This window comes from Neomonachus schauinslandi, chromosome 4, assembly GCF_002201575.2.
Source record: "Neomonachus schauinslandi chromosome 4, ASM220157v2, whole genome shotgun sequence".
NCBI classification, from domain to species: domain Eukaryota; kingdom Metazoa; phylum Chordata; class Mammalia; order Carnivora; family Phocidae; genus Neomonachus; species Neomonachus schauinslandi.
In genome coordinates, this window is record NC_058406.1 from 154,276,642 (window position 1) to 154,348,730 (window position 72,089).

At 39.4% G+C, this 72,089-nt stretch overlaps 3 protein-coding genes across 3 annotated transcripts in view; 2 read left to right on the forward strand and 1 right to left on the reverse strand.

The window, feature by feature from the left end:
* CTHRC1 (collagen triple helix repeat containing 1) overlaps positions 1-6,439 on the forward strand; it is a 10,921-nt gene extending 4,482 nt beyond the window's left edge. The window contains exons 2-4 of the mRNA XM_021688457.1: positions 345-566; positions 2,565-2,781; positions 5,907-6,439. Coding sequence (XP_021544132.1) covers positions 345-566; positions 2,565-2,781; positions 5,907-6,049 — 582 coding nt within the window. The 3' untranslated portion in view covers positions 6,050-6,439. The remainder of the gene's footprint in view (positions 1-344; positions 567-2,564; positions 2,782-5,906) is intronic.
* A 10,348-nt stretch (positions 6,440-16,787) lies between these two features.
* On the reverse strand, positions 16,788-29,503 carry SLC25A32 (solute carrier family 25 member 32). The gene is made up of 7 exons (XM_021688293.1): positions 29,159-29,503; positions 23,426-23,576; positions 21,337-21,422; positions 20,051-20,211; positions 19,568-19,681; positions 19,105-19,250; positions 16,788-17,950 (listed from the first exon to the last, which is right to left on the reverse strand). Exons 1-7 carry the CDS (start codon positions 29,310-29,312, stop codon positions 17,809-17,811), a joined length of 954 nt encoding a protein of 317 aa, XP_021543968.1. The 5' UTR covers positions 29,313-29,503; the 3' UTR covers positions 16,788-17,808.
* A 207-nt stretch (positions 29,504-29,710) lies between these two features.
* On the forward strand, positions 29,711-55,547 carry DCAF13 (DDB1 and CUL4 associated factor 13). The gene is made up of 11 exons (XM_021688294.1): positions 29,711-29,908; positions 32,975-33,174; positions 33,749-33,856; positions 36,250-36,339; positions 38,169-38,324; positions 43,167-43,244; positions 45,118-45,200; positions 49,130-49,294; positions 52,455-52,590; positions 53,814-53,977; positions 54,855-55,547. The coding sequence occupies exons 1-11, from the start codon at positions 29,839-29,841 to the stop codon at positions 54,940-54,942; spliced, it is 1,338 nt and encodes a 445-aa protein (XP_021543969.1). The 5' UTR covers positions 29,711-29,838; the 3' UTR covers positions 54,943-55,547.
* Positions 55,548-72,089: the final 16,542 nt, after the last annotated feature.

Consider the following 72,089-nt stretch of genomic DNA (forward strand, 5'->3'; position numbering starts at 1 on the left):
TCAAAATAAGTGCAATTCTAGGGGCCCCTGGGTGGCTCACTTGGTTAAGCGACCAACTCTTGGTTTCAGTTCATGTCATGATCTCAGGGTCCTGGGATCAAGCCCCCCTCATTGAACCCCCAGCTGAGCCCCCAGTTGAGCCCCATTGAGCCCCAAGCGAAGCCCCATGTTGGGCTCCATGGTCAGCGGGTTGTCTTCTTGTCTCCCTCTCTCTCTGCCCCTTCTCCTGCTCTCTCTCCCTCTCTAAAATAAATAAAATAAATCTTTTAAGAATGCAACTAATCAGAAAGAGCTTTGAATCTTGAATGATGAGGGTTTGTCCCCTTTTCCTTTTTCTGCTCTAGTATAATGGAATGTGCTTACAAGGACCTGCAGGGATGCCTGGGCGAGATGGAAGCCCTGGGGCCAATGGCATTCCCGGTACCCCTGGGATCCCAGGTCGGGATGGATTCAAAGGAGAAAAGGGGGAATGCTTGAGGGAAAGCTTTGAGGAGTCCTGGACACCTAACTACAAGCAGTGTTCATGGAGTTCACTCAATTATGGCATAGATCTTGGAAAAATTGCGGTAAGTGAAGTCTGAATTATTTTAAAGTTGAAGCAAAACTTAAGAGTGTTCATAGTTGAGTGTGAATTTAAGATTTTATTTTTGCTAAAAGACTTTTACAAAATTAAGGAGTAGGGGCCCTGTGGCTAAGTTAGAATTAATGAATAAAAAAGATAACATTTCAGAGTTAATTTTATAAAGGTATTTCTAAGACAAATAAATCACCATGTTATTTTAAACCTAATAATATCTAAAATAACACTCCTTTTTTAAAAACGCAAACAAAAAGAGAGAGCATAAGTATCTGTGCTGGACAGTAAGCAATTTTCCAACCTTGTTTGAAAGTGAACTTAACTTTAAATTAGTATAAGAAAGGGGCTCCTGGGTGGCTCAGTCATTAAGCGTCTGCCTTCAGCTCAGGTCATGATCCCAGGGTCCTGGGATGGAGCCACGCATCCCATCGGGCTCCCTGCCCAGTGGGAAGCCTGCTTCTCCCTCTCCCAGTCCCCCTGCTTGTGTTCCCTCTCTCGCTGTGTCTCTCTCTGTCAAATAAATAAAATCTTTAAAATAAATAAATAAATGAGTATAAGAAATTCTGCTGTGGCTCCAGACACCATAAGGGTGGGAAGAAATTTCCAAGAAACTAACCATGTGATAGGAATGATCTCCCAAGTGGGAAGTCCATTGGTATTTGTCCTTATTCTGGGTAGCAGATGTGGCTTAAAATTACTAAGCTTAAGAGAAGTGGAACGGACCAGAGATGTACAACAGTAAGCATTTAAAATTTTTCTGCAACATTTAGGGGGGAAAAGTACTCAAAAGAGCCTGTCTAGCAACGCATTTTGGTTAATGATTCAGTCACTTTAATTAGTGTTTGCTTTAAAGGTAACTGGCTAGGCGACTGGGATGGCACAGAATTGAAGAAACTGGTACTATTCCCAAGGCTCTTTCTTTTGTTGACCAACTCTGTACATGGTTCCGTGTGTATATTATTATTATTCAACAATACGTTATTCCTTGATATCAACCACTCCTACCACCAGGCAAATGCAAGTAGAAGAGATCTTACTTTCACAGAACTCTGAGATGCTCCTCATCTCAGCTCTTTACTGTCTGTTCCATTATCTATAAAAATGTTTGAGGCGGTCTTGATTTGATTTTTTGTACTAGAATTTCCATAGAGCCTCCAGAGTTTTGGTGACTGTGACCATTTTTATTTTCCTGTTACTTCTTAGAAAGCATTGTGTTTAAATGTGTTAAAATGTTGCCTGCTTCTTTAAACTCCTGACATTGATAGACTGGTTACTTATTTATAGTTCATCAAAAGTTGCTGAGTTCTCTCTGAAACTATCCCTGTGCACTCTGAATTATTATTATGTTTTTAAGTTTCTTTTAGGAGCGGTCAGAATGAGTTTGGGAGCTTTCTGAAAGTAAAGGATAGTAGACCATGAGCCAGTAGAGAGACAAATTTTGCAAAGAGTAATTAGAGAAAAAACCCGGGGCCTTCTCATTGTGTCATTATATAAGCCTAAAACCTCCACCTCTGCTTTACCCCTGATACTGTTTGCTGTTGCTCAAAAAGAAACTGGTCAAGAATAAATATATAGTCTAGAATATAAGTTCCATGAGAGCAGAGATTCTGTTTCATTTACTGTCGTTAACTGTAGCATCCAGCACGTAGGGCTCAGGAAATATTTTTGGAATGAAAAAAGAAAAGTAAATACATAGACTGGTTTGGCTTAAAATACTGAAGACCAGCTGTTTTGAGTAAGACTAAAAGATACCTTCCGTGGTGTGAAGAATTCTAAGAATGCCATAATTTGATTTTCTTAGAGTATCTAATATCAATATGAGTCTCTTCTCTGCCTTGCAGAGAATCTCTCTCCTGTAAAAGTTAAGCTTTTTAAAATGTAGTTTGAGGAAAAGGAAAATTGAATAACATTCACACTACAACTTGAAAGCATCTTTTGAATGAAGATTGAAAATGCTAATTGAACCCTATTTCTGTGTTTGTGATAGGAGTGTACATTTACGAAGATGCGCTCAAACAGCGCTCTGAGAGTTTTGTTCAGTGGCTCCCTTCGGTTAAAATGCAGGAATGCATGCTGTCAGCGTTGGTATTTCACGTTCAATGGAGCTGAATGTTCAGGACCTCTTCCCATTGAAGCCATCATTTATTTGGACCAAGGAAGCCCTGAACTCAATTCAACAATTAATATTCATCGCACTTCTTCTGGTACGTGGAATAGTGACTGCAGGATGTGCCTGATGGCTTTGGACACCAAAGATTGGTCTTGAAGCCACTATCATGTTGGTTCACCAGCCTGTGATAAAGAGACCTATAGCAAGTTTGCAGTACCTAACTACTCATTCTGGTTGCATTCAGAATTCCCTGAAATGGATCTTTAAAAAAATGCGCAGATAACTGGGCTCTGTCTCTGACGGACTGAATCAGAATCTCTGGGGATAATACCGTATTTTTTTTTTAAAGATCCCCAAGGTTGAAAATCACTGAATTAGATGAAATGGCAAAACAGCCCATAATGCCACAGAGCAGTGGTTTTCCACCCTGGCTACACATTAGGCTCAACTAGGGAACTTTAAAAAATCCCCGTATCTGGGTACCACCCTTCCAGGGAGTCTGACTTAATGGGTCTAGATGCAGCCAAGGCCCTGGGATTTCAGAATCGTTTCCAGGTAGTCTAATGCTCAGCCAAGGTTGAGATCCACTTGATAAGGAGATTATTTCTCCACCTTGTCCTTTAAAAGGATAGATATTGTCTGCTGAATTTGTAAAAGAGGACATTTCTATAGTGCATTCTTTGTTTCTGCCTAGTATAAGAGAAAAGACATTCATTTAAACCAGTGGTCACTTAAGGTGTAAGAAAAAAAAATTATTGGTTTGTTTTATTCTATTTTAAGGTTCATTAAAGAAAGCTTGGAAGATACCAAAGAAATAGAAGGGGTCGGGGTGTCTATTAATGTCATCACCCAGACACACCTCTATCGATATTTGGCTGCTGGCCATTTTGGTTTCTTGAGTTGCAGTGGGATTGTACATCATGACAGTCCCTGCTGGGAGAATCACAGGATGTATGTATCACTAGCTTCATTCCCCTGTTGTCTTGCAGGGATTTCTCACTAACCTTGTACTTAAAAAATGGCAGAGGGAAGAGAAGAGATCCCTCCACTGTTAATAGAGGAAATTCTATTTCAGCATGCTTTGGGGATCCAAGTCAGATACTGAACCCAAAAATTAACAGAGCACGTTTATTCCTGAGAAATCAAGGGCATCCCTTCTGCATTATTCCTCAAATCCCCACACTCTCCTTGAGATATAAATAAGATATTTGAACCCCCTCTCTTGGCCTATAGAGAAGGTCCAGGGAAATAAAGTGTGTTATGCAGGACAGTAGAATCAGTGTTCAAGAGAGCAGAAACCAGCTCCTTGCCTGCCGTCTTGTCTCCCCAGCCCTCTCTTTGATCAGGTTAAAAAGCTTCATCACTAAGTCCTTAGATACTTGTGCTGGAAAGGATGATGTGTTTTCCATCTGAGAAGCAGTCTCTACAATAAGAAAAATCTAGATATAACATCAAAATTCAATTAGGAAGTGATATATGTTTAGTATATATGTTATTAAATTATATATATAAGTATATATATTAAACATTATATACTATATAGTATGTATGTGATATAAATAGTTGGTATAAGCAACTTACTTTCTACTGTATTACCTTTAAGGTGTTTGTGCTAATATCTTGCTGTAATATAAGCCCTCAGGCCCAGGAACTGTGCCCTATACATGCATATGCTTTATAACTTATTTAACATAGCAGTTCCCGACCATGGTGTAGAAATTTATTTGGTGTGATCACTTGGGTGGAATGTCAGAAGTAATTTGTTATTTATAACAGTTTTTGTATTAAGATGATAGAAGGTTACCTCTGTAATAAAATCACTTTCCCTCATACACTGAAACTCTTTCTTGAGAGAAAGGAGACACACTTAGCACATTGAGGATGACTTAGAGCCTTGGATATGCCCGTGGGGAGTTTGAAAAACATTTGAATGTCACCTTGTTACCTAGGGCCAAGAGGAAAACAGGTCTAGAACCCCCTAATCCAACATATTTTAGGTGCTTAATAAGTAGCAATATTACCTTATCATAGCAAAAATGCTCATTCATTCAAAAAATATTACTTCACAGGTTAAAGACCATGAAGTGACCATTTGATTCTCCTCATGTGAGACTGATGCTAGACCCAAATTTGTCTTACGGCCTGTAGCGTGAGGTGAACAAGTTTCTAGGCCATGGACGTGCAGATCTTGGGAGAACATGAGTATTTCTGGGCATTCTCACTCGGTGTGGTGCTAGATTAAATGGGATTGTGGCCACACTGCTTCGTTCTCCCAGCTTTGAAAGGGGTCTGAACCAGTCAAGTCTGGATTCTGAGGGACTTACCTTAGATTCATTGATGTGTCAGCTCAAGGAAGAAGATTGCTCCAGGACTACATCCCTGAGGCTCAGTTGGAATGTACTAACCTACCAGATGGGAAACCTGACCAGTCACATGATGGCAATCCCTACACTACTTGTATGTCAGGACTCATTTTCTGAAAGAATCTGGCAACCTCTGGTTCCTTTCCCCCCTTACACAGACACATACCTTTTTGTCTGTTAAAATGACCATTGGGGGATTTTTTTTTTTTTTTTAATATAGAAGGATCTTGGTAAGATGGACTGCAAGTTGTATATTAGTATGTGAAAGTCCAGAGACCCTGAGAAAAGTTGTATATTTATAAAGCATAAGAACATAGAGGAAAAGCAAGATTGTTTGTTTGTTCACGGTGAGGAAAGTCCATGTACAATGGGATTCCCAGATCGAAGGACTGGTATAATGATTATGCTAGAATTTCTTTTAATGTTACAAAAGTCCTTTCTTCTATGCAGCAAGTGTATAGGTAAGTGTTAGAAAAGGCTTTCTTTAAAAAAGACCTGCAAAGCAAATAAAAGTCTTGGCTTCCTTTGTTTAGTCAAATAAATTGCTTTTTTGTTTTCAGTCACCTAAACGGTAACTTTCAGTAACTAAACAGATTCTGGTTTTATGGCTGAAACCTGCAAGAAAACTGCCTGTTCAGCTTATATCATCAGATGGGTAGGTATAGGTTTTTAAAAAATATTTATGTGGTAAGAAAAAGAGACCTTATCTTTATGAAGTCCTTATTGAGCATTAGAATTTTTAATTCACTGTGCATTCAATAGATTTGTCACCTACTTTGCTAAAGTAATAACATTTAGGTGAAGATTTTTGCTTTTTGTTCTAAAGAAAGCTCTAACTTTCATCTCTGTTCTGCAGTGGAAGGGCTTTGTGAAGGAATTGGAGCTGGATTAGTGGATGTTGCCATCTGGGTTGGGACTTGTTCGGATTACCCAAAAGGAGACGCCTCTACTGGATGGAATTCAGTATCTCGCATCATTATTGAAGAACTGCCAAAATAAATCCTTTAATTTTCATTCCCTACCTCTTTTTAATTAAGCCTTTGAAGGGTTCATTTTAGTGGCATTTTAATATAATTTTTATGTATACATCTGAATAAAAAGCAAAGCGAAACGTGTTTCAGACCAAAGTGTGATTTCACACTGTTTGAAAATCCAGTATTATTCATTTTCCTTCCATCAAAAATGGTTTCAGGATTTTGTAGTTGATTAGAATACTTTCTTCATATTCCCCATTCCCTGTACCTATAATTTGGAATGTCATTGTGGTCTTGAACTTCTCCTATTCTCTTAGGATAGCACTTTTTAAAACAGAAAGGCTAACATACCAGTGCTTTGTACAAGTTGTAAATGTTCAGAACTGTTTTATATCTGTGAAATAAAAGTTATTTCAAACAACTTCAGTATGTTAACCTAATTGCCAGTAAAATTAGAGTTCCATATTTTGAAGAATATAAAGAAAAAAAGGATATTTACCTGTCAGGAAATACATTAGCATTTTTGGAATTTTATCTTTAAGAAAGAATAAAAAGGTCGTTATTTTTTTTTTTTAAGATTTTATTTATTTATTTGACAGAGAGAGATGCACAGAGAGAGGGAACACAAGCAGGGGGAGTGGGAGAGGAAGAAGCAGGCTTCCCGCGGAGCAGGGAGTCCGATGCGGGGCTCTTTCCCAGGACCCTGGGATCATGACCTGAGCTGAAGGCAGACGCTTAATGACTGAGCCACCCAGGCGCCCAAAAAGATCATTATTTTTAACAAAGAATAAAAAGAGGAATTCTGTCCTCAAACTGCTTGCCACTTGGTAGGGAAGATAAGATATATACAAAAATAACAATAAATCAAAGATCAATATGTTGATTGATTGACATAAAAGTTGATTGAGGGGTGGTACAATTCAAAGGATGTTCTATTACCTCTGGCTGAGGTGATCAGAAAGAATTGATGATGAAGGAAGTACAGATGTCAGACTGATAAAGTTAGGTGAATCCTGGCCTTGAATTGGAAGTATCAGTATGAACTCCTGAAGTACTTTATCTTAAAGAAGCCTATAAAACAATAAAATAAAGCCTCCTAGTTTTTGGCCTGCAAACAATGACCTAGAAAAGGCTTAGAAATGATGACCAGTCGGGTAACACCCCGACTGAGATCTCCACATTCCATTTCCTACTAAAAGGAACTAAGCCTCCTTGAAGAAATGGGTGATTTCAGCTCTGGGGCAGGAAATGTACAGTGTGAGTCTGGAACATCGTGGCATACTGGAAAACAAGGCAGCTCTGAAAGACAACTGAAAAGGAGCCAAGATCCAGCTTGAATTGGTTCCCACTGGCAACGATGGTACAATGTAAGTGTCAATAAAGATAATAACTGCAATGGTTTGCAACACATCAAATATGTTTTAATGCAGGAGTTCATAATGATATTAACAAATTTCATTGGTCAACTTGGAGGATGCCAGCAAACCAACTTGTTACTTTGAAAATTGGTAAATAGAAAAAACCAAGCATTTATTCTACTTTCTCAATATGAACCACATTTCTGGGCGACCAAATTGTTGATGAAGGGAAATTTGTCCTTATAGAAGTGTGTATTTTGTAGTGTGTATTGGTATAGATAACAAATGAAGAATGATGGAATTAGAATATCAAATTTGCAGGGGCGCCTGGGTGGCTCAGTTGGTTAAGCAACTGCCTTCGGCTCAGGTCATGATCCTGGAGTCCCGGGATCGAGTCCCACATCAGGCTCCCTGCTCAGCGGGGTGTCTGCCTCTCCCTCTGATTCTCCCCCTCTCATGCTCTCTGTCTCCCATTCTGTCTCTCAGATAAATAAATAAAATCTTTAAAAAAAAAAAAAAAGAATATCAAATTTGCAACCCCTCACAAATTAAGGGATGTAGCAATGACCATCAGTGACTGATAACATTCCAAAAAGGGAGGGACCAGACTATGTACCTCTTAATGAAAGTATGTAACAGCACCCAAGAAGTAGTTTTGCCAAGAAACAATCAAACTTGGATTTGATATAGCTTCCAGATATAACCCTTAAATTTTAGGAATATTTTTAAGGGATAGAAGAACATGTTAATTGACATAACAATCATAATCAGCAAATCTAGACTGTGGGAAACTTGAAAGACAACTTGGTTTCTTCAACAAAAAATAAATTGCAAAACAAGAGAAAGAAAAAACATGGATTAAAAGATTTACTATCATATCAATCCATCTCAATGTTTGAACTTTAATTGGATGCTTGAGATAGTTGAGGACATTTGAACATTAACTGGATATTTGATATCAAATAATTACTTATTTTTTAGGTATGATAATGGTATTGTTATTTTTTTGAACTTTTTTTTTTTTTTTTAAGATTTTATTTTTAAGGGGCACCTGGATGGCTCAGTTGGTTAAGCATCTGCCTTCGGCTCAGGCCATGATCCTGGGGTTCTAGGATCAAGCCCTGCATAGGGCTTCCTGCTCAGTGGGGAGCCTGCTTTGCCCTTTCCCTCTGCCCCCCTCTCCCAGTCATGCTCTCTCTCTCTCTCATTTGCTATCTCAAATAAATAAAATATTTAAAAAAAAGGATTTTATTTTTAAGTAATCTCTACACCCAACATGGGGCTCAGATTCACAAACCCGAGATCAAGAGTCATATGCTCCACTGACTGAGCCAGCCAGGCGCCCCAGATTGTGGTTATTTTTGAATAATGTTTATCTTTTAGAGGTCCTGCGATATTTAAGGTAAAGTGATATGATGTCTGGAATTTGCTTCAGAATATCTGGAAAGGAAAAGTGGGTGAAAAGGAGTCTAGATGAAATAATGTTGAAAAGAGAAGTTAACCAAGATGGGTAAAAATTTTGAGAAATGGGACTGGGATTAAGGACATTTTGGGTGGGGACAAGTTCATTCAGACCTCTTTAAATTGGCACAGACTGTGAAGATACTTGGGTTCCATGTGAATGTCTACCAAAGAACATCCATTGCAGAGGAGGCTCTTAATAATGAGATAGACAAAATAACACACTATTGATGTCAGCTCCTTTCCCCAGCCACGCCAGTGCTAGTTCAATGGACCCATGAACAAAGGGGCCATGGTGGCAAGGATGGAGGCTATTCAACAGCATGGAATTTCCCTTAAAAGGTTGGCCTGGCTAGTGTTACTACTTAGAGACCAGCATTGAGTATGTAACATTGGCACCATTCGCTGAGAGGACAAGCCAGACACCTAGTGGACCTCTTCTACCATGGAGGGGCAGAGATTCTTTCTCATGCAAATAGACATATATTCTGGATATAGATTTGCCCTCCATGCCCATAATACTTCCGCCAGCACTACTATGCATGGACCTACAGAATGCCTTAACCACTGTCATGGCATTCTACTCCGCACTGCTCCAGATCCAGAAACCTCATTTTACAACAGAGAAGTGCAGCAATGGGGCTCACCCCATGGAATCAACTGGTCTTACTACATACCCCATCACCTGGGAGTGCCTAGTCTAAAGGAAAGGTGAAATGGCTTATTGAGGACTCATTATGGTACCAGTCAGTAGACAGCATCCTAGAAGAATGGGGTTTTGTCTTACAAGACACACTATGTGCCTGGATCAGAAATCATTATATGCTGTTATCTCTCCTGTAGCCAGAATACAAGCAGTGGAAGTGAGAGTGTGTTCTCTCACTATTATACCTAATAACTCATTTGTAGACTTTTTGCTTCCTGTCCTGGCAACCTTGAATGGCTGGTTTGGAGATCTTGGTATCCAAGAGGGGACTGCTTCCACTAGGGGACACAAAAGTAGTTCCGCTGAATTGGAAGATGGGGCTGTGCTAGTTTTCTATTGACTGCATAACTAATTTAGTAGACTAAGACAACACATTTATTTATCTCATGGTTTCTGTGGGCCAAGGGTCTAGGTACAGGTTAGTTGAGTCTTCTGCTCATGGTGTCACTAGGCTGAAATCAAAATATTGGCTCAGTTGTTTCATCTGACACTCAGGATTCTCTTGTCAGCTCATGTGATTGTTAGCAGCATCCAATTCCTTGCAGCTGTGTTGAATAGCTTGTTTTCTTGATGTGAGCTGAGGCCTGGTTTTACCTCTTGGAGGTCGCTCCCAGGTGCTTGCTATGTGGCCCCTCTTCTTACAACATGGCTGTTTTTCTTCCAGACCAGCAAGAGAAATTGTCTGCTTTTAAGGCTTGCCTGATTAGGTAGGTTGGACCCACCCAGGATAATCTCCTTTTGGATTATAGCCAACTGATTAGGGACCCTAATTACCCTTGCAGAATTCCTTCTGCCATATAACATAATCACGGACTTGATAACCAACTATGCTCAAGTAGAAATAGGTTGTTTACATCAGGGGGCAGGGATCATAATATGTGTTAGAAGCCCACCTACCGCAGACTGCCACCTGGCCATTTTGCACTCTTTATACCACTGAACCAACAGGTGAAAAACAGGAGGTTTATCTATCGGCTTTGCTGATGGATCCCAATTACCAAGGGAAATTGGATGCTACTATGGTGGAAGTGTTTGGAACCCAGAATATTTTCTGAGGTTCTAAAAAGTACTTCCTTGTCAAAGATTAATGGAGAACTGCAGGAACCAGAAAAGACAGAGTGACTGGGGATCCAGACCTTTCAGAAAGGAGGATTTGGATCGACTTCACCAGGTAAAGGGCCCAGAGCTGTGGGTTGTGGCTGTGGGCAAGGAAGATGTGGAATGGGTAGTTAAAGGTGGAAGCTATAGATACCAACTACGACCTTGTGAACAAGGACAGAAACCAGGACTGTGGTAATTTTGGATATTTTCTCTTTGTTATATGCCTGTTTATACATGCTAACCCCTTTTCTTCCTTTCTCTCCTTCCCATCTTTATTTTGTATAAAAGTTGGTGTAGGTCACCTTTACAATGTAGTCTTTAGTTAACAAAATATTCATTGGGGCCATGACTGAATTTGAGGAGTATTTAATATAGCCAGCAATGGATTCCATGACTGTTGGGCTTTGTTTTCTCATATGGGGGAAGGGCAGGCACTTCACTTATCGGGATGGCTGTCTCATGCTAAGGTTAAAATACAGTTAGTTGCTTCGTCCTTGTGCAGGAATTGGAATGTGTGTAGAAGGTTGCAAATGAAGCTAAGTACTCCAAAGGGTCAATTAAACTACTCATCAATTTATTGCTTCTGAGCTCTAAATTCTATCTTCAGTACCTACAGCTGCGATAATGAACTGGCCTCTAAGTATTTCTCCTTTAGAAGGAGCCTGCTAAGAGAATACTGGAGGGACATTGCAGAAGAAAGAAGCTTGTCTTCCTGGTTTCAGTGTGCTGCAACGTGCTTTTTCTTGCTCCTATCAGTGGTGTGTGTGTCTATCTCGTGGTACTTTGCTCCAGTTGCACACCCAGAATGCACAGTCCTTTAGGACTTGCAGCCCCAGCCCCGGTGGTCTGATTATCTTGCTGCACTTGAGAGGGACGCCACATACTCCTGGCCTCCGCTGCAGCAGTGCCCGTCATTCCCCAGCATGCTCATCCACAAGTCTCGGCTTGCCTGTCCCAGAGTTGTTCCTGAAGCCTTTCCAACGTGGACAAAGTCTGCCCTGGTTTTGCACCTGCAAAAATGTCCCAACTCCCTTGGCCACTTGCTCAACTAGCCTTGGCTTTGTGTCTTAAGGGATCTTTTCCTGCCTCCTATTATGTAATTCTAAAACAGCTCTGACCCAGTAAACCCAGCAGACTTTCTCATCATCCAGTGGTCTGCAACAGCACTTTCTTTTTTTTTTTTTTTTTTTTTTAAAGATTTTTTTTATTTATTTGAGAGAGAGAGAATGAGAGACAGAGAGCATGAGAGGCAGGAGGGTCAGAGGGAGAAGCAGACTCCCTGCCGAGCAGGGAGCCCGATGCGGGACTCGATCCCCGGACTCCAGGATCATGACCTGAGCCGAAGGCAGTTGTTTAACCAACTGAGCCACCCAGGCGCCCCTTGCAACAGCACTTTCTTCAAGAGGTCTGAATTTCAAAGGGGGACCCTCTTCCAAGCTTGTCCTTCCGTGGCTACTTTCTCAGCTTTAGGGTACTGTTTAGAGTTCCTGTAATATATTTATCATAGCTTAGCAATTCCTTAATCTTCTCCTGGTTAAATCTGTCTCCCGCTTGGACTTAGATTGGTAAGAGTGTGATCAGTTAAGAGTTGGGGACAAGGAAGTGAGCACAAGTGGTGCTTTCTCTCTCTCCTCTTTGGGAACAAGCTGCTCACAGCATGAGTTCAGCCCTGTATCTCCTTGCTGGTTTTTTTTTTTTAAGATTTTATTTGAGTGAGAGTGGGAGAGAAGGAGCTGGGGGCAGAGGCAGAGTGAGAGGGAGAAGCAAACTCCCCACTGAGCAGGGGGCCCGCCATGGGGCTCGGTTCTGGGACTCTGGGAGCATGACCTGAGCCAAAGCAGATACCCAACCGAATGAGCCACCCAGGCACTCCCTCCTTACTATTTTACAAGGACAGACTGTAAGAGTGTTGGTCCAGTGCTCTCTGTGGCTGGATGGGTAGGTCTGTATGACTCAGGCTTAGTATAAGGAAGCCCTCTTTTACACAGTTATAAGCCTCATTCTCTAATTTCAGCCTTACTACTACTAAGGATAATATTTCATGCTTCACTTACCTTATCAATTTATGAATTAGTTTTTTTTTTAAAAAAGGATTTATTTATTTGAGAGAGAGCGAGCTCGCAAGCAGGGGAGGGGCAGAGGGAGACAAGTAGACTCCCTGCTGAGCCGGGACCCTGATGCTGGCTCTATCCCAGGACCCTGAGATCATGACCTGAGCTGAAATCAAGAGTCAGATGCTCAACCAACTGAGCCACCTGAGTGCCCCCTAGTTATGAAATCTTTTAAAGCCTGGATGAGAAAGAGGTTAATGTGAATCACTTAACAAAAGCATCTTGTTGCTTTTTGACATGTTGAGTATGAACTGGTTTTATCACTTTCTAGCCTTGCCTGGCATCACAATTAATATATACTGAAATTTAATATAAACACAATTTTGTAATATTTGATGTCAGAAAATACACTGGGGACAACTTTCAAATCATCCAACACTTGTACAGGTGGACCTTCTCCAATAGCAGATTTTAGTTATTTTTCTAAGGCTATTGATCCGTCTTCCTCTTTCATGCGTCTCATGGTGAGGTGAATAACCCCTTTAATTCTTTATAAATATTAAATAACAGATGTTTTTCAGTTAAGGTAAAAACATGTTCAAAAACCTATACAACCTATGGAAGGGTCGGTCACAAAGTGCTCCTTTTTCCTAAAGGTAACATCAATTTCCACAGAAACGAGAGTTCAACATCATGACAGTTGATGGGAAAATGACACACAGACTTAAGGGTCTGTATCACAGATTCTGGGTCATCTGGGAAGCTTCCAGTCACAGCGAGGAATAGAAAGATCCAACTGAGAGTGGCTTAAAAAATAAAGTTATTGGTTCACTCAAATGAAAACTATAGAGGTACATGTAGCTGGGGGTCAGAATTGATCCAGAATCTCATATGACATGATTTAGGTCCTAGTTTCTTTCAATTTTTATTGTCATTTCCCTGGTTTTTATTTCATTTTGACTCCAAACTCCCACTTCCCAATTCATAATCTGAATTGGCTTTGAGGAGCTTTGTGAATCAGGACACAAATCCTAACTGATGAAACAAAGAGAGAACTTATGTCAGGACACACAGAAAAAAAATGTCTTTTTCAGAGTCATCCGACTGGGCCAGCTTAGGCAACTGTGTCAATTCCAAACATTCATTATGAACAGAGATGGCACATGTAGATTGGCTCTGCTAATGAGGGCCCCCTCTGGGGCACGTGAGGCCAATTCCATCTAAACCACAAAGGTGAGAATGGAGGGAGGAGAGGTTCTGAAAAGAAATTCCAGCTACTAGTCTCAGAAGGGAAATAGATGCCAAGCAGCCGGTAACAAGGTATTCACTATAGATACTTCCAGAGTCTATTTCTTATTCACTCACTCCGAAAGAAATTTAAGACCTCACCCAAAGTAACCCAAAACTTCACATACTTTCTGCATGTTAACTAACACATTTTTAGAAAAGAAACAGTTAAATCATTTCCTGGTATTTTATTTCTGTAATTCTACAGTCACTAAAGAGGCCTTGCTAGTAAAGTAGTAACACTCTGTCTGGAGGATTTTATGTTCAGTAATGTGTCCACATTCAAAAGACAGACCTTGCTCTGATGACTCCTGAACTCAAACGTGTTTTTTAGTTTGATATCCCTTCTCCAGTACAGCTTTAAACAACACGACCTTCTAAAATTGCCACACTACAAAAGCACATACTGACAACATAATAACCTTCTTTTCACAAGGCATGGCACCCAACATTGTCTTGGTTCACATTCTACCATATGTTCATTCTCTGATGCTGAACTCCCAAGTTTTGTTTTGGCCTAGATCTTAACCTTCGAGCATTTTTACGATCGTGTTCTGGTTTTCCCTTGGCCAACCTCCCCGCTTGCACCTTTTCCTAGACTCCCTGTACCTACCTTTTTCAAGCTAAAGTTCTCTCTCTACCTTTCCTTTATCTGCTGAAATCCAAGAAAGAAGAGCCTAGAGTGAAATGAATACTTGCTCTTTGCCCCACCTGCTTAGCTGCTTGCAATCTGTCTTCAGCCTCTATAATTGGAATCTGCTTAAAGTTATCAGTGACATTCATCTTCATCTTACTGAAATATTTACATGGTTGATAACCCCTTCCCTTTGAGTTTGCTCCTCTTATCTGATTGGTTGTCTTCTGTCACCCTTAAGACGTAACCATGTCTCTCATTTCTCTTTTACTCATCAAATAAAACCCAAACACATTTAGTAAGACTCAAGAGTTTCACATTCTGGTCCTGGTCTTTCAGCTTTCTCTTCTTCCTTTTATTACCACATTGACGACACACTGCTCAAGACATGTCACCTGTGTTTTCCATGGTTCCCTTTGAAATCTCTACCATCAAGGCCAAGCTTCAAGTTTTCCCTTCCATGAACCCTGCTCTAGTTCCCCCCCAAGCTATAAACTATCTCCATCAACCAGGTCCATGCTATCACCAGCTCTTCACTAGGTATCTGTGAAAGCTTCCTAACTAGTAACCCTGTTTCTTGTCTCCTAATTGTTTCCTCATACAATCACTAGAATGATCTCTCCCACAGTCTAAACCTCTGACCATGGCCTGTAAGATCTGGCCCATGCTAATGTTTGTAAAATGCTAAGCACTTTACACAGACTGATCCATTTAGTCCGATCAATGATCCTATGAGCTACCTACTTTTTAATATCCTCATTGGCAGACGCTGTTGATGACCCACCAAATCCCTTTTTTCTTACAGGGCTGCTAAGAGCTGTCACCTCCACCTTATTTGGAGGATTGCTCTTGACTGAGAGGGACCTAGCCTCCCCTCCTCCCATGACAGGTAGTCAATGACTGCCTGATGTGAGAACACAATAGCCCAGCCTCTCACCTCAGGGCAGGACAATCTCTGTGGTCTAATTCATACTGCAGAGTGTCCTGTAGGGTCAGGCTGAAACTTCTTCTGTTTTCTTCACTCCATTACAGATTCTCATAAGAGCACTCCCTCAATAATCACTTGCCCAGGCATCCTCATATCCTCCTCATTCACAAGGGAACAAATCTAAGACACATTTTACATATGAGAAAACTTGATTGGCCTGAGGCCAAATAGCAAATGGGAAAACTGAAATTTAAAGACAATCCTGTACTCTTTCCTACCATACTATAAGGGTCATTTCTCCAACTTCCTCCTCCCTGGCCACCCTCTCCTCACTCATCCCCTCCAGCTAAATTAATTCCTGCCTCAGGGCCTTTGTACTTCCTAAGTTCTCTGCCTAGAATGTGTTTCCTTATCTCATTGTGGCTTGCTTCCTCCTTTCTTTCAAAATGTTTCAAATACTACCTCTTCCAAGAGGTCTTTCCTTACCCTAACCATCCTAAGATAGCAGCACTATTTCCAACTCTGTTTTAGTTCTACTTACAGCATTTAATATCTGAGATTGTATTATGCATAATTTATGTTTTTTGTCGCTGGCACTAAAATGAAAACCCCCTGAGGGCAGGAAGGGTTGTCCGGCCTGTTTCCTGCTTATCTCCAGGGCTGGCACGGTGCCGAGCAAGAGCTCGGTAACAATTTGTTGTTGCATGAGTGCAATGAGTTCTCTTTTCTCAGAACTCTGACAGGGCTTTGTAGAAATCTTCTTGCCTGTTAGTTTAGAACTATCAGTTACTTAATGCTTATTTATTTTTTCTGCAAGCTTGAATGCTCTTAGAAGACAGGAATTATGTTTTAGTAATTTGGGAGTACACAGGAGGCATTCAAACAATGGCACTACCTCTAAAACTCCAAGCAGTAATTTCATATTAATTATAGTAAATCCAGAAGTATGAAAAAATACATCTCATTTAATTTATAAAGTATTCCTGTGCATGTTACAAGAGATTAAATACAATTAGATACTTACTGTTTCATATTTTTAAAACAATGCCATTTTCAAAATATAAAAAATAGACCTATTTTCAAAGAACCATTAAAATATGGCTTTGAAAACCACAATGTTTTATTTACAACAAATAGATGGAAGTGCAACAGCATTCATAAAGGTTTATGATAAATAAAAATATTATTCTGGCATCCTTTTGGGGGCAAGCTTTTATAGATATTTACAATGGCTTAAAGAAGTAAAATCAATAATGGCTGTCAATGTAATTTGTATTTAAACCTGAATATGAACAACCAATGGAGATTAATCATTTATTTGGGATCTGAACCCATATATCCGATAGCTGAAGTAGGAAGTTAGTTTCTTATTTTCACACACTTTCTCAACAAACACATTCCAATCCTTCCAGTATCTGTATGAGGTGATCTACTAGTGATCTACAGCCAATTAGTGATTTATAGCCAAATATGCTAAGTAAGGGCTGACAAAGCTGGATCCTAATTCAGATTTTCTAAGTTTAAGAGAAACTAAGTACCTATGTCAAAAAATATAATAACTGGATCCACAATTACATTTTAAATTATGGAAGAGCCCCTGGAGAAAAAAATTAATGACAGAATGACAACAAATACCAGATATTTCTCAAATTAAGAGAAGTATATAACTTCTCAAATTTCCCTAGTTAGCACATTCCAATTGAATTAAAACTAAAGCACACTGACAGCGTTTTTTTTTTTTTTTCTTACCAAAATTTCCCAATTCAAAAATGGTCTGGATTTAAGCAGTACTTTTCCCAGCAAATCCTTAAAGTTTAATTTACCCTTGAAACAGCAATGATAATTCTTTTCAGAAGCCATTTTCTTTCTATTGCACAGAGACTGATTTTAAAGCCAATCCAGGCAAATGAGTTCAGAAAAAGAAGCACATTTATCTAATCCATTTAAGCAAATACTGTAATCAGCTTCTACGTGAACGGTGAAATACAGAAATCTGTGAAACTCTCCGCTTGATGTCAGTTTTACTACTGTGTTGATGGGAGCCATTTCTGGCAGAGGTAGCCAAGTCCCATACGTACGGGGAAGGCAAAAAGCAGAAAAACATTGCAAAGTCTTAGCAGTTCTCTGACTTCTAATGATTACAGACCAATTTCCATTGTGAACCACGTTGCTGTGCAGTCTTCTTCCGAGGTTTACATCTCAAACACAAAGAAAGGAACAGTTGCTCCCTTAAGCAGATGTACTGGAATTATCTTCTTCTAGCTTACTTTTTTTTTTTCTCTAAGGTCAAGTAGAAAATGTGAGACATTCTCATATACCACAAAAGTGATACAGCAGGCTGGAGTCACTCTAATCAAATTGGGGGCAATTCCTTTGTAAAATCCACCGATGCCTTCTTTCCTTTAGAGGGAAAAATAGATATATGCTTAATTTCCTACATAGCTAACCTGACGATACAGAAGCTTAATTGGCATAGGGCATGAAATCAGCATTCAAGCCTCCCTGTGCTTTAAGTCCATGTTTTCGACATGCTAAAGTAATGTAGTTTACGAGCTATTTGTAGGGGCTTCCATTCCTTCTGTGACTGACTCAGGAAGAGAGGGCAGAGGCACTCCAAAACTGAAAAGTGCTATGATGACTACCATCTTTCAAATGTCTCTAAACGTACAAGCATACAGGAGCATTAACTGATTAACTGATGTACGCATTAAAAACCTTATAGCATATATAAATGCGAGGGCGACACTAAATCTAGCACATACAAAAACAAAACTTTATTTCCTTAATACCTAGAATGGAAATATGGCCTTTGAACTTATCACTTGGGTTCTCAATAAATATTTACTGAACTGAACTCAATGTAAACATCCTAAATATTCTGCTCTGGCCTTTCAGAATTACAGAAAAATATGGGGATGTCTACCTATAACAGTTTCTCCACAGGCTAAAGAGCGAGCATCTCTTCCCTATATGGAGACAACTGTTTGCAAGTTATTGTGCAAGTAGCAGTTTAATTGTATTAAACTAGGGTTTTTATGACTTCCTATATTCAATGCCATTCAACTATCTTTTGACACCTAAATTTTGGTATATTAATTTGCTGAAGCACAGTTTTTTTTTTGAAAGAGAGTGTGAGCAGGTGGGGGTGGGTGGGGTGGGGAGGAGAGAGAGGGAGAGAGAGAACTGTAAGCAGGCTCCACGCCCAGTGCAGTGCCTGACACAGGGCTCGATCTCACAACCCTGAGATCATCACCTGAGCCAAAATCAAGAGTTGGATGCTTAACCGACCGAGCCACCCAGGAGCCCTAATCTCACTTGATTTTTTTAACAACCTTGTCAGCCTAGATTTTCTGATTTTACAAATGAAGGAATCAAGCCTCAGAGATTAAGTCTGTGGTTCTATAGGTAGTCAATGGGAAACAGAAAAGCAGGGGCCACCAGCCATGTTATCCCCACAGCACAGTGGCCTTTGCTACCCAACTAATAGCAACTGGATACTTTAAGGCATGCAGGGCAGCTCCTGAGAGCCGTTTTGAGACACCGCATGCTCTCACCTCCACGTCTTTGTGATCACGTCCAGCACGCCCTTGTAAAACATGTGCTGATCCTGAAGACGGGCTCTCACGACCTGATACGGGTACGTGGCTGCCACAGCAAATATTTTGGAGAGTGCTGCAACAGATATATATTCTATTGTGCTCTAAAATGACAAAACAAAACATTTATTTTTCTTTAGACGGGATTCCTCTACAAATATAAAAGTAAACATTATATAGGAAAGCGTTTAAATGGATCTGAGAGTGAAAAATATGGTTTCCCCATTTAATACAAGCTCTAGCAAATAAGGGGTTCTATTTTTAACACGTGTCATTTGCCTATAAAATATTTAACTGTAAATTAAATTAGTGGCAGTTGTCATCATAGCAATATTACCAAAGTAAACATAACAAAATTTCCATCTATTAAATGCTCATAAACGTAAATGATATCCTTTTTTTTTATAAAGAGCCATCTTACCAACTGGGCTTCTGGTAATCTGTTGATATGCTGGTTGTATTTCAACTTCAACAATTCATATGCCATAAATTGAAGGGCACCATGTGATGTTCCAAACAGCCCAGGAATAAATCCCTAAAAGGGAACAATTAAAAAAACAAAAAACAAAAACTAAGCCAGTTCCCAAAGGACCACAGTTTCCAGGGACAGGAGTAAGGAATGGGTGGCCTCGATGTGTGACTTAGACAAATGGTTACTGTACAAAATTTTAGACAGGCCTTCTCACACCCACCAGTGTCACGATGATGTACCTTATGGTAATTAGGATAAACAGATTAAAGCACAATTTCTGTTTATAAACTAGAACTTCGGTTTTCATTAAATTGTTTCTTGCCTGAGTCTGGCTTCTTTTGAGGACCGACTAGAGGTCATTCAGAACTCAGACAACAGAGTCAAGGGAAGTTACAATGGTCAGTTATTCAAGAAATATTGATAATTCATTACCTTATACAATCCACGCACACCTTCATACTTATATATTTTCAGAAGTGTATCAAACATTCCTTTATATTGTCGTTGTGAGGAGTTAACAACACCATTGTACTGTAACATAAGGCGAGTTTTGGTTACCCATAATGGGTTTGTAATGCAGAGGGTCATGGCTCCTAAAATCAAATTTAAATAAGATTACTCAGCATACAGGTACTTTGTCACTTATGACAATCCAGATTAAGAACAGTCCTTTAATATAAACAATGGGTTGCCCAGGGGTTGTACCTGAAACAGTAAGATATAATCTCTGAGGAAGTCTGAGAGTTAAAGGGTAGCCATAGTTTTTGGTGGTCATAAAAAGTTCCTCACTCAGTTAGTGGGAGGTAAATTAAAAGGGAAATGGAAATGTGAAACACTTTCCCTTTGAGGTGTGAAGACAGCAAAGATGTCCTGGCTCCTAAACAGTATGGTTTGGTGTAGAGAACAGATGGGAGTCCTAGGAAGCGGACTCTGATAAGATATAAATATTTAGGAGTAGGACAAAGTATAACCCAGAGGGGTTGGATATGAGGGGAAAAGGATCAGGAATCCAACACCTCAATAATTTCTACATGTGCCTATATATGTATCCACCCCAACTTTACCACAATCCTCCTCAAATCCATTCAAAGTAGCTAACACATCTTAAAGAACTACGATAAATAATATTTTACATTCTTTACAGAAAGTGACAATTTTGTATATGAAGAATTTCACCTGGTTAAGTTTCTCATTTGCTGAGTTTCCTAAGTAGTCTTTTATTCAACAAACATTTACTAAGTCCCATTGTGATTCAGGTCTGTGCTAGCAGCTAGGTATTCAAAAATGAGTAGGTTTTTTAAGACAAGAACTATCAGTAAACAAAGTGTCAAAGTATGAGTTATAAAGATTTATGGGTCCTGTTCTGCTTTTCTCTTCAGAATATTATACATACATGAGACAATTAAACAAGGCTACTAAACTGTCTAATTTGAAAACTGAAATTATACTTTAATTGAAGAAAACACCATACCAAATCATCTTAAACTATCAAGAATTCATAACGTTTTTAAATTTTACTTTCTTTGTGATAACTAGAATTCTTGAAATCTGTCCAGAGTAACCAGTAAGAATAGTTGCTTTCTAAGAAATTCCATGTGATAACTGGTTACATAAGCATACTTAAACTCTATTGTTCAATGGGGGGAAAAAAGCAAACAAAATACAAAAGTGAAAATCAAGTTGGTAGTTGCTGTTTTAGATTTCACACACTGCCTTACCAGCTTCGGCAGCGGAGACGAGGTACTCTGTTGCCTCTAAACGTTCTGCTCTTCCTTCTGTCTTATATGATTTGATGGCATTGTAACTAAGAGAATTAAACATAAGCAGTTTGATAAATATTTGAATAGGTGTCATAGAGCAGTAAAGTCTGTTTTAAAATGTGTGTAACTTAACAGCAGTACCCCAGAAGTAAAAGTCAATGCATAAGGCAACCAAGAATGGATTTGCTGGAAATGGTTTACTCTAAGAGTTTACCCATCCCGCCCCCGAAATGTATACGGCTACCACTACATATGCAAAATATTTTAATCACATACTTAACCAATTAACAGCGACAACAGGAAAACTAGGAGGGGGAGGGCTGTAGCAGTGGTGCCGCAATGGGGCAGACAAGGCAGAAGGACAAAAGGGGGCCCCTAACAAAGAAGTGCTGAGCACCATGTTCAGGTACTGTGGTTGGCAATTCTGCTAGATAAAACACTCAGTGGGTCCTTCTTAGTGGATTAACAAGGACCAGAGGCAGCACACAAGTAATCATAACAAAGACAACAGAGATGGTGTCATAAGAGCTAGAGAAACTATGGCTGAGCTCACAGAAGGCTTGTGTAGGAGGCGGCACTGGTGGGGCGTGGAGACAGGTACAGTTTCAATGGGGAAACAGGTGAGCATGAGCCAAGGTTATAATAAGGGCGGCAGGGGAAGACAGAGAAAACCGAGACACACTTGAGTGGCAGACTGACACGTGGGCTTTATCTGGCAGAAAACTGAGAGCCACTCAATGTTTCTCAGCGGAGGAGTCAGATCAGCCTATTCTCTCTAACTCCAATTTCCATTTTCCTCTTGGAAGAAGAGTTCAGCTACATAAATCCTTCCAAACTTTACCAATACTATTCTAACATGAGACAAGTACACTTTTTAAAGAAATTCTCATCACATAAACCTTACATTCATAGACCATGTCCTTAGAAACTCTCTTTAGAGAACCTACACAACTTAAAATTCATAATAGAATCAATTTTATACCTATAGTTTCACCCATCCAAGTGTGTTTCAGAACCAAAAAGAAGAAAAATACATTTTTAAACAATTTTGAGGTTGAATCTGTTTTGCATTCACTTAAAAAATATTTTAAGATTGTGGTTTGCCGGGCCCTGGGTGGCTCAGTCGGTTAAGCTTCCAACTCTTGACTTTGGCTCAGGTCATGATCTCAGCGTTGTGAGATCGAACCACACACCAGGCTCTGCGCTGGGTGGGGAACCTGCTTAAGATTCTCTCTCTCCCTCTGCTCCTCCCCACTGCCAAGAAGACTGTGGTTTGGATACCGCCATAGAATTATGGCAGATAAAGTAAAATATACAACACAATAGACCAGGTCCTGATGTTCTCCTAAAAATGCCATCTATTAAAACAAAGACAAGCTTCCCCAATCCTGGATTCAGGTTCAAATATCAGAGGCAGCAAGCGCTCCTGCAATGCAGTGCTCTGTTCCCACGCTCTTGCACAGTCAGTAAGCTGAGTGCGCCTGTCACAGGCACTTTCTACGGCTTCTTCACTGCTCACAGAATCACAGCTATTTCACACGGTGACCATACCTGACAGGGGAAGGAGGAAGGAAATGAACGAGCTAGGAAGACGATGGAGCAGGTCAAATAGGAGGCAAGAAGGGATGTGCCTCAAGCTCTTAGCCGCGCACTGGCTTTTACTTTCTGTTCCCAAGAGGGGGCTCCCATTGTATGTGTTCTTATGAGGACCCCAAGACATGTCCTCTTCGGCTTTCCAACTTCCTTACGAATCAGGAGTACTTTGATAAGGCATCTTCCCGAATTCACCTCACAGAGGTGGCTTCTGTAAGAGTGTTTCTCCAACTCATCCTTCACCTTCTTCCTATTTAGAACTTTCTTGCAGACCAAATGCCTCTGATAATAGCTGAGAGAGAAGGAAAGTAATAAGCCTTTTGCTCTTTCTGACCCTTCCTATTCAGAGAAACTGATGAAATGACTCATCCTGCTTCATCAACTAAAATGTACAGATCACTGAAAACAAAAACTCCTTTTATTTAATACTGTAAAATCTCCCAGATCTACTCACAAGAAAAAGTAGAGTCCCCAGGATAAACCTGCACCCCACACATTTGGGGTTACTCCTTGGTAAAGTCCCCGTAGTCCATCAAGTTTCCAAATGGTAGTCAAGCAATGCACAATTCCTTTATATTTTGGTCTCAGTTCCAATCCATCACTCACTGCAGTAAAGGCACAAAATTAGGTGAGAGGAAAGTTCTAGCTCTGAATCACATATAAACACAGACATCACATAGTCCTAGTACGGAGATAAATTCAGAAGAAAACCCTTTTTAGATAGAGAAAAATATTTCTCTTTATTTTTTGGAATTATTTACTCTTTATTAATTTCTCTTTAAAATATCTGATGCATATTGCTAGAATCTTCAACAGCTTTCAGTTCTTACAGTCTCTGAACCTTAAAGCTTTTACACAGGCTATTCTGTCTGCCATGAACACTCTTGTCTTCTCAGTCACCTAACTCCTTTACACAGCTAACTTTGATTCCTCTTTCAGGTCTGTTTAATAATTTCCCTTGGTGATCCTTTTCCTATCCCCTAGATGAGCTCAAGTTTCTTTGCACCCATGGCATACCATACTTTCCCTACCATAATAAAAACACTCTTCATTGCAATCATTATTGTTCAATTATTCTGGCTGCCCAGTAGGAAGATGCTCTGTGAGGGCAGACTACTACTTCTTCGATGCAATATTTCTACTCCTACCTTAGTGCTTTGTACACTGTAGGTGCTCAATATATATTTGCTCAATTATTATATCCTGAATATTGTTTCTTTTCCAGATCCATTGTCCATCCCTCTCTACCACGTTCTGCCTAGCAGCCTGACCTTGTCTTCTAGTTTCTAGTTGAGTTGGGCTAGTGGGGAGGCCTGACAAGAGATCAGAGGGATGGAAGAGAGTGGATGCAGGTATTTACTCTTTTACCTCCCTTCCTATGGGGTTGCCTTAGGTGGGCTGCACTTTTCTACTGCCAGTCGCAGCTCCTCTCAAGGTGGCCCTCTCTCAGTGACCTTCTCCCCCTTGACATTTGGCCCTTCAGGTGGCAACAGCCCAAACGGTTTCTAGCTCCAGAATACTGCAGTATTCCTTTTTATACTTTTATACTAGTTTTGCTATAATCTCGTATCTTTGTAAACAGTCCTGTTAAGCAACCTCCCCCCCCGCCACGCCCTTAATTATCTTATTTTGAATGTGCCTTCTGTTTCCTATGGGGAAATGGAATGAAATAATGTCAAATTTATAATCTAGATTTTTAAAAATTGGAATTTTACTACATATAGTTTTGTATACTGCTTTTTTCTTCACTCAAGAGTATATTGTGAGAATTCCTGTTATTATAAACTTGTTATTTGTAATTAAATAGACTATCAAAAGATTTTTAAAAATGGTATGATGGTTTTCCCTCTCATAGATATCCCATCATTTGTACAATCATTCCCCTACTTGACAGGGCAGTGGACAGTTCATACTATCACACCATTGTCCTACTTTCTAGCCTAATTTCCTACCATCCCTTCCCTCCATCAACTGTACACTTTTCACCAAAGCCCTAATGTTCTCCCAGACGGTGCCAGGCACTGGGATGCTTGCAGGTTATCTACACCAGCTATTGCACTTGTCTAGAGACAAACCTTTCTCTCCTTTGAGTTGTTCTCATTTTTTTTTTTGCTATTATTAAAAGGTTTCTAGAGAATATTCTGTACAACATTCAAATTCCTATATCCTTAGAATTAACTACTAGAATGGGAATTAATATGGGTCAAAGGTTGTAAGTACATACTGAAACTGCCCTCTAGTTTATGCAAATTACAGTCCTCTGGCCATATAAAAGCATGCCCAGTTCATTGTCCCCTTTGTCACTACTCCACCACAAAACGCAGCCTGGCAAAGAATCACTGTTTGCCATTGCCAGGGAAAGGGAGAAAAGTCAATTTCTTTCATCATTAACCTAACAATGTTACACCATGAAATGAGATTAAAGTACATGAGGTTTTGTCAGAAGACCTGGGTTTGATATCTAATTTCCCTAATTAGCTACATGATCTTAATCTTTCTGAGCTTTAGCATCCTCATTTATAAAATGGGGATAAATATGACTTACCTCACAGGTTGCTGTCAAGTTTATACAAGATACCAAGTTTAAAAGCAAGTAATAGAGGGACTGGCTCCCAAGAAATATTTTGCTGTGTTTATTTCATAATCTTTCTGATAAACATCAGAATTTGAATTTCACATCTCTTATTCTCCTCATAAATTTCTTCTAAGTACCTTTCCATTTTCCTTTCAATAATAAGCTCACAACACAATTTCTCTCTTGAGGTAAAAAACAAAACCACAGAAACACCATCTTTGCTTTTCATGGGTATGAATCAATGATTTCTTTATTGTTTTGACAGGTCACTTAATTATAAAAGTAGAGTATTAAGTATCTCAGTAACAGGCAACAACATTCTATACCCTATACTTCCCTGATACTATAATCTTGTCTCCACTATATAGTTAGGATCAAATCTTTAAATCTGAAAAATATTCATTTGTACACCTATCAATTTATTAAAAAATTGAAAAACTATTGATGCCTTATTATTGCCAGGCAAAGGGGGAATCTAAACATAAGCAGGACACAAACCCTGACCCTGAGGAAGACATAATCTTCAAGGCCAAACAGGAACAATCACGTTGCAAAGTTACAAGCACTATGGTGAATGAAGTGCTATAGGATTACAGAAGAAACACAAAAAAATGTTCTGTATAGAAGGAACTGGGGAGATGCAGTAGAGTGACAGGGAACATGAGAGAAATGCTTGGGTAGAGCCCTGAAGATTGATTAGAAACTTGTCTTTGGGGAAAGGAGAGAAAGGTTTGTCTCTAGACAAGTGCAATAGTTGGTGTAGATAACCTGCAAGCATCCCAGTGCCTGGCACCGTCTGGGAGAACATTAGGGCTTTGGTGAAAAGTGTACAGTTGATGGAGGGAAGGGATGGTAGGAAATTAGGCTAGAAAGTAGGACAATGGTGTGATAGTATGAACTGTCCACTGCCCTGTGATTTGGGCCTCCACCCATTACTGCAAGTGCTCCAAAGCCCCTAAAGTGAACTTTGGGAATCCTCTTTCTCACCAACCATTCAGCAGCACCTAAGACTGTCTACCTCCTAAACACTCTTCTTTGGGCTATTTTTACACCACACTCTCCTGATTTTCCTCTTTCTTCGCTGGCCACTAAATTTCCTTTGCAGCGCCCTCCACTCCAACACTTAATGTGTGACCCTGCATCATTACCTGATTACTCTGTGGTTATCTCATCCACAGAATGGGAAAGATAATAGAACCTAACTATAAAAATTACAAAGGGCTAAATGAATTAATACATATACAGCCCTTAAAATCATGTATGGCACACAGCAAGCATTAAGTATTAGTTTCTTTAAGCTACAGGGTCGTGCAATATTACCCTATATATACAAAACTGGACTATATGATATTCTTGTTACTTGATTTTACATTTTGGTTCCTCGATTAACTTATGGATTATTAGGCTTTCAGGTTATTTTAGAAACTTACTGTTTTTATACCTCATTCTTCATTGGGGCATGCATTCTCTCTCTCATCAGTCTTTTTTTAAGTTTTATTTAAATAATCTCTACATCCCACATGGGGCTTGAACTTATGACCCCAAGATCGAGTCGCACCCTCCTCCAGCTGAGCCCGCCAGGCACCCCTCTCTCTCATCATTCTTGGATGATTTAAAATTGTATCTTAAAGTTAGAAGGGTCCTCAAGACCTTTCCACTCAACCAAGAGTATCTTCTATCTACTGTATTCTAGCCCTGAACCACTTCCAGATATCACCAGTTTCATTTCTGAGCACCCCCACTTGGGGCAGGCCACAATCTGCTTGCCTGTCATTTCCACTCAACCTCTACCTGGTCTTTAGATGAACTCATAATAAGATAAATCCCTTTCACACATGGCAGCTCTTCAAATACCTGTCCCTGCCCTCCACCCACCTGCAGCCAAACTAGTTCTTCAGTCATTTCTCACAAGTGATTTCTAATCTTTCTACCACTCTGGACACTTCTGAGTTCCAATTTGCACCTGAACTCATCGAAATATTCCAGGTTTGGTTTAATGGGACATTCAAGACTAATACCCCTGTCACTAGGTAATTAAAATTTCATTACAAGGGCGTAAGTTTTATGAAGCATAAAAACTACAGCATTAATGCTGATGGCCAATCAACTATTTTGATTTCAGTTATTCATCTTCCTACATTTTCCTCTTTTCTATCACGATTTCACAGCCACACTTTATCATTACAAAGTCCTACTTTGATTCCTAGATCTTTAATTTTGTCCTCCCATCCAGTCTCAATCATCTTACCTACTACCCTGGCCACACTGGTTTCCTAAGACTCTTCCCCATTTCATCAAGATGACCAATCTTCTCAGGTACCAAGAATTTCCTTTCTTCAGGCATAATCTGCTTCATAGCACAGTCTTAAACTCACCAAGCCAACACTATTCCTCAGTGATCATCCCAACTGTCACCTTTTCTCCTAGACAAAACATTGGAAATTATATGCCTTTCTGGGTTTTCTTCTAGGAAGTATACTCCATAATTTTCACTGATTTTCCTCTGTAGAATAGCTTCTTGACTCCTTTCCAGCTGTCAAAATATCAGTCCTTCTGTGGGAAACCTCAAGATCTAATGGAATCTTACAGATACAGATACATATGGCTGTCAGCAATCTATAATTCTCCTGATAGTCTGTCTCTACTCATATTTTGATATTTGGATTTTGCCCTCGATTTTATGTTGTCTTAGAATTATTTTTTATGTGACTAACACTCAAGCCTACAATTAGACTGTAAGTCCCTTGAGGATAAGAACTTTGTTTAGGTACCTCTGTATCCTATACAGCAGTCTACAAATATTAAGAGAACAATATATTTTAGGCGGATAGAATCATTCTGACTCTTGAAGATGAACCACTTCTGCACATCTAATTCTCAAGGCAGAACTTGTAGTAAGAAAACCAAATGCCAGAAAATAGTTTCCCAGTAAAGTTATCAAGACCTTCTTCGAAACTATCTTTTCCGGAATTTACTGTTGAGTTTAACTTCTAAGGTGCTTTGTAAATTTCACTTAACTCCCTGCACTTAATTCAATAAACGTAAATTTAAAAAAAATAGCATTTGGATTCTAGCTATCTATTCCTTCATAGGACTTTGTACCACACTATAAACACCAAAAAACAAGACTTCAAGAGAATCCTAACCCAAACCTATTCCCAGCCACCCGCTGAGGATTACGCCGTAGCCCAAGCACTTTTTCTCAGCTCAGCTGCCAAACACGTGGCTACCGTAAGATTTCAAAGTACCTCCAACGGTTGGTGAATGATTAGCACATGCGAGGGCTAAACCCTAAAATGTGCCAATCCCTTTCTCACTTTACAAATACGGCGTTGAGTCCCCCATCCTACGCCAATTTGAACTTTTCTCAGACTTTTCTATCCCTGTTCTCCATCCCTTAGACTTGGGGAACTGGGACGAGGCCGGCCGGATCCCTTTCCCAGGCTCCCCTTCCTCAAATCTAGTTCCAGGTGAGGCCGGATAAGCAGCATTTGCTTCAACGCTCGCCTCGCAGTATGCAAGGGGCAGGGGAAAGCAAGGCCTCCTTTTGCTTATCACCCAGTTCGGGGTACCAGCAAGGAGAAGGAGCCCAGGGTCCGAGTGGTCTCTTACCCGCGAAGCGGATCTTCACGAGGTCCAGCGGGTGCAGCGCGAGGTTGGACAGGACCCCGCCGCTCACGCCCGCCACCAGGTTCTCGTACCGGACGTGGCGGAATATCGTGCTCCACGCCGACGACCCTGACGCCGACTGGCCCTGGCCCGTCATAGTCCCAGGGCCCGCTGATACCACGCCCAGGGCCGCGGAGGTGGTAGGAGATGCAGTGGCCGCCACCGTGGCGACCGTCGCCGCGCAGGAGCAGAAACCGCGGGGGGGCGAGCCCACTTCCGGGACCAGCGCTAGGACGCGGTAACTAAGCGGAGAGACCCCAGCGCAGAGCCGGCGTGAGAGGGGCGAGGTAGCACGTCACGCCAGCGGAGAGGGCGAAGGAGGCGGGGCGCCGGCCTCCGCCAAGTCCCCGCCCCTCTCTCCCCGCCCCGCTCCGCCCCCAGCTGCGGCCGTTTCGGGCCGAGGGAAGCGGACCCGAGAGCACTGCTAAGAACCACCTCGGGCCAACCTCGGTCGGCAGAACTACGGAGCGCCGCAGGGTCCTGCTGAGGCGGCTGGCTTCCACACCGTGGAAGTCACATGACAGGAAGTAGTATTGAAGCGGAAGTAGCATGTGCCTGAGGAGGCGGGGGTAACCCGAATTCGGAGGAAAGGCTTGGGTGGTCTGGGATAACTAGCCGCCAAAATGAAGGTGAAGATGCTGAGCCGGAACCCGGACAACTATGTCCGCGAAACCAAGCTGGACTTACAAAGAGGTGAGACAAGTTATTAGGGAGTCTGCCCGCCTTGAGTGTGGCCTCAGCGTCCCCGGAGCAAAGCTGGGGGCACACTGGCGCTCCAGTCTGGTTCTTTCCCTGTTCCCTTTTGCCGAGGCTGACTTTGTACAGATAAGGACGTTGCGGGACTGGGTAGCAGGTAACTTCTCTTCAAGGCCGTTTTTGAAGAACTTTTTCTAGTGGTAAGGGGGAAGGTTGGTCATACCTGGAATGCTTCCGCCTTCCCCTTTCCAGCTGCTGCTCTCTGATTTTTCTCAGATTCCAGTTGTTGAGAAGTGGAACGTGAAAGCCAAACTCGTGAATTCAAGGATTTAACAGGCTTCTTTAAACCTCTCGAACTTTTGGCCACTTTACTTCTTTAAGTTACGTCCTTCTAAATGTGGCAAGAGAAAAGGTGAAACGGTAAAGCCATCGATTTTCTAAACTCTTGTGCAGAAGTCTGATTGGGAAAATGGCTACAATGAAATTAATAAGTCTTATTTATTGGTCTTATTTATTATTCTTATTTACTGGTCTGTTCCCCCATTAGCATCCTGACTGCTTATCATTTATAGATCATAATATCTAAATGACGAGGGACTACCCATGTCTGAAAAGAGAATAACAAAGGCCTTAAGGCAGGAATAAAGATAAAGCATAAGAGAAGGGCCATGTCTTCGGAGTTTGAGTAAGGGGGATAAGCCATAGAAGATGAGGCTCGGATATTTCAGTATTTTGATTGAGTAGTAGAGATTATCCACATATATATGAGTAATGCTGAGAGGTAAATATGTGGCCTCTGTTCACAAGATGTTTACAGGTTAGGTAACAAGATAGTAATATTTCTAAAATGCAAATTAGGTTATGCCGTTTGGACCTGACATCATCCCTGCTTCTTGAACCTCTGGTCCCATCTTCCTCTCTAATTTCCCTAGTTACTACTTTCTTTGCAAGTAACTTACATTTACCCTTAGAGATCTGAGTGCATTTCAGACATTTCTCTTTCAGATGTCCTGTGGCACACACCCTTACTCAATTTAGCTCCTTCCTCTGAACAATTATCTTTGCATATTTATTCCCTGTAGTTGCCCCCCCCCAGCCATTTAAAGCACCCTTCTTCTGTGCTTTGATCACATTTTTGTACTAACGTCAGAGTGTGTATCGCATTGTCTCATGATTATTTTGGTTATTAGTCCTTTCCATCAGACTGAGCTTGTGTAGAAGGGAAGAATTTGTTTCTATATCCACTGTGTCTAGACAACACCTGGCACATAGTGGTTGCTTTATAAATGTCTGAAGGAAGGAATGAGTGAGTGGCTGGTCGTAGACTCTCCATGTTAGGAGATTATTCGTCATCTGATGTTATTGAGTGTCTTATTTTCTATATCTTCCTATTTCTTTATAGTTTCTGATGGAAGTGGGGTTTTTTTTTAAATTTTATTTATTTATTTATTTGAGAGAAAGCAAGCATGAGCAGGGGGAGGGACAGAGGGAGAAGGAGAAGCAGACTCCCCGCTGAGCAGGGAGCCTGTCCCAGGGCTCATTCCCAGGACTCTGAGATCATGACCTGAGCTGAAGGCAGACGTTTAGCTGACTGAGCCACCCAGCACCTTTGATGGAAGTTTTAATAGCAAAATGGAAAAATAGAAGTTTAGGAGCTCTGTAAAACATAAATCAAGGAAGACATTTGTTACCCCCCCCCCTTTTTAAAGATATTTATTTATTTATTTATTTGAGAGAGAGAAAGAATCTCAAGCCAACTCCCCTCTGAGTGCAGAGCCCAACGCGCGCCTCAATCCCAGGACCCCAAGATTATGACCTGAGCCGAAATCAGTAGTCAGCTGCTTAACCAAATAAGCCACCCAGGCGCTCCATTTGTTACCTGTTTTTATTCTTTCATTCTTGTTTAGGTGTTTAGGTGTTATTTCCTTGTAAATTTTTTTTTTAAAGATTTATTTATTTATTTATTTGAGAGAGAGAGAGAATGAGAGAGAGAGCACATGAGAGGGGAGAGGGTCAGAGGGAGAAGCAGACTCCCTGCCGAGCAGGGAGCCCGATGCGGGACTCGATCCAGGGACTCCAGGATCATGACCTGAGCCGAAGGCAGTCGTTTAACCAACTGAGCCACCCAGGCACCCCCTTGTAAATTTTGATTGAATGTTGGATATAGTACCATTAATAGGGAGTTAGAGGATTAAAAGACAGCAAGGTGAAGATGTCGGGTAAGAAAATGCATTTACTTTTTAAACATTAAGGGTTTTTTAGACATGTGTGCTTAGAAATATTTCCTGAGCACAACTGTTAACTGAGACAACATGTTTGGCAGCATAGCATAATAGTTAATAGAACATGGATTCTGAAGCCAGACTGCTTTGGTTTTGAATCCTGGCTTTATCACTTCATAGGCAAGTTACCTCTCCGTGCCTCAATTTCCCAGCTATAAAATGGGAAATAGTAATAGAACTTACCCCATAGGGTGCTGTGGAGATTAAGTGATTAATACACAGTATTTGGAACAGTGCCTGGGACATGGTAAACTTTTTTAAATAAGTAAACAAATGTGTGAAATGCTCAATAAAAAGTAACTATAATCATAGTCACAACAGTGTATGCCTATCAGTATAGTGACTAGCACTGGAGATTAAGTGTTCCCTGCCTCAAAAGGAGCTTAGAGTTCGGTTGAGTAAATATTTGTCATATATTTGTTTTGTACCAAGCACTGTGCTAGGCATAAGTAGTAAAGTGAAGAATGTGGTGAAAGCCCTGCCCATGAAGGCTTTACAATCCAGTTAAAGAATAGTCAGACATGTAAAAGGAAAAGCTGAGGTTATATGTAGGGTCTAATTATTTTGCAAGATGTATGCATTCCATGATTTTCCGGTAGTTTTGGAAAGGTTTCTGAGTAAAACGTCATCTGCTTTTGTATTTTTCACAGTGTAGGCATAGAACAGTGTTCCTAACAAAGGCTTATTGGGTAACAAATTGAATAATTAGCTGAGGAAGACCACAGGAAATATTAAAATCTAATTATTTTATTTTATTAAGAGGAGAACATTTTTATTTCAGTTCCAAGAAATTATGATCCTACCTTACATCCTTTTGAGGTCCCACGAGAATACGTAAGAGCTTTAAATGCTACCAAACTGGAACGGGTATTTGCAAAACCATTCCTTGCTTCTCTGGATGGTCACCGAGATGGAGTCAATTGCTTGGCAAAGCATCCAAAGAGCCTGGCTACTGTCCTGTCTGGGGCATGTGATGGAGAGGCAAGTGTCATTCTAAACATTGCTATTTTAAACTAAAAATAGTTGTGTTGCAAATGTTCTTTAGTTTTGCGTTACTGTGGATTTTAATTGATTTGATTTCATTTTTCTATGTCCTGTTTTCTATTAATTCTCAAGAATGAATTCTGTTTGAATTACAAACTACAGTAGTTTCTCATCTAAGCCTCAGAAATTAGAAACATAGCAGCTGAAGGCTTAATTGAGCTGAAGGCTCAAGCATGTTTACAGTAGTAAAGGTATTGGTGAGGTTTTTTTTTTTTCCCCACAGAGGATGTTATTAATGATTCAACACTTATTTCCACTCTGGCAAGAAAAAGCTTTGAAACACTTTAAACTAGTATCAACAGAGTACTTAACAGATTGAATTTTTTGCTTGTTGATACACTATCCATATGCAGCGCAGTATTTTAAACTAGAGGATTTTGTTTTTAGCAATCTGGTAGAGTGAGTCATAGCCCTTTCAGTGTGAATTTATTTTTCTTGGAACGTAGTACTCCTGCGCCTGAACATTTTATGTTTATAGTTCACTAAAATTTCCTGGTATGCTTTACCATAGGTTAGAATTTGGAACTTGACTAAACGAAAATGTAACCGTACAATACAAGCACATGAAGGTTTTGTACGAGGAATATGTACTCGCTTTTGTGGGACTTCTTTTTTTACTGTAAGTATAATGCAATTAAGTCATTAACTCTTTTCAACATGTGTAAGACTGAGCTAATGTTTTCTGAATTCATTTATTTGTTCCAAGTTTTGGAGTTTCACAACCCAAAATCACTTCTTAAAGCCTTGAAAAGTCCTGGTTTTCTTTATATACTCCAGCCTTCTTCATACTTCTTGATTTTTTTAAATAAATACTTAACATGTTATCGAATTAATATTCTGTAGAACACTGAGAAGTGGGATTAATGCAAGGCAAGGCTAGAAAGGTTGTTTACTCTGGAAGATTTTCAGTGTTGGAGATGAGTAATTTGTACTTTGTCAGATAGTAGTAAATTTTTGAAGTATTTGTGTGTGTAGTAATGTATACAGAATGTACAGTTTACCATTTTAATAATTTTTAAGTGTACATTTCAGTGGCATTAAGCACATTCACATTATTGTGTGACTGTCACCACTTTTTCATCTTCCCAAACTGAAACTCATGTCCATTAAACAGTAACTCCTTATTCCCATCTGCCCCCAACCCTTTGTAACCACTGTTTCACTTTCTTTTTCTGTGCATCTGCCATGTTGTAGCAGCTGTCAGAATTTCTTTCTTTTTATGGTTGAATAATACTCTAATTGTACATACATATGTTTTGTTTATCCATTCATCCGTCAGTGGACATTTGTCTCCACCTTTCTGCTTTTATGAATAATGCTGCTATAAACATTGGTGTGCAAATACCTGCTCAAGTTCATTGAAAGTTTTGTAACAGGAATGAAAGAATCTAAGCTGTGCTTTGGGGTAATTAATTTGACAGCAGTAAGTGATCAGTTTGGAGGCTGTTTTAGTAATTTGGGTAAGCAATAATGAATCTGTGCTAGGGAGGGAAAACCGTGGAAAGTAGTTGTTAGGTTTAGAAACATTTTGGAGGTGTGACAGGCGTGGCAACTGAGGGGTATATAGGAAGATTCCTTTTCCTTCCAGAAATGGGGAAGTCAAGAGCGTCAGAAACTTTAGAGGAGAGAGGGAATGGGAAGGATATGGTATGATGAACTGGACTACAGTGGGCTATCTGAGTGAAGAGGTCTATCAGACCCTTACAGATGTAGGTCTGGAGTTGAGGAAGTCAGAACTAAACTTGGTATCATCAGTACAGGAATAATGATTGAAGCCATGGTATGGCATCATTGGGGGAAAGTGACAGGGAAAATGTAAAAATCCAGAAATGTCAAAGAAATAGCCTTGGGGAATACCTGCTCCTAGGAAGTAGGAAAACTCTGGGAGTAGCCAGAGCTAGAAGACCCTGTAAACGAGCTTTATGTCCCAGGAGGAAAGGATCATTGGTTGTGTGAACTTCTAGAAAGGATGATGAGGATGAAGACTGAAAGAAATATTTTAGGAATATAGACCTGTAAAAAATAGAAAGTTAAAGGTCCTGTGATTCTCATCTTTCAGTTTACCACTGTTGGCAGTTTGGTGTCTATCCTTTCATATGTTTTGATCTATATTTCTACTTTCAGTTAAAACTAGTGGTTTGGTGTATATATACAATTGTTCGTACCCTGTATATGATTATTTTATGTTTTTAACCCTAAACTAAGTTATATTGTGCATTCTGTTTTGCAGCTTATTTCACCTAATATCTTGAATGTATCTGCCACATGCCCAAGTCTAAACTACCATTGTTTGTTACCTTGCCTTGATTTGGGCTCAGGTGCCAACAGTCCTACCCACCATGGCTTTTTTACCATCTGCTGCAACTGTCAGTTCAGTGAAAAGGCAAATGATGTCTTTACAACATTATGAAAATAGTTTTGACCTCATGGACCCCTGGAAAATTCTCAGGGTCCTTCAGAGGTCTGCATTTCACAGTTTGAAAACACTGACTTAATAGTTTTGGAGTCTTATATCATGCAAAGAAGGGCTTTACCCATGGCAATGAAAATGACTTCTGCCTACTATTTTTATGTTTTGTATTTAATTTTTTACATTTAAAATTATGTGGAATTTTATATTTATGTCAGGTATCAGATTGCTTCAAACTTTTTAAATGACTAACTTGATATCATAATACCATTTTATTATAATCCACTTTTTCCCCTAATTTGAAATGCCATCCTTATCACAGTATGCAATTTCTTGCAATATTCATGACCTTTGTTTCTACTCTCCTTTTGCTTGACTTACACTATCTTATTTTTAATTTTATCTACCCTGTGTATTTGTCACAAATCTATACTATACCGTACTTAACATGGTGGGACATAAATGCATCAACAAATACAGTACTGGAAGGATATGGGATGTGTATTTTTTAAATTAGAGATGTTTATAATTTGATATATATGTTATCAAGTTTACAGTTAATAACAGTAGTTCATTATCATCTGAATCATTAATGTTTCGAGGTTGGTGATGACAAAACTGTGAAGCAGTGGAAAATGGATGGACCGAGCTATGGAGAAGAGGAGGAACCATTGCATACAATATTAGGAAAGGTACGGAAATAAATTGACCTGTACTTTGTCTATTAAAATTCTTCTCTTAAAATTATTTCAGAATTTAATTAAAAAAAAAAGATGTAAATGAGACTTTAGGCTGCAATAATTGACCTATTTTCAGCAATATTTAATGCAGTTAAGGTGTTTTGCAGCTAAAGAATTTGAACGGGTCTTTGGTGTTCGTTTTACTGGGTTCAGTTTCTGTGTTTAGCTGGAGGATTCAATGAAATATTTCCTATGGTAAGTCCATGGGAGGAAATCTATAAGAAAAATAATGCTTCGGCTTCTCTCTGATTTATATTATTATAGATCTTACACAAAGCTCAGAATTTCTTACTTGAAAGAACCCTTTAGGCAACGAAGAGGTATTATAATATGATGCTATTTGTATAAATCGCATTTACATTTCTTAGAACATTATTCTGCAAATCAGATGATATGGTTAATTATAGCTTAAGTGTAATTCAGATCATATGGCCTTTACCCATGTTTCATAATGCTTACATTTTGATATCAAGCAAACTTCTAAAGTTAGATTTAATCTTTAAAAAATGCATTTTTAAAATCAGTTCATCATTTTAGTATTATGTTGGTATATATTTAAGTTCTGCTTTTCAGATTTCAAGAAATTGTAAATGTTTTTAAAGGCACATGGAGGTGGGGCATGAGTATAAGATGGAAATAATTTGTAGGTGGTAAAAAAAGTAGTAATTCCTAAAACAAAATTGGCTTCATTCTTGAAAATGTCTTCTCTCTAGGAGCTCCAAATATTTTTGAAATATTTCGTCTTACCCCTATATCTGTGGTAATGGGGATTAATTCTTACCGTGGAAAAGTTTGTCAGACTTGCTTTCATGAATAGAAAATATAATTGGAAGCCTGCGGATGCTGCTAAGAGTTCTTAAAAGCCTAAAGTGTTGGCTAAATAGTTCCCTTTAATTTGCTTTGCAAACATTTTTTACCACATAGTATAAAGACAGATTTTAATCTGGCCCTGAATAGATCAATCACATCTTTTAAATGGATAATACCAAATTTATGAGATTTTAACAGTATTAGCATCCATCTTTGCCAGGTTTATTTCTCCCCCTAAATTTTAATCCAGTTGTTGGTTTTGGTGTTTTTGTCCTGGAATCAGTACTTCATATGTTAAATGTGGAACTGAGTGTTTTAGACCTTACTTCTGCATTTCATTAATTGTTTGCAAGATCCTTGAATACCCAGTGATGATTTAGGGATTACTTCAGATATGTATTCAAACTTAAATACATCCATGTTAACAGTTTTCTTTATTCCTAGAATGTGTGATAGGAATCATTACTTTTTATCGTACTGTTTTATCCTTTATTTATTTTTTATGAGTATATATTTTATTTTATTATGTTATGTTAATCCCCATACGTTACATCATTAGTTTTTGATGTAGTGTTCCATGATTCGTTGTTTGCGTGTAACACTCAGTGCTCCATGCAGAACGTGCCCTCTTTAATACCCATCACCAGGCTAACCCATCCCCCCACCCCCCTCCCCTCTAGAACCCTCAGTTTGTTTTTCAGAGTCCATAGTCTCTCATGGTTCATCTCTCCTTTATTTTTTTTTTCATTTTTTAAGTAGGTTCCACGCCTAGTGTGGGGCTTGAACTCACGACCCCGAGATCAAGAGTCGTATGCTCTACTGAGTCTTTAAGTAAAGGCTTCAAAGGAGTTTCTTTGTAAACAGGGATTTTCTTAAAAAAATGAGAGTGTGGGTAAATATATTTAAAATATGCAGATTTGAAATATTAATGATAGAAAGACCCATCTAAAACAACATCTTTGCTCTTAAAGACAGTGTATACGGGAATTGATCATCACTGGAAAGAAGCTGTTTTTGTCACATGTGGACAGCAAGTGGACATTTGGGATGAACAAAGAACAAGTCCTGTATGTTCAATGACCTGGGGATTCGACAGTATAAGTAGTGTTAAATTTAACCCAATTGAGGTAATGCTGCTTTTTGAAATACTTCTGCTTGTTGTTTCTTTAATAATTTCAGCTCTGTTTAGGAAGCTTTTTTTTTTTTTTTTTTTTAAAGATTTTATTTATTTTTCAACAGAGAGAGAGAGACAGTGAGAGAGGGAACACAAGCAGGGGGAGGGGGAGAGGGAAAAGCAGGCTTCCCGCGGAGCAGGCAGCCCGATGCGGGGCTCGATCCCAGGATCCTGGGATCATGACCTGAGCCGAAGGCAGACACTTAACGACTGAGCCACCCAGGCGCCCTGTTTAGGAAGGTTTTGAGTGTATGATATAAGAATTTGTTTAAATTTTAGTGGGCTTCTGACATTTGGTTAGTTTTCCAGAGTATATCTGAGTTCTGACACCTTTGGTCAATCTTGACATGTTTGCGCACAGTTTAGCCCCATGTACCAGTGTTACGTAGCATTAAAGGAAGGTGTGTGCATGTGCTCTTAGGAGTAGAAGTCAAGCAAATACTGTACTGTGAACGGTTTTACTCATGCCTTCAGTGCTCATGTTCCACAGATTGCATCATTGTATGTTTGGGGAGATGTTCATTTCTTAACTCTCATCGAGGTCAGAAGAGACATTGAGCATTGTTTTCTTTAATTACTTGTAAGTGACAAGGGCACTAAAGATCTATAATAATATGCACGATTACTACTATACTGCATGATGATAGTTATATTTTTCTTTGCTCAGATGTCTGATATGGTGATTCCTAAGTCCTTCGAGGTCTGAGGGAAGAGTTGGAGATTAAACTCTACTTATTGTTTATTGAGGTCTGAATTTAGGAAAGGAGGCTGCCCTAAAGGCTAAGCTAGCCCTTACTTAAGACCTTTCCCGGGCGCCTGGGTGGCTCAGTCATTAAGCGTCTGCCTTCGGCTCAGGTCATGATCCCAGGGTCCTGGGACCGAGCCCCACATTAGGGTCCCTGCTCGGCGGGAAGCCTGCTTCTCCCTTTCCCACTCCCCCTGCTTGTGTTCCTGCTCTCGCTATCTCTCTCTCTGTCAAATAAATAAATAAAAATCTTTAAAAATAAAAAAATTAAAAAAAAAAAAAGACCTTTCCCTGAGCTATTTCTGAATACATAACAATAGATGAACTCATTGTCCAAAAGACTCCGTAGAGATGCCTCTTCCTGCAGAAAGAAAAGGAAATTGCTGCATGTATAAACTAATCTTCAAAGTTATCAAGAGATTATGATGTCAGATGGTATAAGAGAATATCCTGATATGTAAGTTTTGCACTCTCAGAGACCCAAGCTGATAAAAGGGGAAAAAAGTTAAGTCAAAGTAGCAGGGTATAAAATTGTTTATATGAAGTATTGGAACATGAGGTGCTGCAGTTTGATGTGACTTTGGCCTTGTGCTGCTGAGAGGTCAGACGGCATCCTTCTTGCCCCCAGCACATACCTACCTGCACACTTCTGGGAGGGGCTATAGGTCAAGAGCAGGGGTTGGCAAACTGGTTCGTGAGCCCACTGCCTGTTTTTATAAATCACATTTTTACTAGAACACAGCCATGTCCTTTCATTTATATACTGTTTGTAGCTGCCTTTGTACTATGACAGCATAATGGCCCACAAAGTCTAAAATATTTACTCTTTGGTCCTTTACAGAAAAAGTTTGCTGACCCTTGGTCTAGAGTATCTTTACTGTATCTTCCTCACTCCATCCTCCATCACCTTTTGATTGTAGAAGTGAGATATGGCATGGGGGGCAGGGGCAAGCCAGCTAAGCAGAGCCAGGCCAAGGTGACCCTAGGCAGAAGCAGGCTACAAACACAAGCAATTTGTAGGAACATTTTGTGTCCTACTTGGGTGGAGCTAAACTGGAACTGTATTTTCTGCCAGTGTACCTTGGCAGTGACCTTATACAAGTCACACTTCTCTATATTTGCTTCTTTATTTTTTTATTTATTTTTTTTTTTTTAAAGATTTTATTTGACAGAGAGAGAGAGAGACAGCGAGAGAGGGAAACACAAGCAGGGGGAGTGGGAGAGTGAGAAGTAGGCTTCCTGCAGAGTAGGGAGCCCGATGTGGGGCTCGATCCCAGGACCCTGGGATCATGACCCGAGCTGAAGGCAGACGCTTAACGACTGAGCCACCCAGGTGCCCCGCTTCTTTATTTTTAAAATGAGATTAAATAAATCTTCCAGTGTACTTTATACGTTTGTCATGAGGGTAAAACGTGATGAATTTTATGTGAATATTTTTTAAAGATGCTACCCAAATTTAGGATGATGTTATTACTATTAAAAAAATAAACAGAACAGAGAGAATTTGATTCCTACTTCTCTGAGGGATAAACAGTATTTTGCTTCTCTATTTTGGTGAACACCTGTGTCAGAAGAGCTGATGGTTAATTCCAAAAATCATAGTGCTCGCTTTGGCAGCACATATACTAAAATTCCAAAAATCGGGCGCCTGGGTGGCTCAGTTGGTTAAGCAACTGCCTTCGGCTCAGGTCATGATCCTGGAGTCCCTGGATCGAGTCCCGCATCGGGCTCCCTGCTCGGCAGGGAGTCTGCTTCTCCCTCTGACCCACCCCCCTCTCATGTACTCGCTCTCTCTCATTCTTTCTCTCTCAAATAAATAAATAAAATCTTAAAAAAAAAAAAAAAATTCCAAAAATCATAATTAGTTATTAGTGATGACCTAGTGACCATGTTTTTCAAACTTGCCTGTATAACAACTATATTTGTTAAGCTCTATGGGTTTTTATTATTATTATTATTACCCTTATGAACTGAGTGGTAAAAACAAATGGTGTGCATGTCTCTTATCCTATATTAAACTTAATGGGAAGGGCATGTTGCTGTGAACAAATGGGGAGTGTATTTGTTTCCTCTAATCATGAATAATTAATTTTCTGTTAAAATACTGAAGCCTACAATTTTGGTAAAGCCAAAAGTTTTATGCTGAGCATTGCCACATTTTATAGTGTAAAAGTCGGCTTTCAGTCTAGGCAGAATCTTTTGCTTTGCTCAGATTAAAGTCTTTATTTTTAGAAATGGAACCTAGTCAGACTTTGAGGTGGCATAATGAGAAACCAAGAAAGATTGAGAGGAGTCACTAACTAGGGGAAAGTCTCAGAGGAAGTGATTTAAAAATGAAGGTTTTGGGTTTTGTTTTGTTTTTGTTTTTTCTAAAGAATTTATTATTTGGGGGAGAGAGAAAGAGCATGGGGGGGGGGCAGAAGAAGAGGGAGAGAGAGAGAAGCAGACTTCCTGCTGAGCAGGAGCCCGCCCGATGCGAGCAGGAAGCCCAATGCGGGGCTCAATCCCAGGACCTGGGATCATGACCTGAGCTGAAGGCAGATGCTTAAACTGACTGAACCACCCAGGGAACCACCCAGGCACCCCAAAAAGGAAGGTTTTGGAAAGGACTGGACAAGAGATCATGATTGTAGCATTAGCTTTATGATGTTTTATTTGGACTGTGTACACACATACAGTAGTAGTTAGCTGGCCATACAGCCATGTAGTAGATAACTCTTCTTCCTACACTTGCAGTAGGAAGTCATAGGCAGAAGCCAGGAGTTAGAAGTGTCAGGAACCATGAGTGAGGAGGTATGGTAGGACTCAGGTCCTACTGGTAGGTAGAGGGCTTGTTTTAACATAAAGCCAGGGGTTATTTATATCAGCCTCTTGGACACTATAACTGACTTAAAAGTAAATTAAATACTTGAAGGTAGGTATGTGCTGGGGGCAGGAAGGGTGCCGTCTGACTGGCTGACCTCTAAGCAGCACCACAAGGCCAAACTCATGTCAAACTGCAGCACCTCCTGTTCCAATAGTTCATACAAACAATTTTATACCCTGCTACTTTGACTTAATCTTTTTTCTCTTTTACCAGCTTTGGGTCTCTGAGAGTGTAAAACTTAGATATCAGGATATTTTCTTACACCATCTAACATAATCTCTTGGTAACTAAAAATTAGTTTATACATGCAGCAATTAAACAGTTGGACAAAGAACAGGCTTAGTTTATACAAAGGTAATGAGCATGAGGAAATGTTTAACTATTAAAAATCAATAGTTTATATGATTAGAAAATATTTCTGTACAGATATGAACTTTTAAATGCCACTGCTTAATGCTTCCGGTTACAGTAAAACTGACATATTTCCACACTGCAGTGTATATTGATACAGCTCCTTGGAAAACAATTGGTCCTAAATATCAAAGCCATAAAATTGTTCATACTTTTGACTCCGTAATCCATTACTGAAATTTTATCCTTAGAAAAAGAAGATTTGAATTTATGAAAATGTTTGTTGAAGTGTTCGTGATAATACTGAAAACTAGGATTGTTTAAGTTGAAGATTGTTAAGTTGAAGGGGCACCTGGGTGGCTCAGCTGTTGAGTGTCTGCCTTTGGGTCAGGTCATGATCCCGGTGTCCTGGGATCGAGCCCCATGTCTGGCTCCCCGGTCAGTGGGGAGTCTCCTTCTCCCTCTGTCCCTGGCCCTGCTTGTGCTCTCTCACTCTCTATCTTTCCCTCTCTCTCAAATAAATAAAATCTTAAAAAAAAAAAAAAAAAGAATGGATAAATAGGATATGTTCTGTTATAAAAAGAACACTGAATTATCTGAACACTCCCATCACTGACATGTAAAATACACTCATGGGCATTTAGCAATGAAAATACTTGACTTAGGTTGCTGAGTTTATGAGTGATTCATTGTTCTATCTTAAAAATGGGCTTTGATATTATTATAACTTTGTATCTTAAACATAAACAATAAGGGCATGTGAAGCATTTGTTCTTTGAATGGACAGGGTTTGCTGCCAAGCCTGGCTTTTAACTGATGATTATTATTTTTAGACATTCCTCTTGGGAAGTTGTGCTTCTGACAGGAATATAGTACTATATGATATGAGGCAATCTACTCCCCTGAAAAAGGTGAGTTTCAAGTACAATTGTTAATGCATTCCTCTATGAAGTGAGTGACAAAAAAATATGGAGCAAATGTTTTTTTCAGAATTAAATATTTTCACAGGCTTGTTCTTAGAAGCCAAAGTGATTATAATGGCATTCTCTCATCTCATTGTTGCTTTTTCGAGACCCTTAAATCTTCACTAAGTTCTATATCCTAGTCAACTGCCTATCTTCCATAATGCCAGTAAATTTTAGGCACCAAAATTGGTACTTACTGAGCTCAGAGTTCTTAAGTATTGAATCCCATTACTTCACACCCCATGGTTTTCAAAAGACACATACAGTATTCTGTTGTAGAATGTTTTGTAATGGATTCCCATAACCAGCTTTGTTTAATTACATGCTAATGGATACTGTTGTTGCCGTTTTGTTTAGATAGGCACTATCTTGTTCAAGGTGACACATCTCCCAGCAGTTTTAAGGCAGTCATTCCAGGACTCAGATACCAAAGCTGAAACAACCTTAAGCTGACTCTCAAGAGGGACAGATGTATGGTCAGTAAAGAGAGGAGTGCCCCTGTAAGTGAAAGGGTATAAAGTTGATTTCAAGTGCTCCAACTCAGAGTGCAAAAGGGCCTGGACACCACTCATGTGCCACAAGTCCATTGTGATAGTCCACATGTGAACGAAATGCTTTTAAGATTTTTGTTGTTTCTAAACCATTTTTACTACATGTGGTAAATTCGAAAATATTAGAAGTAGAGTATATTCATTGAGGTTTGAACTACATAAAAATGATGATCTTTCCAAAGTACCATTTTAATCATTTTACTCATTCACATGGTATAGTGGGCAAATCTTGCATGAACTTTGGTGTTAGACCTTAAGCAGGCAACTTAATCTGTGTTTCTCCTGTAAAATATTAATAATTACTTTCCAGCACATTGGTGAGAATAAAACATGATATTTTAACCACTTAGCCGAATGCTAAGATGAAATCTAGCTTAATAAATAGTAGTTTCTGCCCCCTCTGCCCTTACATTTTCTGTTTTGAATGGTGCTCCATTACTTTTAGTTGAAGAAAAGAACTATAGCCTGGCTTTCAAGGCCTTCCAGATCTGGTCCCAGTTTGCATTCCATTGATACATTTGTTTCAGTCAGTAAGACAAAATTTAAATAGGGTTTGTCACATGCGAGTCGCCTTGATGGAGGTAGAGATACTATTTTCTCTCATTTCTTTATTCTATATAGTAGGCTGTCGTTGTATCTTCTATCTTTTCTCTCCTACACTTATTAGTTCTCAACAAGGGGTATATTTTTAGAAATGTGGGAGAGACGTTTTAGAGACTAGCCTTTAGTGGACATGTGCCTGAGAGGCTAAACATCTACAGTGGACAGTTACACAAAACAAAAGATTATTCTACTCAAAATGCCAGTAGTGTTCTTGCTGAGAACACTAATATGCTGGTCCTTCCCAGGCCAGCTCAAATCATGCTTGTCTTTTTTGAAACCTTTCTTCTCTTCTTTAACCCTAAAATCACTGTTAATTTTGCCCCCAATTTGATACTTAATCATTTACTGTTTGTTTGTATTTTAACTTTTCTTACATATGTCTCATTTTTCTCACTACACTACAAGTTATTCGTGGTTGAAGGACCATTTATTAAGCATTTTTGTACTTTTCAGTATTTACTATTTAGCCTGTGTACTCTGGAAACAATGATTGATTGATTTCTTTTCCTGTTGCACCGAACTGAATACTTTGCACGTAAGAGGTGTTTACTAAATATTTGCTTAAATCAATTAAGAAAAAAGGAAAGGAAATGAAGTGGGAGACTTATCCATTTGAGAGGGAATTGATTTCATGGTAATGGGTTAGTGTATTTTTCCTTTCTCAGGTCATCTTAGAGATGAGAACAAATACAATTTGTTGGAACCCTATGGAAGCTTTCATTTTTACTGCAGCAAATGAAGATTACAAGTAAGTTTTCTTCTTTTTTTTTTTTTTTTTTTAAGATTTTATTTATTTGACAGAGAGAACACAGCGAGAGAGGGAACACAGGCAGGGGGAGTGGGAGAGGGAGAAGCAGACTTCCCGCTGAGCAGGGAGCCCGATGCGGAGCTCGATCCCAGGACCCTGGGATCATGACCTGAGCCGAAGGCAGACGCTTAACGACTGAGCCACCCAGGCGCCCCAAGTTTTCTTCTTTTTAAAACTTACTTGTTTCTATGTGAAGTGGCTCAGTTGTATAAATCTTACTAATATGTTTTCGTAGGTAATAGTCCTTCAAATATCAGAAAATTGTCACTTGTTTTACTAAAGTAAATGTATTTCCCAAATTGGAGAAGAGCTTCTTAGAAAAATATTCTCAGTTTTCAAAGTGATATAGACCAGAGACAGTAATCTACAACCCATGGACCAAATCCTATCTGCTGCCTGTTTTTGTACATAGTTATTGGAATATAATGATACACATTTATATGTTGAATATGGCTGCTTTTGTGCTATCTTGCCTGAGTTGAGTGGTTGCAACAGAGACCACATGGCCCACAAAGCTAAAAACTATTTATTATGTGGCCCTTCACAGAAAAAGTTGGCTGATCTCTGTACCATATAAATAATGACTGAACCATACATGTTTTAATAGAAACTAAAAATATTTGCCTACCAAATGTGTAGTTCTTCACATAGCTGATATTCATATAGTCATGTTATCAGCATCACTATTAACTTCAGTAAGACAAAAGGAAAAATAAAGTTTCAATTTTTACCTTAATGTTTATAGACTCCGTGCAAAGTGACTTACTTAGCAGCCTTACATTTTTGACCTAGATGGAATTTTATGATCCCTTATATATTGCCTTAAAACTTGTTGAGGCATTTCACATTGGCTGTCTTATTTTATCTTCTCAGTATCCCTGTAAGGTAGATAGGAGGACATGTATGTTATCCCCTTTTTAGACATGAGGGTGTTAAAGCTGGGAGTTTAATCCCCTAGGGAGGAAAGAGTGTCTTACCTTTTCTTTAATCCAAAGCATTTGTTGTAGTACAATGCATATGGTAGATTCTTAATACATATTTTTTTGAGAAGGTGAAAGTTTGTCACTGGATTGAACTTTAGATCTTCAGCATTTAAATTCTTTGTTCTTTTCACTGTCATTACTTATGAAAACATAAATTAGCTCAGAAATAGGATTTATTACATGATGTTTTAGTGGTACCAACTAAAAACATCTGTTATGACTTTCTTTACTTATGCTCAGTTGGATTCTCATTAGGTGGTAATATCCAACCAAATTAGTTGAAGGCCTTTAAGTCTTTATGAACGGTTAGAAATTAAATGGCCTTATTCCAGTTAAAGGTAATAAAATAGTGTTTTGCTGACCAACCTTATTAAGGTTTCTAAAGTTTGTTCTAATTAGCTCTTTTGGCAAGATACCTTTTTACAGAGTATCTCTGGGATTTCTCAGTTCTTGCCTTGGGAAGAATTTCATATGACACCTGAAACAAAAAGCACATCCCTTGTAAGAAGGCTGTTAGACTACCGTAATTGCTCTTACTTGAAAGTGATCTTGCCTTGGTAGTCTATGGTTTTTTGTATTTTCTTTTATTGCCCACCAAATAATCTAATCATTCTGAATTTAAACCCCACCCAAGTAACCGCTGTAAAAATTTGGACTTAGTCATGTAAACTAACTCCATGCCATAGTTTCATCATCAGTAAGATAATAGGGTTGAAATAGATAATCCCTAAAGACTCCTGTAACTTGAAACTTTGTTATGTAAACATTTTCTATTCAAATGGGTTGATTTACTTAGATTTTGAATAAGTTCTTAACCTTTTTCTTGTGTAGAGATTAACAGAATTTACTAACAAATCACAGTGTGCTAAAACAAAGAAAACCTGGTTGAGAACCACTGTTCTAGACAATGAATATAAAGCAGTTGTCAACTCAGAAGTTTAACCTCAAAGATCAGTATGACATTGGCTAACCATCCTGTGGTATGTTGGGAGATTTAAACACCACCACCAACAGTGACTTGTCTCTTGAGAATTTTGTGTCATTTGGGATATTTTACCAATACCATGAGTGATTTTTCATAGTAATGATGTGAAAAAGTATTCTTTAAGTGTTAGGTCAATTTTTTAAACATTTTTTTAGGCTTATTGAAAAGATGCAAAAATAATATCTGTCAGCCAGCTTCCCCCAAGGTTAACATCTTATGTAACCATAGTTCAATCAGCAAAACAAGAGATTAACATTGGTACAATACATTTGACATTGATTAACTAAACTACAGACTTTACTCCATCACCAGTCTTTCCATTAATGTTCTTTGTCCATTCTAGAATCCAACACAGGATTCCACGTTGCATTTAATTGTCATGTCTCCTTAGTCTGCTCAGTCGGTGACTGTTGCTCAATCTTCCCTTGTTTTTGATGACCTTAGTACTTTTGAAAAGGATTTACTTGTTAGTTTACCTTGTAGACTGCCCTTAATTTGGCCTAAACTGATGTTTTCTCATTATTAGATTGAGATTATACAATTTTTGCAAGAATACCACAATACAGATGTGCCCTTCTTGGCTCATCACTTCAGGGGTACATGATGTCACTTACTACTGGTGGTGTTAATCTTGATCACTTAGTTAAGGTGGTATCTGCCAAGTTTCTGCACTGTAAAGTTACAATTTTTTTTTTCCTTTTGTAATTAACACTAATCTTTGGAGAGATACCTTGAAATTATGTAGATACCTGGTTTCTCCTCAAACTTTTGCTCAGTAATCTTAGCATTTTGAAGTGTTGTAATGTTAGGAACTTGATTACAGTAATGATGTGTTACTGTTGTCGGTTATGCACATTGGTTCATTTGAAACATTATTATTTTAGCTGTTGATTAAGAATTTTTAAATCTTGGGGCACCTGGGTGGCTTAGTTGGTTAAGTGGCTGCCTTCGGCTCAGGTCATGATCCTAGGGTCCTGGGATTGAGTCCCGCATCGGGCTCCCTGCTCAGCGGAGAGTGTGCGTCTCCCTCTCCCTCTGCCTACCTCTCTGCCTACTTGTGCTCTCTCTATATCTCTCTGTCAAATAAATAAATAAAATCTTAAAAAAAAAAAAGAATTTTTAAATCTTGAAAATAATGAACTCATTTTTTTTTTTACCAGCTGTGCACAAAGTATAGCTTTCTAATTTTAATACACCCTTTGAAAAGCCATAGTCACTTTTGTAGAGTGGAACTTTGTTGGAAATGACTTGTCAACTCAAAAACCTTAAAAATTCTCATGCTTTTGGACTTAGTAATTTACTTGCAGGAATTTGTCCAGATTTAATTGAATTTGTCCCATTCAGTTAAAGATTGAATTTCAAAAATTCAAATACTGGAATTTAATTTAAGAATTATTTAAAATTGAAAGTTGGAAATTTTTATTAATAAATTATAAATAAATAAATTTTTAAATAATTTATAAGTTATTTTAACTCATTTAAGTATGCAGCCATAAGTGTTTATAATATGCTACATGAAATATCAGAATACAGAACTTTATACAATGTTACAAATTTTGTTAAAAGTATATATTTAAATATTAGCATAGTGAAAAGATTAGAAGTGATTATACTGCACTAACTGTTGTTTCTCTGGGTGGTGGAATTGAAGGTAAGCTTTGTACTCTGTACTTTTTTGAAAGTTTCACATTTTCTACAATGAGGATGAAAGTGTGTAAGTGTAATCTTAAGGAATAATAAAAGCTGGTAATATTTTTCCCTATCCCTTGCTGCTATGTAAAAAAGCTGTATATTTAGGTGTGCATTATTTAGCTAATGGTCTTAATTTCCCTAGTGTCTCTTAGTACTGCATATGTTTCTTTATAGAAATTTGTATGGAGTAATCAAAATTTCATTTACAGCTTGTATACTTTTGATATGCGTGCACTGGACACTCCTGTAATGGTACATATGGATCACGTGTCTGCGGTGCTTGATGTGGATTATTCTCCCACTGGGAAAGAGTTTGTGTCCGCTAGTTTTGATAAATCTATTCGTATCTTTCCTGTGGACAAAAGTAGAAGCAGGTATGTGACTACCAGTAAACTATTTTTTCTTTTTGATGTTTTCTTGTCTTGATCATCATTTACCTTTTTTGAAAGGTTGTTTGGTTATGTGTATATGGTGGGACTAACTTTGTATATCACAGCGGTGGTATATGGCACTTGTGATTGGGTTTAGATACGAGTGGTATTTCCTCTGATCTTTGCCTTCATCTGCTTAACAGGTAGTTCTGGTTTGTTCTGTGGTCTGCTCTAGTTCATTACAAACGTCAAATAGCACAGCCAGTGCTTTGAATAATCTTTATTTTTAAACTGTTTTTCTTTGAAAGACTTTAAAATGGTAAAATGTATTTTTAAAGTAAATTTTTAATAGATTATTAAAAACTACAATAAGTCAGTATTTGAAATTAGAAAACAGTATGGAGTTTCCTCAAAAAGTTAAAAATAGAGCTACCCTATGACCCAGCAATTGCACTACTAGATACTTACCCCAAACATACAGATGTAGTGGAAAGAAGGGGCACATGCACCCCCAATGTTCATAGCAGCAATGTCCGCAATAGCCAAACTGTGGAAGGAGCCGAGATGCCCTTCAACAGATGAATGGATAAAGAAGATGTGGTCCATATATGCAATGGAATATTACTCAGCCATCAGAAAGGATGAATACACACCACTTGCATCGACATGGATGGAACTGGAGGGAATTATGCTAAGTGAAATAAGTCAAGTAGAGAAAGATAATTATCATATGGTTTCATTCATATGTGGAACATAAGAAGTAGCACAGAGGACCATAGGGGAAGGGAGAGAAAACTGAAGAGGGGGGAAATCAGAGAGGGAGACAAACCATGAGAGACTATGGACTCCGGGAAACAAACCAAGGGTTTCAGAAGGGAGGGGTATGGGGGGATGGGGTAGCGGGGCGATGGGTATTAAGGAAGGCACATATTGTGACGAGTACTGGGTGTTATAATACACAACTAATGAATCGTTGAACACTACATCAAAAGCTAATGATGTGTACTATATGGTGGCTAACCGAACATAATGAAAAAATAATAAAGTTACTGATTTGAGAGCTTAAAAAAATGAAATTAGACTTTAATTGCTATTTCATTCAATATTTACTAAGCAAACTAGTAAATTACTTGCATTCACATGGAATAATTTGATTGTGTAGTCAAGAGTTTAAGTTTTTAAAAGGTATCTCCTAATAGTATAACTTTTAGTGAGCTGTTGTAAATCTTTTTTTTTTTTTTTTAAAGATTTTATTTATTTGACAGAGAGAGACACAGCGAGAGAGGGAACACAAGCAGGGAGAGTGGGAGAGGGAGAAGCAGGCTCCCAGATGAGCAGGGAGCCCGACGCGGGGCTCAATCCCAGGACCCTGGGATCATGACCTGAGCCGAAGGCAGCCGCTCAACCGACTGAGCCACCCAGGCGCCCCGCTTTTGTAAATCTTTAATGCGTATAAACATATCTAGAAGTTAAGAACTCTGCATAGTTTACCATTAAGGAGGCTCTGTTTTGGTTAAGGAACTAACCATTGGATTTGACTGGTTTCATATATCAACAGATTATTTTTAATGGTTAAAGCCTGATGAATTTCCTATCATTTGGTTTTTTTTTTTTTTTTAAGATTTTATGTATTTGAGAGAGAGAGCATGCAAGCAAGCACAAGCAGGGGGAGCTGCAGAGGGAGAGGGAAAAGTAGGCTACCCACTGAGCAGGGAATCCGCCATAGGATTCCATCCCGGGACCCTGAGATTATGACCTGAGCCAAAGGCAGACACTTAACCAACAGAGCCATCCAGGCACCCCGAATTTCCTGTCATTTAAATTCATTATGGGATGCCTGGGTGGCTAAGTTGGTTAAGGGTTTGCCTTTGGCCTAGGTCATGGTCCCAGGGTCCTCTGATCAAGTCTTGCATCAGGCTCCTTGCTTTGTTGAGGAGCCTGCTTCTCCCCCTGCCTGCTATTCCCCCTGCTTGTGTTCTCTCTCTTTCTCTCTCTCTCTGACAAATAAATAAAATCTTTTTAAATACATACATACATACATTATATTGCTAAAGAAAAGAAGGGCCGCTTAAATAGGTAGAGATTATAAGAAATGAAACTTGTAAAAGCAGAGAATTGAGAGGGGGAAAAATGCAGTCTATCATGTTTTTATTTTAATAGTTGATGTTCTTTCTAACCATCCTTCACCTTTTAGAAATACATTTCTTAGGGTTTCTCTACGTGTTCACTCAAGAGCTCGAAACATATCCGTTAGAAACAGTGTAAAAGACTAGTTTCGTGAGTGTATCTCAGATATTTTTTATAAATCCAAATTCTTTTTGATCTGGTCATCATGTGTGGGTTTTCTTTTACTGTGCAGAGTGGCCAGGCTCGTTTCCTTTCTCTCGAGTCTACATTTTGAATCATCTAACCCAGATATGGAAAGTTCATTTCTCCAAAAGTCTCTATTTTTCCTGACCCCGTCTTTTACTTGTTTTTTAATGCTCTTCTTAACACTTTCCCAATATAGTATCTTCTGTGAATTCACTTAACATGTTTCACAGCCTTTCCAAATAGGTACGATATTTTACATTTCCATTTATAAAATGATTCTTAACTCATCAGATACTTCTGTAGCCTTCCCTTTCTGTTCACACATGTAAATCATCAACTCTCACTTTAATTAAGCAAGCTTTTTAAAACAATTTGACTGAAACAAAAATCAGACATTAGGATCAACATATCAGGATGTGCTCTTTGAATGCTATTACATTTATTTTATTCTCCAGTAAAATGAAAAAAAAAAATTGATTATTGACCTGTATTGATTTGGAGGGAGGAGACAATCTATTTCTTATTGTTAAAAAATTACTCTAGCTTCAACATATTTTGTGTTATATGCCTTCAGTAATTTTGTGAACTTTATCCTGGGCATCTGGTTTTGCTTAGTTTGTTTATTTTTCTTATTGAATTGTAATTTCTCTGAGGTCAGGAATTTTTTTAAGTCCCCAGGGTTTAGCATAGAACCTTGTTAGTTTGGTTCAATAAAAATATGTTAAAATTAATTTGAATTTCCCTTTTATACTCTCTTCAGACTCAGAAGTGCTATCCTGATACTTGATGGGCAATGGTTAAAGAAAATCTGTATCAAAATCCTAATTTTAACTTAATTCCTCTTCTTTAGGGAAGTCTATCACACAAAGAGAATGCAACATGTTATCTGTGTAAAATGGACTTCTGACAGCAAATATATTATGTGTGGATCTGATGAAATGAACATTCGTCTATGGAAAGCTAATGCTTCTGAAAAATTGGGTGTGGTAAGAGAACTCGTTTTCTTTCATTATCATAAAACTAGTTTCTAATTTAGTGGGTATTATTATATTGTAAAGAATTTATTTGAAGTACTTTTAAGTATTTTGATCAAACTGGCATAGTTGTGATAAAAAGAAATAAGTTAGCACAAAATAGACAAATCTGTATTGAGATTTGCTTTTTTCATGTCACAGGCACCTTCAGGGGCCTTTGTTAATTAAAATGTTTGATAATATTTGAGCCTTCTTGATTCTTTGTGTTTTTCTTGAGATAAGGAGAGAAGGTGTAGAGAGAGACTAGAAGGTTAGAACTGAGAATACCTGTTTCTTCTGTTAAAGGAATAGTAATCCGGCACATCAAAGGCTGCAAGTGCCTGGGAGGTCTTTTAATTTCAAAAACTGTGGAACACTAACTTAAAAAAAAATTACAGAAAGCTTAGGGGTATAAAAAAGATTCAGTGAAGATATAACACATATTATCATTGGCTGGCTACGTCTGGGTTGGGGTTATGGTTGGTTTTTCTTTTGGTGTTATCCTAAATGTCTCATGTTTCATAGCAGAAATATGAGACATTTAGAAAAACATCAAAAACATAGCAGAAACGTGAGACGTATCAAATATGAGTGTTTATATCAGCAACAAATACTGAGTTTAAAAAGGAAAGGTTAAATGTGAGTTATTTTCTACTTAGCCCCAGTAAGAAAATCAAGATATGATAAACAGTAATTAAAGACAATTTTATTTTAGGCTTAATGATTGGTAAGTATTACACTATGCCTGGGTTTCAGTTCATCATTACAAGTTCCTCTAAATCATATCATCTTTAACATTTGTTAAACAAGACCTTGTCATTACAGAATTGAACACTTTTTGTTTTCAGTTTGAGTAGTTATTTTTATGGAAAAATGTTGAGGGATTATTTTAGGAGCTTTTTCTCTGTTATTTATGCCCAGAAAAGGTCTGATTCAGTGGTCCACATAGCCCTACTACCTCAGCACTGATATTTTAACTTGGTGGCATCTATCTACATGGGGGCATACAGCCTAAAAGGAAATTCAGTGTTTGCAGAGATATGACTCACATAACCTTGTAAAGGGTAGAATTACGTTGGCCATTTTGGTTGCATGTCCTAGAAGTTTAGTTTTTGGGACAAACGGTGCTTCCTAGCTTTGTTATATGAAGAAAAAGAACAAACCATTCATTGAAATATCAAAATGCATTTTTCCAGCTTACATCACGAGAAAAAGCAGCCAAAGATTATAACCAGAAGTTGAAGGAGAAATTTCAACATCATCCTCATATAAAACGCATTGCTCGTCACCGGCATCTACCAAAATCTATCTACAGCCAGATCCAGGAACAGCGCATCATGAAGGAAGCTCGCCGGCGGAAGTATGATTTGGGGCATTTGATTCTCTCTGAGTACCCTTTTCTAACTTCTCTTAGCTCACTGGAAATAAACAAAAACCTGCCTTTTGAGGGAATAGTTTATGTGCTGTTACACAGTAGAGATGTTTTTGGATACTCCCTGAAGGGGAAGCAATGATTATCTGGGAATTTCCATTACCTATTTTTTGAGATTATGTTTAAAGGGCAACCAGTAAAGATGAATTCAATCAAAATAAGAAAACATTTCTGCTCATACTAAAAAAAACTATTGTAAATAATGTTTTAAAAAATGATTTCTAATGGAATTAAGAGGTATTGTATATTTTCCAAGTTAAAGAATGCAAAGAACTCATAACATCCATTTCTTGAAACATGTTAGAAAAATTTTTATTCATCATAGAATTTTGGATCTAAGACAGAGCTCTCACTACCATTTTCCCAGTAGAATGTTCTTCTCTTTGTAATAGGACATTGTTATGTGATAAGAGAAGAAGCAAATAAGTTAAACAAAGTTGATCTCTAGCTACTTTTTACCCAATCTCCTTGTGAAAACTTCTTTTTTAATAAGGAGTTTTCTTTTTTTTTTTTTTAAAGATTTTGTTTATTTATTTGAGAGAGAGAGAGCACATGAGAGGGGGGAGGGTCAGAGGGAGAAGCAGACTCCCTGCTGAGCAGGGAGCCGATGCGGGACTCAATTCAGGGACTCCAGGATCATGACCTGAGCCGAAGGCAGTCGCTTAACCAACTGAGCCACCCAGGCGCCCCAATAAGGAGTTTTCTAGTGAAAGAAAAGACTGTGGTTTTTCTAAGAAAGCTTTCTTTGGTTAAGGTGATTTCTCATAAACTTGCTTACGTTTAATTATGTTTATTTTATTTCTAGGGAGGTGAATCGTCTCAAACATAGCAAGCCTGGATCTGTATCAATTGTGTCAGAGAAGAAGAAACACATAGTGGCAGTTGTGAAATAATACTTGGTATTCCTACCAATCCTGATGAATAATTATTTGTTACATTTTGATGTGCAGACTGCAAATAAAGTACTGGCTTTAGAATAATAACAAACAGTTCAGTTACATGTGTAGAACACTACCCTGAAAAACTGTCCGGAAAGGTGGCCTGGTTGATAAGACTATCCAACATTTTATCCTTGATCTGCTTTCTTATTTCATTGAAGAATACAGTATTTGCAAACTAACATGTTTATTACTGTTAGAAATTGCAGATACACTTTCGCTTTGATCTATTATTATAGATATACTATACATTTGAATTTACATTTAAGACCAAACATCTCTTTTGTTACCTTTAATATTACGTTGGGTAATTATTGCAATGATTCTTCCTATGATTACATATAACGTGGAAGAATTATGTCAGAACTTTTTAAATTAATTTTCTGTGCTTTATTTGTATTTGGCTCTTTGAGACTTTAAAGATGATCAGCTTGCATTTATATAACTTTTATAAAAATTATAATTTATGGTCAAGTTAAGATAATAAAACCTCCTTTTCTCAACATTGTAACTTTGATCCATTTCTAATTTCTCAATCTCAGTAAATCATAAATACTTCTGTGTGACATATGTTGTTTTTTTTTTTAATTGTAGTTGAGTAAACTTTACTATGAATATATATAACCCAAATTTTAGGAAATTTTAAGTAAAGAATAGATTTTTAGGGGCACCTGGGTGGCTCAGTTGGTTAAGCATCCGACTCTTGATTGTAGCTCAGGTCTTGATCTCAAAGTCATGGGGTCAAGCCCTGCACTGAGCTCCATGCTGGTTGTGGAGCCTACTTAAAAAGACAAAAAACTGAAAGAAAGATTTTTTAAAACACAAAAATACATATATTAAGAATGCATATATTTGTATTAAAAATATAAAGAAATGCACAGGGATGATAAAGATCAAAATCTGGAGAGAGAGAGAGAAAGATAGGGTGGGATACATAGGAGACTCCAACTCTTACTAATGTTCAGTTTCTTAAGCTGTGTGATCATTGTATTTATGCTTTCTTGGATATCTTGGATATTTCACCATATTTTTCTTAAGGCTGAGAAGAGATCATCTGTCTACCTTTTTAATTCATATGATCTATTGTAGGCCCTACTTACTTGATTTGCAAGATGAACGAAGTTGTGTTTGCATCTATACTGCTATTAGTTCGGGTGTGGTTTCAAAGAAGTATGCAAAAACTGATCCAAAAATATGAGCTTTGGTGTAGTTTAAGTCCTACAAGAAGCAGATACCTAAATGAGATTAGATGGGCAAGAGATTTATTGGCCGGAACTGTCTGTAAAGGATTAAGAGGCGGGAGCAGGAGTACACAGGGAGAGCCTTCTGTCTGGACTGTAGGCTTGACACCTGTGACAGGAGAGCAGGAAGAAAGGACTGAGTAGAAGGAGCCTCAGGCTGCAGTGTGGTTCTAAGAAAGGTTGTGCCAGGCTGATGGGGTGTCCTGGAACCAAAGTTGCTTGTCAAAGGAGTCCCACATTGAAGAATGGGCCAGCACTAGTACCCTCACTGTGCTCAGTCAGTGGCAGGGAGCAGCCGTGGGGTCCTCAGCTAGGACTCCGTCAGCTGTACTTCCTGCAGCCGGTTCTTGAAGGAATTCTGAGCAGAGCATTCTATAGCTGCACCCCCTTGTGCCACACAGATCCACTTCTTACAGGTTTGGGGAGCAACTCCTCCATGATTTCCATGCACCTCTTTTAGAAGAGGGAGTTTGGTTGGATGGTCAGGAACTCCTGTCTCTGAAGGGCCGCAACTAGTACTCATCTTCTCTGTCTTCTGTCATCTTTTTAAAATTTTCCTCATCCACAGCTGTCACCTTATTAGCAAGTTTTGGTGGCTTACCTAACAGCATGACCCAAACCTTCATTCCTGGGGGGTCTGAACCTTTGGTAATCATAACCTTCTCAGATAGGGGTTGCTACACATACCCATTAACAGTTGCAGTGGAGCAAGGGAATATCAGCAGACACCAAAGAGATTGCCTGTGTTCTGCACGTATTTCTCCTAGCTCTCCCAAACTGCCTCTGGTCAAAGTCAGTACTCCTGCCAGGAGGCTGACCACTCGTCCAGCCTGCTGGTCCCTGGACATAAGTTCAAAGTACCTTGGTGGTAGTCATAACTTAAAAGTTATAACAGGAGTAGGACTTTTGCAGTGTTCCCTAGCAAGAGTATGTACCCCTTTGGCAACAATTCTTCCAACCCTGCAGAGCCCAGAGTTTTAGGAATGGGAAGCAGTGGGTCACTAGGAATGGTGGAGCCATTGCTTTTCTTTCTTGGTCCTTGGACACAAAGGTTTGTGATTTGATGGATTTAATGCATTCAGAAGGATGGTACCCCATCCTTTTACTGTATTGTATCTGGGCTGGTGCTTACATTATGTCATTGGCAGGCCATTCCAGTAATCTGTGAGACTGTGTATGTGCTATGACCAGTGGGGTCCTTTGGTTGGGCCCAGTCTCTTACCTCCTTTGCTTTGAAGTAGGCTCCCTGGATGAATACTGTGTGGAGTGGGATTCATGCCTGTGAATTAGGCATTCTGGTAATGCCCAGATAGTGGTGCTGGCTGAGACTTTGTGACTGATACCTGGGGTACTGGCGTAGATATCTCTGTGAAAATGAATCGCTGGCCCTTCCAGGATCAAAGGGATCAGTATAGTCATGTTGACACCAAATGGTCTTTTGTTCTCCTCGGGGAATAAATAGTGCTATATCAACACAGCATTGGTCTCTGTTACTAACAGTTTGGACAGTCAGAGACACAATAGCTAGATCAGCTTTGGTAAGTGGGAGTTCACTTGTTGCGCTCATTCAAAGCCTCTATCTCTGCCACAAGGCATTCCATCCATGTGCCCCTTGTGCCTCTTCCAGATTGGCTAATGTCAACTAGTGGAGTTATTCTGTCTACTTGGTGCTTCAGTGCCTCTTCCATGGTGGATTTTTTTGGTGGACATTAACATGTTATACAAAATATTTACTCTTGACTCCCTCATATCCATCCATATGCCTCTACTCCAGACTTCCTTGTCAGATCTTCTAGCCCTTTTCCTTCCATACCCTGACCAGCCATTGACCGCTGCCCAGGAATCTCCTCTAAGGCCACCTTTACATAAAACGATAACCAGGTACATTGCTCATAGATCCACCCACTGGGAAGATTTTCCCTCACTGCTGTCTTTCAAGGCCATCCCTTGGTGTGTTTTTAAGGCAGCCATGGTCCATTTGTGCCTTGTGCCCACATATTGAGCCAAGCCAACCCCCTCAGTAAACTAAGCTTGGGCATTATCCACTTCCTTCAGCTGGTTTACCCCCCAAGGCTGTTGGTGCAAATGGGAGGAATGACACTGATGCAACTATGGTGGGTGATGTGGAAGTCTGTGCTACCTACTCCTATAGCTTGCTTAGGCTCTTATCTCAGATGTACCATTCTTGTCTTCTGATGGACTGCTGCTGAGTTCATACAACTTCATATATTGGTAGTTCTGACTAAATTCATCTCAAAATGGGCAGTTGTGGACACATGGTGATTTGGTGCTCATCAAGCATTCTGTGTCTACCAGAGGTCAGTCACATTCCAGAAGCTACTTCTCGAAAGGTCTAATTTTCCACTGCAGATAGCATAGCCTTGCTCCGGCGGAATCCCAGGGTCTTATGATTCTCCCACTGGGGCTCATCGTAAACTTCACACTGTGTTTTTTTCCACCAGTAATGCTTCCTATACTGTAAGGTCTACTGATTCTTGTGGCCCAAGCATCAGGGCTGCTTGTACCAGAGCCTAGACCTGATATAAAACTATTTCCTTTTTTATTTTTATTTTTTAAGATTTTATTTGTCAGAAAGAGAGCGAGCACAAGGAGGGGGAGTGGCAGGCAGAGGGAGAAGCAGGCTCCCCACTGAGCAAGGAGACCAATGTGGGACTCGATCCCAGGACCCTGGGATCATGACCTGAGCCAAAGGCAGACGCTTAATTGGCTGAGCCACCTAGGCATCCCCAGAACTATTTCCTGATCTGGGCTCCACTCAAGGCTTGTAGCCTTCTTTATTACCCAGCAGATGAGCCAAAGCAGTAAGTATTCTTAGGTGTGAAATGTGTTGCCTACAAAACTCAAATGGGTCTGCCAAGCCCAATGCTTCCTTCCAATGCAGCAGTTACGCTTTGGAAGAGGTCTTGTGGTATGCCCCCTGATCACTGGACTCCTAAAAAGTCACTAATGTGGCAGATTACTGAACCTTGATAGGATTAGTGGACGGATGTCCAGTCAGCCTCGATCTCTGGACTGGGAGAGAGTACAGGAGAGTTCATAGTCCGAGGGCAAAATTAAGTGAATATTGTTCATTCCATGTGAGCCTGAACTTTCTGATCCTCTTTTCTAGCCGGAATAGAAACCACATTTGCCAAATGCGTAGCTGCACACCGTGTACCTGAGGCCTACCAGCATACCTGCTCTAGCAACAGTGCTGTGTCCAGCACAGCAGCGGGGGATCAGCACTACCACCCTTGACTGCTTGCAGTGGCATATGTCAGTCGTTCTCCACAATCCATCCGGTTTGTGCAGAGGTCAGACTGGCAGATTCAATGGAGATACGAAAGAGACTGTACCTCCTCCTTTCCTGCCCACCCACCCCCAGTATTTTTTAGGTCCTTAATGCTGACACTAATCTCCCCTAGCCTACCCACCCCCAATGCAATATTGATTTTGATTTACTGTCCTGGGGGGGGAAGAGGTGGCATGTAAGAGGCTCTTTACTTGTTTTTCCTGTCACAGCTCTTATTTCATGGGTCAAGGACCCAATGTGGTAGTTATTCCAACGATATCATTTCCAATTATACACTTGGGAACTGAGGAAATGACAACTGGGTAGGTCCATGGACTCAGTAGACCCTACTGTAAGTTAGACTTCAGATCTCCATTTATAAGATCCCCGTAGGTTGCCATTCTAACAGGGTCGTAATCACTCCTCAGGTCTTGGGAATAAAATGTCAACTCAGATCTTGGGCCAAATAATCCTTGCAACATCTGTGTATCCCTCTTTTCCCCGTGCACAGTTACAGTAAGTAAATGGCCATAGGTCCTTTTGAGAAACCATTATATCATATACTTGTGGTTTTGCAAGGTCCCTCCCCCTAAGGACCCAACCACCTCTGCAGTCAGCATTTCCAGCTCAAGTCTGGTAACTGAGCAAGGGATTGTGCCTTTTTACTGTGATTACAACCGGCCTCCTCCATTCTTGTCTTTTTATGGCTCTAGATGTCGGAGTACCATTATTGGATATCCATCTAATTGCCTCAAGGACATGATGCTTTAGTGATTTCCCAAACTCCCTGCAGATTAAGGCTATTTGGCTGCCCCTCCAACCTTGCTGGTCATGACTGCCTCCTGGCTTCTAATGGTTAAGCACCACCACTTGACCTCTCTTACTTGTATGTGTTTGGGGGCAAGGGCATGATCACCATGGATTTTAATGAGCTCAGCTCTTGGATTCCTTTTTCTACCATCGGTTCTGGTCTGTAGAGGAGAACTAGCACTGAACTTTTTGGTGATGTTACTGCTGCTCTCACCAGCACATTCCTATTGACCTTGGTGAATGGTGTGTCTCCTAGGCTTTCCCTTGCACATAATCTGATGGTCTCTGCCTTACATAATATATCCATCCATCATGCCAACTTCCCTCAGCTCTATTTCTTCCTCTACAGGCTGCCAGGGCAACAAGGTGTTTTCACTTTGCTCAACATTGGCCATCACTTTCTTCAGGCTTCTAGGAGCCATCCTAACAGTGAGTGTGCCCCTTTCCCTAGGGTCCGTGCCAGGGTGCCAAATCCCATGACAAAAGACATGATTCTTCCCTTTTCAATGTTATGCTCCTCCCCCCTTGAAATTCAATCCCAGCAGTATTCCCTTGGCTCCTGCCAGGATACACCAATTCTTGCAGCTCTTTTGGTGTGTAATGTATTTCTTTTCTTGTCAGGCTCAACATATCCCTAGCCAGGAAATACTGGGATTTAACTCTAGTTATTGGCTCAGCAGTCCAAAGTGTAGACAAGGAGTGCTCCATACGTGTTACCTTGCTGGGAAGAAGCCTGTGTGGTATCTTCCCATACAGGAGAATGCTAGCTCTTACTAGGAAAGGGTGGACCTCCTCTCCAAGCTCTAGGGGTTCAGGGAGGTTTGCAGTGCCCACATCATCAGAATATCCTTGGAGTTTTCCCACCTCCTATTTCAGAGCTCTAGGTTTTCCCTACCAGAGCCCTGTCCTTAGCAAAACAGACCAAACTGGCTGAGCATTTAAATGTTTACAGAGCTGTGCAACTCTCATGATCAGATCTTTTGTCTGCTCCTCAGCTTCGTCTGCACCTTCACTGCAGGAGGGAAGGGCTGCTTTGTAAACTAGCAGAGTCCGGTCTCTGATTCTCACAGTAAGCCTTTAATTAATGGCCCTCAGTTTCTCATTATTCCTCTGCCAGGCACCAGTACAACTTAATAACCAGCAACTCTGCTGTCCTTGGAGACATTGTGCCCTCGTCTCTTTCACATGCTTGAATCATCACACCTGCAAGGGTAGTTCCTCCCATCAGGACATTTTCCTAGGTCATCACACTGAAATCTTCAGCAGTTGAGCCACTCAGACTGGAGCCATTTTTATCAGCCAGGCAGTGAGTGAGCCTGTCTCTAATATCCATCTTACCTCTTTTTTTCTTGCTCTATTCCTAGTACCAGGTTCTAGTTAGGTTCTCTGAGAAACAGATGCCAAGACAGGGTTCAGCAAGCGAGAGATTTATTGGAGGGAAGTGTCTGTGAAGGTGAAAGGGCAGGGAGCCAAGAAATAAAAAAATAAAAAGGCAGGGAGAGCCTTCTGTCCATTCTGTAGGCTTGACACCTGTGACAGGAGAGCCTCAGGCAGCCGTGCATTTCTAAGAAAGCTTTAGCCAAGCCAATGGGGAGTCCTTGAGCCAGAGTTGCCTACTAGAGAATTCTTAATCCCTCAGGGATGGGCCAGGACTAAGACCCCTACTGTGCTCAGTCTTTGACTGGGAACAGCGGAGGAAAGTGTAGCCTTGGCAGGAGCCTGGTGGTGGGGCTGCCGCTGGGGTTCTTAGTAGACTGTGCTCCTTGCTGCCAGTACTTGAAGGAGATCTGAGGGGCACATTTCTGTGGCTGCCACAGCTACCTGCTTTGATACCCATGTCATTATGAATTAGGATCTGTTTATATTTCTACATATAGATGATTCAATAAATACACAGTAGTTTTTTACTTGAACTTAATGTAAGTGAAAGTGTAATTCATTTGCAAAGTGTTATTTAAATATTGGTCTTAAGTAATGTTAACTCTCATGGAATTGGAGGTGACCAATGGCAGAGAAAGAAGCCAAGTTCAACATTTAGCTCTTGGCACGTAGTGGGTGCTTGTTAAATGTTTGTTGACATAAAATAAAACCCAGACTTGCATTCCTGGTGGAATATTTACTGATTCTAGTTATATATTTTCATAACTTAACACTTTTCTCCTAATTCCTTTGTCCTCCATAAGGCTGAGAATGCAGAATGTCTCTATTTACGGAGAGTGCCTTTTTAAAGTATATTTTGTTCTGAAATATTAAAAAGTGTATTGTTCACATGCATGAATAAAAACATGTAACTCAATTTTTGATGGTGCTAACATCAAAAAATTTATTTGATAAAATAAAAAGTTGACTAATTTCAAGCCATTGAACTCTGCCGCATAACTGCTTAAATTTACCTTTATGAAGATATGCAGGCTATTTCTGTCATTCATACCACACCTCAGTTTGAATCAACTAATTGAAATAATTGATTCAAATCATGAAAATATATCCATACCCAAAAATACAGTCAAATATTTAAAGTCAGGCCAAATGAATATTACAAAATACCTTTCTGATTTTATGGTTTCGTTGAAGAGTAATCACTATAACTGAAGCAGGACCCAACCGTGATTCTTAAGGGATGGGGGATGAGACTTCATATATCAAATCATGCTGTTAAGAAACAAAGCCCCAGGGGTGCCTAGGTGGCTCAGTTAGTTAAGCATCCAACTCTTGTTTTTGACTCAGGTCATGATCTCAGGGTCCTGGAATCAAGCCCCACGTTGGGCTCTGCGCTCCGCGTGGAGTCTGTTTGAGATACTCCCTTTCCCTCTGCTCCTCCCCCTGCTTGCACTCTCAATCTCTCTAAAATAAATAAATAAAAAGAGGGGCGCCTGGGTGGCTCAGTTGGTTAGGCGACTGCCTTCGGCTCAGGTCATGATCCTGGAGCCCCGGGATCGAGTCCCGCATCGGGCTCTCTGCTCGGCAGGGAGCCTGCTTCTCCCTCTGACCCTCCCCCCTCTCATGCTCTCTCTCTCTCATTCTCTCTCTCAAATAAATAAATAAAATCTTTAAAATAAATAAATAAATAAATAAAAAGAAAGAAAGAAACAAAGAAACAAAGCCCCAGTTTTCCCCTTTGCTTGGTTTCTTTTTATGTTTTTTCTTCAACTTTATAAAACACAAAGGAGGACCAAAGATTTTTCTACTTATTGAAGGGGATGGACAGGGGTTTTCAATGATGGAAAAACACTATTTCAGGGTTCTGGCCTATCCACAAACCATCTGACCACTTTTGAAAGTTTAGATATTTGCCCTCATTCTTTTTCATTTTTACTTGAAGGGAGTGCAGAGGGGAGTGATGAAAGATGAATAGTCACAGAGCTTATCACTTATAGCCACTGAGTTCTCAACTCAAAGATGTTGATGAAATGAATGTATAGGATAAACCTTTTTTTGAGATGTAATAGCCATGTAACATTAGTTTCAAATGTACAACATATGATTCAATATTTGTGCATACTGTGAAATGATCACCATACATAATTATAGTTCTTTTTCTTGTAATGAGAAGTCTAAAGATCTGTTCTTTTAGCAACTTTAAAATACACAGTACAGTATTAACTATAGTACCCATGCTGTACATTACATCCCCAAGGACTTTTTATTTTATAACTGAAGTTTTTGTACCTTTTGACTCCCTTCACCCATTTCGCTTACCTGCCACTCTGCCCAACCTGCCTGTGGCAACCAACAATCTGTTGTCTGTATCTCTGAGTTCGTGTTTGTTCTTGTTTTAGATTTCACATATAAGTAAGATCATATATCTATCTTTATCTGTCTGATTTATTTCACTTAGCGTAATTCCCCTGTGGCATAAGCCCTTTGGCTTTTCTTTTTGGAATGCAAGTGCCTGACTTAAGTTTTGATTGCTGAGCCATCTACTTCAAAGAAAGATGGCTATCTTGAAAAAACACTTGCCCGCCATAGGACTAAACAGAGTCAGGCAACAAGTCCCCCTCCCATACCAGTCTCCTTTATTTTAGAGATCTTGGTTTTGTTAAGTGACCACTTGGGCCACTTGTTTCGTTTGTTTGTTTGTTTTTCTCTTTCCACACTTTAAATGCCTTCTATTCTGCTTTAAATAATTCACCAATAAAAAGTGAGCCTGACCCCTAGGCCCTCATTCTCAGCCCTAATAAAATCAGGACCCCAGGGCCACACATGCCCTCTCTCTTTTTCCCTCTACCCACAACCTCCCTGTGTAGCCACAGATGTGCCATGTAATTTCTAGTAATTAACCTTGTTTCTTTCGAAGTTTCCTGATGGTTATTGCTGAGGGCATCTTGCAATTATAATAAGAACCACAAGGGCTGGTTCAGCCACAGCATTGGTTATTGATAGGCTGAGACTGGCACACAACATGCCCTCAAGGTCCATCCTTTTTGCTGTAGATGGCAAGATTTCCTTCTTTTTTATGGCTGAATAATATTACCCTGTGTATGTGTATGTGGTTTTTTATCCTTTCATCTGTTGATGGATAATGAAGTTGCTTCCGTGTCTTGGCTATTGTGAATAACGCTGCAGTGAACATGAGAGTGCAGATATCTCTTTGAGATCCTGATTTCAATGCTTTGAAGTATATATCCAAAAGTGGGATTGCTGGATCATATGGTGGTTCTGTTTTTAGTTTTTTGTGGAACCTCCATATGGTTTTCCATAATGGCCATACCAATTTACATACCCACCAAAGGTGTACAAGGGTTCCCCCTTTCTCCACATCCTTGCCAGCACTTGTGTTCCTTCTCTTTCTTTCTTTCTTTCTTTCTCTCTCTCTTTCTTTTTCTTTTTCTTTCTTTCTTTCTCTCTCTCTCTTTCTTTCTCTCTCTCTTTCTCTTTCTTTCTTTCTCTCTCTCTCTCTCTCTTTCTCTCTCTCTCCCTCTTTCTTTCTCTCTTTCTTTCTTTCTCTCTCTCTTTCTTTTCTTTTCTTTCTTTTCTTTTTCTTTCCTCTTTCTCTCTTTTATCCTAAAAGGCGTGAAGTGATTATCTCATTGTGGCCTTGATTTGCACTTCCCTAATGATTCGTGATTTGAGTGCCTTTTCATGTACCTGTTAGCCATCTTTGTCTTCTTTGGAAAAATATATATTCAGATTCTCTGCCCATTTTTAAAAAAAGATTTATTTATTTGAGAGAGATTGGGGGGGGGAGGGGCAGAGGGAGAGAGAGAATCCTGAAGCAGACTCCTTGCTGAGCACAGAGCCTGACACTGGGTGATCCCAGGACCTTGAGATCACAACCTGAGCCGAAATAAAGAGTTGGCCACTTAACTAACTGAGCCACCCAGATGCCCCTGCCCATTTTTTAATTGGGTTGTTTTTTGCTATTGAGTTGTATGAGTTCTTTATATGTTTTGGATATTAACCCCTTATCAGATACATGATTTGCAAATATATTATCTCATTTGGTAGGTTGCCTTTCTTTTTGTTGATGGTTTCCTTTGTAGTGTAGTAGCTTGATGTAGTCCCACTTATTTATTTTTACTTGTGGTGTCAGATACAAAAAATCTTCGCCAAGACCAATGTTAATGAGCTTATAGTTTTATGGCTTCAGCTCTTACATTCAAGTCTTTATTGTATTTTGAGTTAATTATTGTGTATGATTTAAGTGGTTTATTTTCATTCTTTTGCATGCGGCTGTCCAGTTTTCCCAACACCATTTATTGAAGAGATGGTTCTTTCTCCATTGTATATTCTTGGCTCCTTTGTCATCAGTACTAAATTATATATGTGTGGGCTTATTTCTGAGTTCTCTGTTCTGATCTATGCATCTTTTTTTATGCCAATACTACACTATAATTTAATTACTATAGCTCTATAATATGGTTTGAAATCAGGAAGTATGCCTCTAGCTTCATCCTTCTTTCTCATCCTATTTTGGCGATTTAGGAGTTTTTGTGGTTCCATACAAATTTGAGAATTCTTTGTTCTAGTTCTGTGAAAAATGCCATTGAAAGTTTAATGGAGATTGCATTGAATCTATAGATTGCTCTGAGAAGTATGGACATTTTAACAATATTGGTTCTTCCAATCCATGAGCATGGCATATCTTTCCACTCTTTTGTGTCATCTTCAATTTCTTTCATCAAGGTCTTATAGTTTTCAGTGTACAGGTCTTTCACCACCATGGTTAAGTTTATTCCTAGGTATTTTATTCTTTTTGATGTAATTGTAAATGAGATTGTTTTCTAATTTTTCTTTTTTTTTTAAGATTTTATTTATTTATTTGACAGAGAGAGAGACAGCGAGAGAGGGAACACAAGCAGGGGGAGTGGGAGAGGGAGAAGCAGGATCCCCATCAAGCAGGGAGCCTGATGTGGGACTCCATCCCAGGACCCTGGGATCATGACCTGAGTTGAAGGCAGATGCTTAACGACTGAGCCACCCACGTGCCCCTAATTTCTCTAATAGTTTATTATTAGTGTATAGAAACATAACAGATTTTTTTATGTTGATGTTGTTTCCTGCAACTTTACTGAATTTGTTTATTCTAATAGTTTTTTGGTGGAGCTTTTAGTAATATCATGTCATAGAGGCTTTTTTAAAAAGCAGTATAAAATTATGTTTTTAAAAAAAACCCCAAACACTTGGCACATATTGCAAATATTCAGGAAGGGGAATCACTTTTTTTTTTTTTACATTTTATTTATTTTATTTTATTTTATTTTATTTATTTATTTGAGAGAGAGAGAGCACAAGCAGGAGGGGAAGGGCAGAGGGAGAGGGAGAAGCAGGCTCCCCACTGAGCAGGGAGCCCGATGTAGGACTTGATCCCAGGACCCTGAGAGCACGACCTGAGCTGAAGGCAGACGCTTAACCAACTGAGCCACCCAGGTGCCCCAGGAAGGGGAGTCACTTCTGAAATGAGTCTTAATCCTCTGTCATTGAAGTTTAGGTGTTTAATAAAAAACTTACTTTTTTTTTTTCCTTAAAAATCTTTAAGAAGAGTCTGGCTTTATAGCTCTCAGTTACCTTAGAGCAGGGCTTTTTACTTTTAGCCCTGTGGTTCTCAACTGGGGCCAGTTTTGTACCTTTGGGGACATTTGACAATGTCTGAGACTTTTTTTTATTGTTATACCTGGTGGGGAAAGGGTTGTTGCTAGCATCTAGTAGGTAGAAGCCAGGGAGGGATGCTGCTAAATATCCTATAATGCATAAGACAACACCCCCACAACAAAGAATTATCTGGTACAAAAATCTCAATTGTGCCATTGTTGAGAAACCTTGCTTTGGTCAAATTTAGCCAAGCCACTACAGAAATAACAACAGGGATCCTTCTTTTTTTAAATCAAAATTCAAAACTGCAAATTTTAAGCAGTTTATAATTCATTAAGAAAGAAAAAACACGTAGGAAAGCTGTTTCATTATCTAGCAATATCTTACACTTACGGGTAATAAGAATGAGCCTAGCAGGAAAGCGCATCCTTCCCTTACAGCTTCCTCTGAGTAATCAGTTCCAGTCACTGAGGCCAACATTCACTGATTTACAAAGTTGAGTAGAATGGAAATTTATTATTTTTTTCTTTCTCTTTCATCATTTGACTCTGATCTTTCTCTTGCTATTTTTCCTGGTCCTGTTTTGGCTGATCTGAAGTCTGATTTGCACCTTAGCCCGGTGTCAATGTATATACCACTTAAAAAATGAAACAGGCATAGTATGGTGTTTGCCTGGCTTCTTGTCAGGGCATTGGGTCCTACTGACTTGGAAGTAACACCTGCTGAGTCACGGGTACTACCTTCTGCTACACCCTGTGGTTTCCATAGTGATGTCTCAGTGAATTGCACTCAACAGATCCTGACTGGTGAAAGACATGAGCAATTTCCTGTAATTCAAGCTTTCTATTAATCTAGAAATGGGAACATGATTTTGACCATTTTTGAATTTGACTTTATCAGTCAAAATCTTTTGGAATAAAAAGGAAAGATATGTTTTAAGAGTGTGGTTGTTAGGGTGAAACCCTAACAGGAAAGGAAGGAAATAAGGATGGAGGTGATATGAAAGAGTTGCTTAAGGAGGTAGAGAAATACTAGCGAATACAAAAGATTGTTAGTAACCTTCAGGAAAGAGAAGTTTCATCAAATACCTTGTTATTAAGTCTTGCCACTTGGTCACTGCTATAGGCCTTATCTTTATTTTTTGTTTATTTTTTATTTTTTTTAAAGATTTTATTTATTTATTTGAGAGAGAGAGAGAAGACAGAGACAGAGAGGGAGGGGAGGGAGTAGAGGGAGAGGGACAAGCAGACTCCACGCTGAGTGTGGAGCTTGATGCGGGGCTCGATCCCATGACCCTGAGATCATGACCTGAGCTGAAATCAAGAGTCGGACGCTCAACCAACTGAGCCACCCAGGCGCCCCTAGGCCTTATCTTTGATGGAACCAGAGAAAGCAGGTTGTTATCCAACAATTTTTTTTTTTTATGATTCCCACTCATCTTCTTATTTTAAGAAAAAAGAAAGGGGGTTGCCTGGTTGGCCAAGTCGGTAGAGCACGCAACTCTTTATCTCAGGGCTGTAAGTTCAAGCCCCACGTTGGGTGTAGAGATTACTTAAAATAAAATCTTTAAAAAAAAACAGAGGAAGGGAGTACACCTGCAACTAATGTAACACTGTATGTTAACTATACTGGAATTAAAATAAAAATAAAAAAAATTTTTTTAAAGAGAAAAAGAAGGGAAAGAGGAATTGATTTCCCTCTACTTGCTACCCATTTAGTGATGTGGACATAGAGCAGTCTTTCTGTCCTGTCTGTCCTTCCTTTCTTCCTCCCTCCCTCCCTCTCTTCTTCTTCTTCTTCTTCCTTTCATTCCTTCCTCCTCCATCTCCTCCACTTCTTTATCTTCTACATTTTTACAATTGCAGAATAGATTACAGAGATTTTTAAAAATTGGTGTGACATCTCAGTACTAGAGAGACTTAAGGACTGTGTCATGGGAAAAAAGAGATACTCAGGAAATCTGGCATCTTAAGTCTTTAGAGAACATTCATGGTCAGCTTGGATGTTTGAGCAGTGAATCCAAAATTGGTTGCAGCCTAGTGAACACTGGTGATTTATACAGGGCCTTAAAGCTGCATAATAGAAGGTACTAAATAAGCATTTGATTATTTGGTGAAGGAGGTTTTAAAACATAAAATTGATCAGTGTTTTCCAGTTTTTTAGTATTATGACATGTAATAGTGCTAATGGTGCATACATTTTAAAGTAAATGTAAGTTTGCTTTGATCCCTCCTTTCAAAGTTATTAAATAACTAGGATTAAGTCAGGGCCAAGAACTCTTTCACTGAATGAATGAATGAATGAATGAGTGAATTAATTAATGATTTATTTATTTATTTTATTTATTTTTTATTATTATGTTATGTTACTCACCATACATTACATCATTAGTTTTTGATGTAGTGTTCCATGATTCACTGTTTGCGTATAACACCCAGTGCTCCATGCGGTACGTGCCCTCTTTAATACCCATCACCAGGCTAACCCATCCCCCCACCCCCCTCCCCTCTAGATTGAGTGAACATTCTTTCATTTAGTTGACATTTGAGTCCCAGCTATGGGTGTGTGTCTTAAGTCAGCTTTATGCCTGGGTCTCTTCACAAGCAGTAAAGGTAATGTCCAAAAATGAACTCATTATTCTGTTCCATCTGCCAAATTTCATCTCCTTCTGCATTACCTTTTTCTGAATGGTGTGTCACACAGAAAGATACCCAGACAGAAACCTGGGTATAAGGAAGCAAATTTTATTATTAATAATAGTGTTAATAACAATAGCTGCTAATGTTTATTGAACACTCATAATACAGCAAATGTTTTACATGCACTTAATTTAAACTAATTTAATTCTCTTAAGAACCCCAAAAGGTTCTATTATAATAGAACCTTTATAGGCCCTGTTATAATCCATATTTAGTCTCTGTACTTGGCACTCAATCTATAAAAGATTCTGAAAGGAGCTCAGTCTCAAAGGAGATAGACAAGTAATTGAAAACAAGTCATGGCAGTCCATTGTGATGCCTCAGCAGGATACCATAGCAGCACCCATGAGGAAAACCTTAGCTTCCTGCTGGGAAAGGAAGAAGCCCTCCAGAAGTGAATGATGTTTATCAATGCCAGCTAGTTCTGGTATATTGCATGGACGAGTAGAAGTATAGCAGGGCTGTTTTCAAAATAAATCTGTGATCCCCTCATTCAGATATGTTACTATTAATGAAAGAATCTGTTGCAGCAATGCTATATTATCAGAAAACGATTATCCTAGGTCAAATGATATATAAGGTTTGGGCTCATGTTCTCCAGAGAGATAAGAGAGTTATGGGATAGAAGTCTTAATAGGTATTAAAGATGAATGGATCAGAAAACACAAAAAACATATTTAGGGGTGTAGGATATGGGGCAGAAAGAGTGACTGTTAGGTAAAGATGAAGGTTGGTGTGAGAATTGGAGGCACCGAGGCAGAACAGGATGTGCGGCAGATCCTGGTGGAGAGGCCCATGACAAGATCAGTCAACAGTGACAGGAAAGAAGCTTACAGCAAGTGCACACACATATGCCTATGTGTGAGGGAGCGGAGAGAAGACTGACAGCAACAAAAAGGGAAAGCATCTCTTCTGATCTTTACCCCCATAATTCACCCAACCACATGAAGAAATTAGATATACTTTTAGGGCCAGCTTTAAAAATAGGCCTGAATGATTTTGTGTCTTCCTCTCTCCTGCCCCCACTAAATAAAATATCTCTTTACTGCAATGAAACACAAAGATTAATATATAATGATTGGTTGAGTTAATACATTGATTTAAACTCACTATAGCTTTGTTGTAGATTAGGGATCATTTTGTTGCAAGGAACAATATTTTCCTCAAGGCAGCTCAAGAAATATGTGGGGAAGAAATCTCATGGAACTCCAGGGACAAGAACTCCAGAACCACCACTGAGCCAGACATTCAGGGATCTGGAGCTGGGCATTGGAGAGCCACAAGGAGATGAGACTCCTTCTGCATCTGCTCTATGTATTCCCTACCAATTGGCCTCTTTCCCTTGCTTGTAATTTCTTACAACTTCAGCTCTTCCTGTACCCAAACAACTGCCCCAGCCTGACTAGACATGACTTTTCAGTTCCAGTGCCCCATCATTTGGCTGCTTACCTCTGTGTCTTTCAATTTCAGTTTCCCAGAGAGGAGAACCCCTTAGTTGGGATCAGCTACTTGAGGGCAGAGTCCTTTGCATCAGAGTCACTTGGAGGCCCTGGTTAACAGGTCTGCCCTTGACCTCTTATGTAGCATGAGCTAGAGGTGGGAGTTTTCAAAATGAACTGTCGGTACTAAGCCACTAAAATGTTTAGTACACTTCAGTTAGTGATCAAAAGGAATAGCAACATCCTATTAATATTTTGATATGGGCAAGGAATAGTAGGAAACGGACTTGGGAGTCCAAAGTGGGGGATAGGTCACTCCGAGTTGATGAAAGGGCACAGAAAGAGGAGGCTGATTTCATCCTTAACTCACTTTGACTGCCTCCGTTTTCCTAGCTTCTCAACCCTGTGTCTCCTGATGGTCACCCCCAAATATGTGGGAGCAGGCTCAGTCTTGCCTCTATTCCTCCTGATGTGGGAACTGTAAGGGGGTCTTGGAATTCTGTTACTGTCCCTATACCCTCAGTGTCTCCCTGGATCTGGGTGTAGATCCCAATTACCATCCTTTCTCCATGTGGCTCCATCCTGAGTC

Coding starts and splice junctions, on each gene's coding strand:
- SLC25A32 (XM_021688293.1), bottom strand. CDS start 29,312: ATGACGGGCCAGGGCCAGTCGGCGTCAGGGTCGTCGGCGTGGAGCACG. Junction 23,577..29,158: donor CGTGAAGATCCGCTTCGCGG/GTAAGAGACCAC, acceptor CCTTTACTGCAG/TGAGTGATGGATTGGAACTG. Junction 17,951..19,104: donor GTGATCACAAAGACGTGGAG/GTGAGAGCATGC, acceptor TTCCCTCTAAAG/GAAAGAAGGCATCGGTGGAT.
- DCAF13 (XM_021688294.1), top strand. CDS start 29,839: ATGAAGGTGAAGATGCTGAGCCGGAACCCGGACAACTATGTCCGCGAA. Junction 43,245..45,117: donor AATCTACTCCCCTGAAAAAG/GTGAGTTTCAAG, acceptor TTCCTTTCTCAG/GTCATCTTAGAGATGAGAAC. Junction 45,201..49,129: donor GCAGCAAATGAAGATTACAA/GTAAGTTTTCTT, acceptor TTTCATTTACAG/CTTGTATACTTTTGATATGC.